Source organism: Lepisma saccharinum, chromosome 6 (assembly GCF_977018435.1).
Source record: "Lepisma saccharinum chromosome 6, izLepSacc3.1, whole genome shotgun sequence".
Taxonomy (NCBI): Eukaryota; Metazoa; Arthropoda; class Insecta; order Zygentoma; family Lepismatidae; genus Lepisma; species Lepisma saccharinum.
The window spans coordinates 70178890-70250183 of record NC_139234.1 but is presented as its reverse complement, the minus strand read 5'-3'; the positions used below and the strand labels follow the sequence as shown (position 1 = coordinate 70250183).

The window sequence follows — 71294 nt, the reverse complement described above, 5'->3', positions numbered from 1 at the left end:
TTTTTGACCAACCTGACAAGCAAGACACCGTTATTATTCGGATGTAAGGAGTATTCTCAAGACATTCAAATGTCAATCTCACTTCCACATAGTACACCCTGGACTGCATTTTGCATACCAGCATAATATTTTGTGGGGCTTATGTTGGGGGGGGGGTTTCTATCGAGGTGTATTTGTGATTGTTCCTTCATCCATTCCATGTTGTCACCTTTCATACGTCTTCACAATTAGCTAAAAGTGGCAGAAAAGCAGAGTAAAATAATAATAATAATAAAATGAGTCAATCAATCGTGAAGGAAGAACGTAACATAAGCATTTCTTCCTACCAGTTAGTTTCCCAAGAGTGCATACTTATTATATTTGTGCCAAAATGCACCCTAATATTTGTTATGAAAAGAAATGTGTGTCCACTCCTATGTAAGTGGAGTTGGGGTAATTTGAGTATAAAAAACAGAATTTTTGAAAGTTTCATTGCTCATAGCATTGTACAAAATTATTATTATTATTATTATTATTATTATTATTTTTTTGTGTTTGCAATGGTACTTAAAATGTTTCCATGCATATTGCTTGAATGGCAATAGAATAATTGTCTGTACCCAAATTACCCCTGGGTTGGGAGAATTTGAGATTTTGCATGTAAAACCTACTGGAGAACCTTGAAACCTCAGGGAATTTCAAAATAAGTAGAATCTCATGGAAAATCATTTAATTGATCAATGAGTCCTGGTGAAGTACATTTGAGGGACCAGCATATGCTTCTGCCTGTTGATAATAATAATTACATGTATAACTAATATATGCAAACATGTGTAAGAACATGCATGTTTTAATAACAAATAAGCAAAGTGTTGCCAAAGGTGGTAATTTTTTTTTTTCCAAATCGTGTGTATTGATGCACAGAACTCACCGAGGTAAATTATTGCAACATTTCACAATACCAACAAACAATTTGGATGGCCATCTATTGAATTTGACAGAAAAAGAACTTTGACGAAGTTTCAAAAACATTGCACAAGGGAATAAATGGGGTGTTCCAAAAATCGATATTTTCACAATATTACGAGGGACACTGGCAACACTGTCGCTGTCACGTGTCACTAACAGACTTGTTTCACCTCAGGCTATCACACTAAGGCACTTTAACGACAAAGGAGAAAGTTGGTTATTCTCGAACATATGCAATAAATTACATACACCTTGCAACCCTGAAATGTGGGTATCCCTACAAATTATAGCAAATGTTCGAAGTGTCCACCATCTTCTTGGATACATAAGTTGGTTCGCTTGATCATGTTCTCAGATACCTTCCTGAGGGTTGCAGCACCGATATTATCAATTTCCTGTTTAATGTTTCATTTCAGCTCCTCCAAGGTTCTGGGTCTCGTTTGGTATACTTTCTCCTTTAAGTAACCCACAGAAAAAAATCTGCAGATGTTAAATTGGGGCGAGCGACTGGGCCATAAATCCTTGGATATTAGACGATCTCCAAAAAATTCTCTCAACATACGAAGAGATTCATTAGATGCATGGCAAGTTGCTCCATCTTGTTGTAGCCAAGCATCACGTTCGTCTTCTTCCAGGAGAGCAACGAATTGCATTATGAGATCCCCGTACACAGCGGTATCCACTGTTGTCTCAAAGAATAACGGTCCCACAATACGATGTCGCGATATTCCACAGCGTACACCGATTTTCGGAGAGTGCAAGGGTAGTTCATGCAACTAATGTGTTTTTTTTTCCCCAATGCCTGGAATTTTGGCTGTTGACATACCCATCCAATTGAAACCTGGTTTCGTCGCTAAAAACAACTTTATTCGGTACATTGACACCATTTTGTCAAACGAATGATTGAAACCAATTACAGTAACGCAACCGTGCCGGGACATCCACTGCTTTCAATTCATGAACAACACAAACTCTAAGTAAAATTTCAATTTCCGTTTAGCCGTGTGAACAGTTGACTTGCGTAAGTCCAATTCTGAGGCGAGCTTCCAAACAGACTTTTGTGGCGACGTCACCATTCTTTGTTCAACACGCTGCAGAACATCAGCTCCTAACAGAAGGGAACGTTGCCTGTCATGTACTGACCCAGTTTGGTGTAACCTTTGCACAAGACGAAAAATTGACGACTTATCTGGAGTGGGAGTAGTCGGAAACTTGGCACTAAATGCTTGTCTTACGACAGAATATGATGATGTTCGGATATATTCTTCAACAATAAACACTCTTTCCTGTGTAGAATATGGCATTTTGAAAACACACACACGACATCAGCATAAGTAGACACAATCTGGAATGCCATTCGCGGCAAACAGCAACCACCTAAGGCACAGAAAACGTAACAATTGATACACGTTCCTCGGATACTCACATTTCAGGGTTGCAAGGTGTATATGTAATTTATTGCATATGTTCGAGAGTAACCAACTTTCTCCTTTTTCATTAAAAGTGCCTTAGTGTCATAGCCTGAGGTGAAACACTGACACTTGTCAGCAACAATGTTGCTAGTGTCCCTTGTAATATTGTGAAAACATCGATTTTTGGAACAGCCCATTTATTCCCTTCTGCAATGTTTTTGAAACTTCGTCAAAGTTCTTTTTCTGTCAAATTCAATAGATGGCCATCCAAATTGTTTGTTGGTATTCTGAAATGTTGCAATAATTTACCTCGGTGAGTTCTGTGCATCAATACACACGATTTGCAAAAAAAAAAAAAACTGCCTTTGGCAACACTTTACTTATTTGTTATTAAAACATGCATGTTCTTACATATGTTTTTCTCTCTAAATTTTCCCAATATACAGGGCATTCTCTTGGCAGAAAGCGTTTCTTCTCATTCCGTTTCGCTATTCCGTTATATGGTCGTAAACACTGGGTTGCGTGAATTTTCGGACACTGTATAATGCAGGTTAAGAAAAAGGTTACTCGAACTGAAGCCTGTAACCTTGGTCCTTAATCATATGCACAGAGATGTTATTTTATTTTTGAATATTTATTGTTATTCGTGTCAGAACATGTTGACATTAAATTTTTGCCAGAACCAACAAACTACTAATATAAATTTTACAGATATTTGATATTCTACTGAATAAATATAATTTTGCATATATTCCTTGAATAATGGTTCTTTCACTTCCTTTATTAATCATGTAAACAAGTGACTGCAATGAATTTTGGCTTTCAAAAACAAATTTTGCCTTTAAACCTTTACTTCACAAAACAGTGAGATATGAATTACATGATTTTATTCATAAAAATAATAACAAAATGCTGTAATATTGAACTAAATTTCTGGCTATTTATAAATATAACCTCTGACAATAAAGTTCGGTGAATGATCCTGAATATCGAAAGTAGACGAATTCTTAATGAAACCTATCTTACTGTCCTTCGAAGTAGTCCCCTCCCATGGCTATGCACCTTTGAGAACGGCTGTACATGTCCTGGAAACTTTTAGAAAAGTCTTCTTTCGGGATGGTGTTCAAGACCCTCGTCACGTTCCATTGGATGTCCGGAATATCCTTAAATCTCTGACCTTTGAAAGCGATTTTGAGGCGTGGGAAGAGAAAGAAATCTGGAGGATTCAGATCCAAATTTCTTGCAATGCATTGCTACAGAGGATGAGAGCTGGTGTGCGAGGTACGACCCTAAAACGAAATGCCAAAGCATGGAATGGCGTTCTCCTGCATCACCCCGTCAGAAGAAGGCCAAGGCAGAAAAATTGTTGTTCCCTCCGGCAGGAATTCCTTGTGGATCATGCCATCACTGTCAAAGAAAGTGATAAGCATCGTCTTGATGCGTGATTTTTACGCTTTGACCTTCTTCCGACGGGGTGTTGCAGAAGAAGGCCATTCCATGCTTTGGCATTTCGTTTCAGGGTCGTACCTCACACACCAGCTCTCATCCTCTGTAGCAATGCATTGCAAGAAATTTGGATCTGAATCCTCCAGATTTCTTTCTCTTCCCACGCCTCAAAATCGCTTTGAAAGGTCAGAGATTTGAGGATATTCCAGACATCCAACGGAACGTGACGAGTGTCTTGAACAACATCCCGAAAGAAGTTTTCTAAAGGTTTCCAGGACATGTACAGCCGTTCTCAACAGTGCATAGCCTTGGGAAGGGACTACTTCGAAGGACTGTAAGGTAGGTTTCATTAAGAATTCATCTACTTTCGATATTCAGGATCATTCACCGAACTTTATTGTCAGAGGTTGTATATCAGTTTGGCAAAATTATCAGTAAAATATACAGATATGCTTATATTGGCCAAAACCATCTGTAATAAAAAAAAAAGTTGAGGGAGAATGGATTTGGTTGGTTGATTTGTTGTTTTAAGTCCACTTTATGCACAGTAAGGCTAATCGGGACTGGACCTACAGTTTAAAGTGGGATCCGAACCACTTGTGCCTCCACCGGGTATCGAACCCGGGACCCCTTGATTACAAGGCGACGACGCTAGAGGGAGAATGGAGGAGTTCACTGTATAACCTATTCAAAATACTAATGTACTGTGTATTAAGTATTCTGCAAGAAAATTGAGAATTTGAAAATTCAAGGAAAATACATTTAGAGTTCATGTGGGAACCCTGTACTTTGAACTCTATGTATATCCAGATTATGCATGCTACAGGCAAGTTGTACTGGTTGTCTAGCATAACGCTCAACATTGCATTCTGAATAATTTTATATGAAAAACTATGCTACAGGCTTGAATGATAGAACTGTAGAAATTTAGTCGTAAGAGAGATTTACACCGAGTTTGCTGCATAATAAAACCTTATCCATTGAGATTTTTCAATGCTTAACATTATCAAGTTTTTGCCGTACAGAAAATTACAAGATGGCCACCAACAGTAGAAAGCTGTCGAATCGCGGTCTTCATAAGATTAGCTTTTCTGCAACCTCAGTTTATTTTTTTATTGTGGTACTTTGCAGGGAAGTTCAGTAAGCTATTGCTTTTGAACAGGTAAGCCCTCGCCTCACTGGCTCTTGCACTTTCTTTTTCTTGTGCTGTTGTGTAGGGATATTAAGCTGAACCCAGACCCCAGGCCAATGGAAAACAAATTCAGTGCATACTACCATAATGACCAGAGCATAAAAAATAAACTTTCTGATTACAGTTCGAAATTGGGAGAATTTATGGAGCAGGACTGTATTGCAATAACTGAAACGTGGCTCAACAACAATGTACTAGGGATGGCCAGATCCGGATCCAAAAATTTTTCGGATCCGGAATTTTCAGATCACACAGATATAGTGTGTGTGCGCACGTGCGGGATTTGTAATTAATTAATACACTTACAAGGGAGGTCTAAGTCTCCCCCTTCGATTTCCATGAAACTTGGCAGGTGCATAGAGCCCCCCCCTCCAAATGTCAAGATGAGGAGAAATTGAATTGGGGATCTAACCCCGAAACCATGTAAAAATGGCATAGGAAGAAACAGGGGGCATAGGGCCTCTCTATACACCTGTCAAATTTCATGGGAATCGGAGGGGGACACAGGGGTCAGATGATCCCCACGTCAATTTGTCCTCATCTTGACATTTGAGGCGGGTTTTGCCTCCTAAAACAGTTTTTTAGCCGAAACAAAAAAAAAAAAACATATTTCTTCATTTGGGCCCCTCTATACACCTGCCAAGTTTCATGAAAATCGGAGGGGGACACAGGGGTCAGATCCTTACTTCAATTTGTCCTCATCTTGACATTTGACGGGATTTTGCCCCCTAAAACAGTTTTTAGCTGAAACAAAAAAACACGTAATTCTTCCTTATCTTGACATTTGAGAGAAGGTTGCCCCCCTAGAACAGATTTTTAGCCGAAACAAAAAAACACGTATTTCTTCATTTGGGCCCCACTATACACCTGCCAAGTTTCATGGAAATCGGAGGGGGACACTTAGATAACCTCCCTTGTTAGTCTTACACTTTGTAATTATATAACACTGCATATATTATAATGTTTTATTTTAATTTGTAGAACTGTAACTGTAGAATTGTATAATTTTTGTATAACATTTCTATCTTGTTATATGTGTTAAAGGTTTCATCCTGGAATGGAATGTCTCACATTTATGTGTGTTTTCATTTCCAATACATTCGAATGAATACATATTCATTTCAATGGCATTTACAAAATCACCTCTGACATTTGTGCACGAGTGTGTTAGCCGATGCGTAGCAAAGTATTTTAGGAACAACACTTGAAAAAAATTCTTGTAGGACTAATGAAAAATTTCTTTGTAATCGAAGATCATAATACCTTTTAAGGTGTGGTAATATTATAATGGGATTGAGATACGAAATGGATCCAGATCCAGATTTGAAACTTTCAGATCCGGAACTCTCGGTTCCAGATCCAGATCCGTAACTTTTGTATCCGGATCTGTTTGGCCATCCCTACAATGTATTTGATTCTGAACTGCCATTTTCAAAACAGTTCACTGTCTACAGGAAAGAGGCAGGTGAGTGATGCTTTGCATAAATAGCAAATGGAAAAGTGTAGTGCGAAGTCACCAGGATCATGTTTTGGGTACCTAGAGGAATTTCAGGGGGGTAAATGTAGCCAGGTGCATGGTGCTGATCACATCACCCCCACCTTCAGCCTTGATAAAGAAAGTGTGCGGCCCTAACCCCACACCCCTATACGCCTTCATGCCGTGGTGTATAACACAGGGGAGCACTTTACCTTTTTACCTTTAAATTGGTTCAGGTCACAGAGCTTTAAAGATAGCCTCAACACCTAGAAATTAAATTAATTTTCAATGATGAAGGAACATTCACAAAGAATACCCATGCCAAGACTGGGATTTGAACCTGGGCCCCCTTGCATCGTAGTATACTGTGCTAATTACCATTTTGCCACAGAGGTCAGCAAGAGAAGAATGGAGTTCCTGTTCAAATTTAATAGTCAAGGTAAGAAGTTTATTATATACGTATTTCATTCTCGTACGTAGGCCTACATAAATATTTCACAATATGAACATCTATATTTTATAAATAACCATGACATACTTGAAATGCTTTCTGTACTGTTTCTATATTAATGATACTGTGACATTTCTATAATTATTTGTAAGGTATGAATTTTTAATCACACTATCACATCACGTCACAATCCCAAAAATGAAGTGAAAAAGAGCCTCACCACCCATCAAATCTGTGTCCATTCCAACATTATATGAAGAGATGGCCCAAGTTTTGAACTCAGCATACCCACTAATATGCATGTGTGTATGTGAGTATGTCATTATATTTTATAAATTCTAACATGGACCCCTGAACAGAAAATCTGAGGAAGGCAATTATCAGTAGTCAATGTCAACAAAAACTGGAAAGCACAGAAGATACGTAAGTAATTTCATGTATGAACACTTTCTGTGGTTATGACAATCAGAACTTAAAGTTTTTGATTGAAAATTAATTTAATTTCTAGGTGTTGAGGCTATCTTTAAAGCTCTGTGACCTGAACCAATTTAAAGGTAAAAAGGTAAAGTGCTCACCTGTGCTATACACCATGCCATGAAGGCATATAGGGGTGTGGGGTTAGGGCCGCACACTTTCTTGATCAAGGCTGAAGGTGGGGGTGATGTGATCAGCACCATGCACCTGGCCACATTTACCCCCCTGAAATTCCTCTAGGTACCCACTTTATAAGATGCTGGGTGGGCACCGGAGCTGGTTGAACAAGTGGAAAAAATCCCGGGGATCGAACCCAGGTCTCTCACATGGTAGTCAGACACCCTAATGACTCGGCTACCGCGGCTACAGATTTACAATTTAAAGACATACGTCATTTGGAGAACTTGAGACATGAACTTCGAAACAGTCCAAAGTGGGCCATCCATTTACAAAGAAAACTATGCTCCTAGCCCATTGGCGAGACCCTGTGATTGCCAAAAGCTGGAGTCAAATAGTTACACACTTGCAGCTGGAAAATCAATGCCGCTCATTTTTGTTGCATTTTCTTGGCTTTGCCCATCCATTGCATTCTGTCAATTTCTCGCAGCAAGACCTGTATCCTATCCTTTCAAAACACAGAGCTGCTTGTTTTGATGTTATTTTAGATAATGCTCTTTTAAAAAATAAAAGGTATAGATTGTTTTTTTTTAATAATAATGATAAAAATATATATGTAATATGATGATAATTTAATATTGTGAGCTAATGCACCACAAACAATTCCAAATAACCTCTGAAATATGCCCTGCAATTTATTCAGTTCTGAGAACAAAGTACAGGGTGTCCATAAAGTCTCCGATATTCGATGAAGCACGTCCACTGCAAATATTTTGCATTTTGGTTTATCATTGGGCTCGATGGCATGCAACAGTTGCACTTTATATGCAATCAATCGCAGGTTGTGGTGTAGGACTTTGTGCATCGTGATAGCTGTAACTGTCTGGCAGCAGTGGGAATGGATTTCTTTGAAGAATTAACAAACGCTTGTCTTACATGTTTGATATCTTCCTCTGATACTCGTCTTCTTCCACTTCTTGCTTTATCCAAAATTGTACCGGTCTCCATGAATTTCCTGTGCCATTTACGAATTGATGGATGTGCTGGTGGTTGTTTTCCATACCTAGTCCTGAAGTTTCCCTGAGTCTGAGTGTCAGATTTTGTTTCAATGAACCACGCCACACATTGTGCCTTTTCTTGCAGAGTAGCAATTTTTCTTTTGAGGACCTCTCCTCTTTCTTCACAATGTTACCGGAAATACACAAATTGACTATTAGTACAAAATTTAATAGTAAACGAGTACAATAAAAAAAATCACTCAAATATCTAATCATTTGCATTTGTAGTGAATTTTTGAAGTTGTAAAAGGATTTTATGGACACCCGGTATTTGAAAGTGTGTTAATTACTTTTGCATTCACATATTTTTCTAGGCCTGTTATAGGCACTCTTCATGAGCAACATTAGTAGTGCTAGATTCGAATCACGTATGAGGTATAGATATTTGCATCGTGTAGCAGAGTATGATGAACTTCATGACCATATATCAATTTTTGCTATCTGTAATCCTGGGTTCAAATATGATGTGCATGCTGATTATCGCTTATCCATATAATCAAATCAACATATTTTCCCTTCACCACCCTTCCGGCACCAGCGTAACTTGGGACTAATTTTGAGAAGAGGGGGCAGAAAATGAACATTAGGTTCCAAAAGGTTGTTTTTTTAATGCTTGTGTGTGTGTGTGTGTGTGTGGTGGGGGTAGAGAGTGCCCTCCCTTTCACCGTGCCCTGTCAAGTATTACACCTATGGGTTCCAGCATCTCACTGCAGCACCCTTGGTAATATATATGAAAATATATTCATTCATTCTTCTTGTGCTGTATGCTTATGCAGGATAAATTTGCAGTAAAATTACAGGAATTATTTGATTTTCTCAGTGGTTTTGTTTCAACACATTCCATGAAGGAATATAGGGTGATGTGATCAGCATCACACCCAGCTACATTTATCCCTGAGGTACCCATTTGTACAAGCCTGGGTGGGCCTCAGAGCCACGCTGAAACAGGGAAATAACTGGAAAATTTCATGGTCCAGATCACTTGCCCCATAATTCAAACCAGAGTTTTCCACGTTGTAGACAGATGCTACCATGTGGAAGAAAATAGTGGCATGTCCACTGCTACTCCTGGGTAATTCCCTGACAAGTTTTATATCCCTAACTGCATTAGCTGGTGAGACAGACCCTTATCTAAAAGGGGTGTCAGTAGTGTTGCACCTATAAAAAAAATTGCCATTTTCAGTAAAAAAAAAAAAAAAGTAGTGTTCCATGTGCTTAGCACCACGCCATGAAGGTGTATAGGGGTGTGGAGTTAGGGCACCACACTTTCTTGATCACGGCAGGTGGTGGGGGTGATGTGATCAGCACCATGCCCTGACTACCTTTGCCCCCCCCCTCCTGTTTTCTTCAGGTACCCACTTTATACGATGCTGGGTGGGCATGGGAGCTGCTTGAACAGGTGCAATAAATCCCGGTTCTCCCCCACCGGGGATCGAACTCGGGTCTCTTGCATGGTAGTCAGACACCCTGATGATAAAATTGAGACTAGATTAGTTAGAGATAATAGCTGGTAGTCATATAAAACTTTTTACATATAGGAAAAAGCAGCAACAGACAATATTAATATGCATTGCACTTACACGTGCTGCTATATTGGTAAATTTCTGGCTTTTGAATACACAAGACAGTTCACAATATTTATTCAGAGTTGGCATCATGACTGCCCCTACTTTTCAAGGCCAATTAACCTTTAGTAGATGACTAGATTCCTATGAAACCACCACCACACAGCAGAAATTAACATGTCATTTCTTGAACTATACAGATAATAATTCAGCTCTGCCCTTTTTTTCTTTTTGGCTTATTTATATACATATGGAATGATATTATAGTATATTTATTGTTACTATTTTTAACAAGCACAATTTGAAAATGTCTTATCTTTTCTCTCATAGTATTTTGGGATGTAACTTATGAATGGGGTGTAACTCTTCAACCACTCCCTTTTGCTGATATAGTTTACTTTTACATGTAACAATGAAAACAAAAATCTTGTTCAGAACCTACAACAATTAAGTGTCCAGCGAGAGACACCGAATTTTCAAAATTATGCTCTAAAATTTTGCAAGTTTTTTCTTATTTTTTTCCAAAATTGGAAGACTTTTCTTATATGTCCTCAAAGCCATCTTTTGTCATGCTTCCCTGCAAATTTGGTCCATCCAGTATCTATAGGGCTGACACTAGAAGTGATTAATCGGAATGTTTTTTTCCAGAAGGTGGCAACAATGCTTTTTCTTATACATTGTTATTATTCTTGCCCCCATTAAGTATCAGCCTATTTTCATTGCAACTTTGCATTTTGGAGGCTATTTTTCAGCATATAGGTATAACATTATTGTTTCTATGAAGATTAACGTTTTCTGAGCAAATATAACAAATTATACAGACTTTTACTTTCAAATTATCCAAAGACTCATTAACTAGTGAGGTATATATATTTTAAGTGAATATACAAGAAATGCAAAATGTGTCCGGTTTCCGATAACTTTACATGCAAAATTTTCTTTTTACTCTCCAAAATATCATACCATGGGTATATTGCATCATTTTCTATCAAGGGGATCTGCAGTATTAGAATTCATTATTTTCTTTTTACGAGTTAAGCTTCTTATACTCTCACAACTTCACTTTACCATTGTTAATTCCTGTGTGCAACATTTTACTTCTCATATTGTGGCACACTTTACCAATCAAAACCACCATGTGGAATCTTGACCTGTGCATGGTAAAATTCATTACTTTTCAAGGTGAATTAACTTTTAGCAAACATCTCGTTTTGTATAGAACCATCCAAATTATGCACTTCTGGTTACAAACACAACATTAAAACAAATAACTTTATTACATCTTAAGTTTTTATAAACCAAGAAATAGCATACACCCCCCCCCCTTAATTTCTTCCTTTGGTAGTGATCTCTGGTCTCAACTCTTCGTCACTGAAACCATTTTCCACAAGGACATGATGTATTATTCCATTGGTGCTGTGGTCTTAATTAAGCCAAAAGTGACATAAAATGCAAGGCTAACCAGGACTCAAAACGTGGGGCTCTGGATACTGTGATGGTACTCTAGCACACTAACCCTTGTTTTACGCAATCCACAAAGCAATTGGGCTAAACTAGGGCTACTTCAGTAGCTTCGTTGGAAGCACAATTGCATGATATGAAAGAGACACAGGTTTGAGCTCTGGTCAAGCATGCAGTTTTCATTAATATTTTCATGTAATGTGTCTCCATGTGTGCCATATTATAAGGTAATACTTTCATACATTACAATTTGCTTGAACAAAGAATTTCTAGAATTACTGAATGGGTTGATCCCAAAGGTTTGTTTTCTGTTCATTTGACCCCCGTCCCCGAACTGAAAAGCAATAAGTTAAGTTTTCATGCATCAACTGCATATGAATATGTAAAAATAAAGATAATCAATGCTTTAAAAAATATTTAATGTGAGAACCCATATTACAAATCACAACAAAATAAGCACATTATCAAATGTGTTGCACTGGTAAAATTAATGAAGAGAAATATCATAGTATACTATCAGTTTGAAACATATGCTCATAGCTGCTAATAGTAATGAAATGAAACCAATATTGCACATCAACAGGCCACCTGTTCTTGACCCAATATATGTGGCATATGTTTCTCGTAGAGTTTCATGACATGAGTAAGATCTCTGTCCACGTCCAAAACAAGCACTGGTGCTGGGGCTTTGTGTGGAGATTGGTGAACCAGCCACTTCTCATATGACTCATGCAGAGACTTCAAATACTGAAAGGTAACACCACTCTCTTCTGACCTATTTCTCTTCTGCACTCGTTGATACACAACCTCTGGAGTAGTTCTCAGGTACACTGCAAAGAGAAATAAAATCATTTGGTTTATATGTACAGGGTGAGTTATAAATATGGCTACATGTTTGAAGTAAATGTACTGTGATACTGTACAATGTGGAGGGAAATTGTGAATAATGGTATGTTAAATTTGAAACTTCCTTTTATCATTCCAGATAAGTCACATGCCTGAGTTTACATCACTAGCCAAGATGGCGCTCAATATGCAGAGTGGTCGATTCTCTATCAGAATGATCGTGAGACTAGCGAGAAGTGATTTTAACGTAATATTATTGCCGTCAACTTTGGGAAAGTGGGGAAAATGACTGCTTACACCAAATTTCAAATTGTTGTTTAGTTTAGTCCCACAATCATTCTGGTATGCAATTGCCCATGCTGCAACTGTAAATTGTTGCTGCATATTCAGCGCCATCTTGGCTAATGACGTAAGCTCAGGCACGTGATTTATCTGAAATGATAAAAGGAAGTTTCAAGTTTAATATACCATTCACCACTTCCCTCTATGTTGTACAGTAACAGACTATATTTACTTCAAAAGTGTAGTCATATTTATGACTCACTCTGTGTAGATATATATTAGCAATTCAAAGTTACTTGTGCTTTTTTAATTATCCAAAAGTTGTATCTTAGGATATGCATTGCTTGCAACATGAAATGATTAATTTTTAACAAGTGAGTGCATCTGACATGAAATGAAAAACAGAGAAATAGAATATTTTACGCATGATAATAACACTGACTTATTTTAATTGACAACAAGCTATTTTTTTCACTCATGAGTCATTCCATGCCAAATCAACACAGATATGTGCAATTTCCAACCTGACCATCACGAAATTTGGGGAGTTGAAACTATGCATGGAACTCAGTAACTATGAAAATTTTTAGTTTCGTGCATCTTGTAATTGTTAAATTATTCAAGGTCAAAGTTCGCATAAATTGCCTTTTTTGAGCCCGCTTAGCTGTACTAAATGTGCTGTAACTCCGCCCCTATTTTGCGTAGGAAGATAAAATAAAGCTTATTGTACAGGGAATTGAACAAGCTTTCCAGTGATATATAACAAGCCTACATTTGGATAAAAATATAATTTTATTGCGTGACCTTGACCTTTGACCTTTAATATCTCAAAACATGTCATCACCACATGAAAAGAAATATATTTGGTCCCTCATGGCATACTCTAAAACATATCAAAATATGATTCTGGGACTGCAATGGGATCAGAAGATAAAATATAATATGTGTAACTATGTGACTGATAAAAGCCTCATTACATGAACTATGATGAGTGAAATGTCCCTTAACACCCCTTACAAAATGATCATGAAAGAAATAGGTTAAGCACAGGGAGATCCCTAGCCGTGTGTGTCAAGCGCAGGTCCGGCATATTATTGACCGCCATATTGAATTCAACGAAAAATTTCGAAGGAAAGGGGTGATGTGATATATCAAATCAGGCTAGAATTTCACAAGAAATGAAGTGACTAAGGTTTTTCCAACATATATTTAACCAGCAATAAGTTATACGCATATCTTTCACTTATGATATATGCACATTATAATGTTGTCAATGTTACTGTGAGCACACTCCTTGACGTATCTCACACTCACACAAAACATTTGGCAATGTAGCAGGTGCCACATCATCGCAGGCAGCAACTATTCCTTCTCTCAGATGGTCAATATCATGGACTTCGAGTGCATGCACCATTCTCTTCAAATGTTTTTGAAGGTAAAAGTCCTCCTAAGGTTTAAGATCTGGGGAATGTGCAGGCCTTTTTAATAGATCCCTGTGTGCCCATCAATCTACCTAGAAAATTACCATGAAGAAATTGCCAAAATGTCCACATTGTGTGGTCAACTCTGTCCTGTTTCAAAACTCTGGAAAAATGCCATATCCCATAAGCAAGGAAGAAAAACCTGTTCACTTAACAAATCTAACAAGCCCTCACCATTTAAGGTTCCATTGTTAAATATGGACCAACCATTCCGTTCTCCATACACTACAGGGTGAGTTATAAGTCTCCATACAAATGGTGAAAATGGTGACTAATGTTTATTTTTCCTTTTCAGGCAGGCGAACCAATGAGAGAGATATGCCACTAATGAAGGAAGAACGGATTGACATTATTCTGTTGGCTGGGAGTGGTACCATCCGTCATGTAGCACGTACATTCAATGCAACCCACAGAAAGCAGATAACCCATGACACCGTGGCCAAACTTATCAAGAAATTCAGAAGGACAAGTTCTGTCGTCGATGAAAGCAGGCTTGGAAGACCGAAGACAGCAACACATGAAAGGGGGTAATGCAGGTGCTAACAGCGATGACCAGGAGTCCGACAAAGGGACCCGACGCCTCTCTGCGGAAATTGAAATCAGCCAAAGCAGTGTCATGTGCATTTTGCAAGTGAAGAAGAATTTCTTGATAAGTTTGGCAAAAATGTCATGGGTTATCTGCATTCTGTGGGTTGCATTGAATGTATGTGCTACATGACGGGTGGTACCACTCCCAGCCAACAGAATGATGTCAACCTGTTCTTCCTTCGTTAGTGACATCTCTTCATTGGTTCACCTGCCTGAAAAGGAAAAATAAACATTAGTCACCGTTTTCACCATTTGTATGGAGACTTACGACTCACCCTGTATACCTCATCATTAGCTTAACAGCACCAACCATTCCGCTGGGATAACAGGTATTGCATATTATTTTTATTAACTTAACCGTGAACCAAAAAATTAGCCTCGTCACTGAAGATTTTTTCATTCCAAAGGAAGTGTTTGAGATACTTTTCCCAATAATCTTCACTATTCAACTATTTGGTGAATGTCGCTTATTAAAATCATATGCAATGGGGCGTACCTAGGTATACTTCTTTCTCTCCCAAGATGTCAGCATGATCTCGATGAGTTCCTAACATGTTAGGAGCATTTTAGTGCTTTGTTTTTAACACCTCGAAAAGGAGAAAATGGTTACAAGCATGCAGTAATAACTTCTTGCTGGTTAAATATATGTTGGAAAAACCTTCGTCACTTCATTTCTCGTGAAATTCTAGCCTGATTTGAAATATCACATCACCCCTGTCCTTTGAAATTTTTCGTTGAATTCAATATGGCGGTCAATAATATGCTGGACCTGCGCTTGACACACACGGCTAGGGATCTCCCTGTGCTTAACCTATTTCTTTCATGACCATTTTGTAAGGGGTGTTAAGGGACATTTGACTCATCATAGTTCATGTAATGAGGCTTTTATCAGTCACATAGTTACACATATTATTTTTTATCTTCCGATCTCATTGCAGTCCCAGAATCATATTTTGATATGTTTTAGAGTATGGCATGAGGGACCAAATATATTTTTCCATGATTTTTGGTGATGACATGTTTTGAGATATTCAAGGTCACGCGATAAAATTATATTTTTATCCAAATGTAGGCTTGTTATATATCACTGGAAAGCTAGTTCAATTCCCTTTACAATAAGCTTTATTTGATCTTCCTACGCAAAATAGGGGCAGAGTTACAGCACATTTAGTACAGCTAAGCGGGCTCAAAAAAGGCAATTTATGCAAACTTTGACCTTGAATAATTTAACAATTACCCAAATTTCATGAAAATCTGTGATGGTCAGGTTGGGGCCTGTGTTGATTTCGCATGGAATGACTCTCACGCAAATTGAAGTATGGTATTTGCTGGCAAATGAATCTAACAATGTAAACATAAGAAAACGTGAGTTATTTCTACCTAACAGTGAAGCCTCAAGTTCGCAAGTGCATGGTGGCAGAGGCCACCAAAATTAATAGTACATTTACAAGTTAGTTTTGCGGAAATAATTTAGTATCTCACTTACGTCTTTTTTATTATCAGCCATGTTTTTTATTCCCCCTAACATGAAAAATGTAAACATTATTATTTACAGACAAAAATTGACTGCAATACTACAAGAGGTCATCAAAGATATTCTTAAATCCTTTAGTAAACTTTTGTAAATCTACATATTACATGGAGCACTTTACACTCAAACAGTAACATGGGGTCAAACTGCCACAGTGTTTCCCTTTTATACACTTGTGACCACATTACCAATGAAGAGTTAACTTTGTGTCCAACAATAAACTTACCTATTAGATCAAGATTTATGTTGAGATTGTTTTCAATGAAGTCATACCACCGGCACAACACTGCATAATCAACTTCTGGTAACATCTTGCTTTCATGAGCCAACTCCACAAAACAATATCTACATTGGAAGACATTCAAAATTAGATTAGACTGTACAAATGGATAGCAGAATTTCTCCAAGCTTAACCAATCATTTCATAGCTACTACATACAATTTTTACGAGGGTCACTATTTATATTTTGAGCCTTGGCAACACTGATTGAAGTTAGGCGTGATTTGACGTTTGCACGGAATCGTCTGGTATTATTGACCATAACTTACTTCAAATGTTTTGTCAATAGCTTCATTTGTGTTGTTTATGTTGCCTTGGAGATTGCGCGACAACAATAAAATGGAATTAACTCGTGAACATTTTTGTGCGATGATTTTTTTCGATTTTCGACGTGGATTATCAAGTCAAGAGTGCATCGATCAACTTACTTAAACATTTGGCGATGAAGCCCCATCCTTTGCCACTGTGAAACGCTGGTATAACAAATTTAACTGTGGCCGCCATTCGCTCACCGACGAGATTCGCGAAGGTCGTCCAAAATCAGTCGTTGTTCAAGAAAACATTGATGCTGTGCAAAACCTAATACTGCAAGATCGTCATGTGACATACTGTGAGATTGAGGCAACCATAGGCATTAGTTCCACCAGCATATATAAAATATTACATGATCATTTAGCTGTGAGAAAGGTATGTTCTCGTTGGATCCCACACAATTTGACAAAAACTCAAAAAGACGCTCGCGTCAATTGGTGCAAACAAATGCTCAATAAATACAATCGTGGTGCTTCAAAAGACGTATATAAGATTGTAACAGGTGACGAATCATGGATATATGCATATGAGCCAGAACGTAAACAGCAGTCGACTGTATGGGTGTTTCAAGATGAACCCAATCCAACAAAAGTTGTTCGCACTCGAAGCACATCGAAACAAATGGTCGCCTGTTTTTTCGGGAAAACTGGTCATGTGGCAACTGTGCCTTTAGAGGAATGTAGAACGGTCAACTCTGAATGGTACACAACAATTTGTTTGCCAGAGGTCTTCGGTCAAATACGGAAAACAAACAAACGCCGTCGGATCATTCTTCATCAAGACAATGCCAGCTGTCACACATCTCGTCTAACAACCGACTTTATGAACACTCAAAAAATCGAATTGATGGGTCATCCGCCATACAGTCCTGATTTGGCACCCAATGACTTCTTCTTATTCCCGAATGTCAAGAATAAATTGCGTGGACAACGATTTTCATCGGCGGAAGATGCCATTGATGCGTTCAAAAACCATATTATGGAGGTGTCTCAAGAAGATTGGAAAAACTGCTTTGACAAATGGTTTGAACGAATGCAAAAGTGTATTGACCATAAAGGAGAATACTTCGAAAAACAATAAAGCAGTTTTCAATGCCAAATTCGTTTTTTCATTGTTAGGCTCAAAATATAGTGACGCTCGTATCCCTGTCAAACTCTAACATACATTACTGATTGATGGCAAGCATTCAAACTTTACAGAATACAATGCAAGTTCCGATTGTTCTGAATCTGCAATTTTTTCATGAATTACATATCAGTGTCATAATACAGAATACAAGTAAAGAAAATTGTCAATGTGGAAACAAAATAGTTTTCTGTTTGCCAAAATATATGGACTCTGAAAATATATTACTTTTGCAATACAAAAATAATAATAATAATAATGGCTTAAGTTATCAATTTAGTTCCCCTTCCGCCACACACACACACATATTTGGACACTACTGCAAGGCTAAAAACACAAAAAGCAGTGCAAGTATTTTTTGGAACAACTCTTGTAACCATTTTCTGCAAGTAATCAACATGTATTGTCAAGACTATAGGAATTTGGGATCTCTGTAAACATTTGGAAGCTTCAAAGTAAATCCTCTCTCTCTCACCTGTTGTTCTGGATGGATCGCTCAAATATTTGAACCTTCTTCTGTGTGTTTTGGGTCTGTATATCAGCTCTGCTCAATTGTACGTAATGTTGGAACAGAAAATTGTTCCTTTTCATATCTTTATAGAAAACATCTAACAAATTGTGTCCGTTCACATTCTGCCATAAATGTAGTGGTTCCTGCAACAGAAGAAATTGTAAGGCTGTAAAAATTAATTATGAATATTTTTTTTAACAACTTCATGGATATTTTTTCATAGATTAAAAACAAAAAAATTTACTTAAACTAGTATTGGGTAACTAAAATTGTTTCAAGAAAAATTTAAGTATAATTTTAAATTTTCAACTGGAGAAAATATGATGGATGCAGACCTCATCTTGTCCCTTAAGTTGTAGACATATATAGAAACTAATGAGAAAAACACCACACTAAAAGACTACTTCACTTTCTAAATTTTCAAATTACACAAATATACTAACCATATATGGATCCACATCAGGAAATCTGCTAAAATAATTAATCAATGTGGACTTTCCACAGCCAATATTCCCTTCGATGGAGACTCGGAAAGGTTTTGGATGCTTGTTGCTACTTGTGGAATCCATCATTCTGTACAAAGTACCTTCTATCCAGCTTCTGAGATGAACCAATCTAGCAGATGAACTGGAGAGACATTTTGGATAAATCATTTATTTTAATATTACCAAATAATAACACTACAATTACACCACAGACCTCTATATACAGACTGGAAATGATGTGCTTTTGTTTGAAGCCACACATCTTCACTTGTGCATAGCCAGGGGGATAGAAATATGGCAGAGCTGCACATTATAGCTTGTTTTCATATTTATGAAGAAATTATTTGTTCTCACTTGTGAAGTGGAATATGTAGAGTTGTATCCTTCCTAGTAAACATAAAAATTGCAATTATGTGTGGTGCAATGACACAATCTTCAAAATAGTCGTTACAAGTGGAAATATGAAGGTATGCCTGCAGATATGATAGTATCCCGCGGCTTTGAAATTTTTGACTTCAAGTTGACTCATGTTATAAGGCTTACATTTCCAGTTTGATATTTAGAGGCCCGTGAATTAAACAGTTCAAACTTAACATTCAGTTCAGTAAACTATTACTAGTTTTATTTTTGGAAGTGGAATCGTACAGAAATACATTTGTAAAAGAAACAGACAGATATTTTGTATTCCAATTAAGTTGGCAAGTATGGTTATTGAAAGGGGAGTTCCTAGTTTTATTGTGATTTCATCATGCTACGAATGCAATGTTAACATGGTTCAATTTCGATTTACTTCTGTTAACACACACTGTGGAGCTTTAGTGATTACTTAAGTTTTATTCAATATATGCTTTCGTAGCTAGGTTAGGCAGGCCAGGCATTCAAATTCCCTAAATGCATTCTACTAAGGTTCCGATTTACTTCTACATTAATTCCCACTAGTCTACGATACTTAGAGTCGCTTGTCAACGGAAAATACATTGCCCATGGGAAAGCATGCATGCTTGTGTAAGGTAATTATTGTTTGTTTTTTTTCAACATAACTTTTTTCAAAATCCCAACAGTACTCATTACTTGAAGGATGGATCAAATTTCGTGTGACAATGATTGTCAAAATTCTACGACAATTAGTCTTCCCACTAAGAGAATTTAAGAAAAATCATACAACAATCGGAACTGTTACCAAATATGTATGGCTGCAACTTTCAGGTTACATGTGAACTTTGTGCTCCTTGCAGTTTGCATGTGGAGCGTAAAGAACCATACGCGTGGTGAATATGGATTCATTGCAATTTCCATTTATTAATGTTTTGTGGGGTGACAAAAAATTTGATTTCCTTAACCCTGCGGTACTCATGGGTAATCGCGCAGGCTACTGCTGTAGCCTACCTTTTTCTTATTTTCCTATTCCTGCAATATTGTTATTTTTTGGCCACGACTATTTTCACCAGCAAAAGTAATTACCTGAATCATACCATAACATTGTATTTTATCTTATTTTATTATATTCATTGGCAGTGTTGCTGAATTTACTGTTAAGAAGTTATTTTACATTAAAAATGGGTTCGACTATTACTGTCACCAGGTAGTGAGAATAGCAGAAAGTGCTGAAGACCAGAAATTGCATGATCAGGTGTTTGGGAGTATCTACATTAGTAATTCTGGTACCCTTGACCATCTGTACCCCCCTGGAGAAAGTGAAATATTTCACATGGCTTATGAAGATTTTGTTGTTTATGAAAGTTTTCAGTTGATTTTAGGATAAAACTTCGATAGCGTCCCAACACCTCTCACTCGTTTATTTCGTCATTTTTAACATTCGTACTTACCTATTCTGCATTGCGAAAGATTCTTCAAGGTGTTATTTTGCTTTCTTTCACGAAAAAAAGTTCAATTTTTGACATAAAATGTAACGATTAAACCATTGACGTTAGCCCAACGAACCATCACGGGGACGAGGCATGCCTACAAGGTTAGGTTAGGTTCCATTAGCACTCATTTCGTTCAATCTAGGACATACGGACAACATCGGTTTTTCTCGATGAAAGGAAATACCAACAAGAACTTCTAAATGCTACAGAAACTCATTTCGGTAAGTAGTTTCTTGTGTAAAAATGAAGAAATCCGTTGGGACGCTATCAAAGTTTACCGATTTTAGCTCTCTGAAACGTGTTATTGTGAAGTTAAGTATGTATGTTACCTTAGCATGTTAGGATACTTTACTGTGAAGCAGGGCAGCCCAAAGGCTTCGCGCAAGAGAATATAGCACCCAAAACGACTTTCCACAATAACAGCTATAATTTTACGTTAGGTTAGGTTCTGATAGTTATTTTCGACATGTTCTTACGCTATTTTAGTGTGCATACAAACAGTTTTTACTAACAAATAGCGTCGAAAATACTCAGAAATTGAAGGTTTTAACATAAGTGTGCAACTTTGGGATCAAATATCTCTTTTATTTGTGCTTTCCTAATGCTGGAAATACTTTTACATTACGTAAAACATTGAAATCTGTCGATAAAAAAAAACTCTACGTAATTCTCGAGGAGGTACAGTAGGTAAACGGCCCCGTAATTCTAATGCTAATAGCCCTAAATCTGACCTGCCTAACCTAACAATGAAAGCCTTTAGGAATGTAATACCCCTTCATACTTATGTCACATCACATACTAGCAGCACTAGTGCAAAGGAGAACACCTCGTGGTATTTTTCCAACTACATTACATGCAGAAAAAAAGGGAATTCAGTCCTGCATGAAAATAAATGCACACCGACGTAAGCTTCATACACAACAACTAAAGAATACACACATCCGTGTAACAGGCCAGGTTGTAGATCATGCACATACAATTTAAAATCTGGTGAAAATAGCTCGAAAGCTAGTTTCACCACCTGGTGAAAATAGTCACTCCGTTCTTATTTATGACTTGGGCATAGAGAAAACCCAAGCCATTTCGATAATATAAAATAAAACAAGAAGTTATGTAAATCTCGTACATTGACTTTTAAGTTTATGTTAAATATATGGTAAGTACCAACATAAACTGATGTTTAGAAGAAACAATAGCTATACATACCATGTAATAATATTTTTTAAATAAATATTTCCCGCCAACACTGTACGCATTAGTACCTCAATTAAAATAAAAAAATTCAGTTTACCACTGGCGCGTAAAACATCGTCAGGTAAGGTTATCGGCCAGACAATTAGTGATGGGTCGTTCGTGAACGAGTCGTTCAAAAGTAACGACTCTCTCTTGTGAGCGGTGAACGACTCGTTCACCAGAATTGAACGACACGTTCAAAGAGTCGTATGTGTGCCACGACTCCTCCGCCCGCCAAGCAACTATTATTCCATTATTCCCTCTCCTTTCCACGAATTTTGCGAGGAAGGCGCATGCGCAAGTGTATACTCGCCTGGCGGCCGGAATTTTTGAAAGAAAGCAAGTCGATTCTGCGGGCAGAAAATGGGGACTGGAGAGGAGAGGGAGGGGGGGGGGGTCCTCTCTGTTCCTTTTCCCTACCCCTAGTTGAGTGAAGCGGGCAGAAACGTGCCGTGTACGATGAGAGGGGAAGGAGCATGCTCGCGAGTCGACTCTTTCCTTCGTTCAAAGAGTCGCTAAAGTGTGCCACGACTCTTTGAACGAAGGAAAGAGTCGACTCGCGAGCTCGCGACTGTTGTTTGCAGAGAGAGAGCGCGCAACCCCAGCCCATGACGGGCAGCGAAGAACAGCCAACAAATTTGTCCTGTAATTTCAAGTTCGGCCAAACCATTAGCGCTAAAATTACAAGAAATTAAATGTTAGTAAAAAATATTAGGGGAGTCTTGTAAAAATTTTGGGAAGGTGTTAGGCACAGACCTCTTGATTACAATATTCCGATTAGCCTATTTTGAGTTGTTATTGTTCAAGTCCACTTTATGTGCAGATAGGATAGTCGGGACTGGACCTACAGTTTAAAGTGGGATCCGAACCTCCACTTTGTATTGAACACGGTACCCCTTGATTACCGGCGACGTTATCACTACGCCATCGGGGAGACCCGATTAGCCTATTGGAGCATAAAAGTGGACTTATAACAATTTTTGCCAAGCAAAGCATTTTAATACATAACAGCGTTAACCACTATGCTATTACGGTGAATCAGAAAAGGGGGGGAGTAATTTATAATTTGCAACACAAAATACTTAGTGTGGAAAGCGATTGTTACTTTTAATTATTTTCTAAAGCGCCGGCCTCCATGGTGGAGTGGTTAGTACACCTCATTACTCATCCTGATCTTCGCGATTACCCAAAAAAAGTGACAGAAAAGCGAAGTAAAAAAAAAAAGCTGTTGGCCATCTGCGGTGAGCCTACGTGTTAAGGTGTTTTACTAGTAGAAAGAACATTAAAAAAAATACATACGTATAATTTGGCCCGCTTTATAGAAATTCGATCATACATTATGATATTGGCAGAAACTTATATTGAATGACTGTAGAACAACAAAAAGCTATGGACATGGATATGGGATGGACATGGATAATGTTCAAGAGCGATATATATTTCTTAAACACAGCTGTTAGCCATCCGCGGAGAGCGAGCGGGTGAATCCTACTCTAAACTGTAGATCCAGTCTGCTGGCGAGACTGCCGCCGCCGCGCCTTGTGTAAGAGAGCTCGCGACTCGTGAGCGAACGACGAGTGAGCAGAAGAGTCGCTAAGGCGAGCGAGTCGTTAAGGTGCTTAATGACTCTTCGTGCCGTCTCGAGAGTCGTGAACGATGAGGGAGGAGAAGAGTCGCTAAGGCGAGCGAGTCGTTAAGGTGCTTAATGACTCTTCGTGCCGTCTCGAGAGTCGTGAACGAATGATGGGGAAAGAGTCGTGGGACTGTGCTGTGACTCTTCGTGCTGTTTCAAGAGTCGTGAACGAGCGATGCTCGTGGAAATGCAAGCATGTGTCGCAGCGCAGATCTGGAGTGCATTTTGTTGACTCGCTTTCTCACATTTGTTGCGATATTAAAACCAGTGATCGAATGCAAAAAAAGGAAGAATGTGTAAATGCACGTTATTACTAATAAAAGGTTGATATAATTATATAGCATTTCTGTGTATGCTATCGTACTGCATAATTTGCATTATCCGCAGCATGAAATGTAAACTGAAACAAGATACAAATATAGAAAATCTCACTCTGAGGCAGAGTAATGAAAACAAGTATGTGCAATAAATTTTGTTTGTGCGTGTGTGTTTACTGTTTACACATATGTATATCCACACACACAGACTCGTATTTGTATTTTTCTTATTTTATGCCGCTTTTCTTCAAATTTTAAGTAATCGCGACGATGAGGATGATGCGTGATGATATAGATGAAGGGACACTCATAAAGAATATCCTTGCCCAGACCGGGACTAGAACCCAGGAACTTCTGTGACAAGATCAAATGTCGATTACTTCAGAATCTTGGCCATCTAGTCGGCTACACGCACACACACATACACAAAAATGCAATACAATTGATTAATCTTGAAGGACAGAGGCTGATATATTCCGTTGTGTTCGTTTATTTAAATACAATCATGTGCTTCAACACCTCCTACCCCCCTTCCTCCTCTTCAGGCATGTGTTTCGAGAAAAAGAAGCTTGACGACTCTTTTGAACGACTCATTTGAACGACTCTTCTCAGTGAGCGAGCGCTCATGAGTCGACTCGCACAAATGAACGGCTTGAACCCATCACTACAGACAATTCTGCGGCGGCATCCACATCGCAGTGTTGCCACAATCAGAAAGTGCAATTTCCCTTTTATCAAAATTTCCTTTCTTGTCCAACATTTTCCCTCCATGCAAGAAGAAAAAAATGCAATCGCGATCCCAAAACTTATTAATTACTCTTTAGACGTATACGGGATCCCAAAATGCCGGTGTGCTGGTAAAAAGTATCCAATAAACAATTTGCCCATTGTCAGGAATAACACCATAGATGATAACACATGATAACACTGCTAAAAATCTTGGTAATGTAAAGACGCAATGTAGGAAAGCTTATGGAACACTCAGGAACCTGAATCGTTTCCGTGACCTCCTCCCTGTGGTCCTGCTGTTGGTTGGCCTCTGGACGGCTTCTGGCCGGCCCTGTAGACGATTCTCCCCGTCCAACACTCATGGGCAGAGTTTTTCTTTCGTCAAACTGTACACATCAATCAAATCGCCTAAGACCCGCTATTGCGGCGCAATTACCGCACATGCCATCATGCCAAACGTCAAGATTTGCGGTATGGCTTCATAACAAAAATGCAGTAACTGAACTTAATCATGTGTTATTTTTTTAGTCTTTTTTTAAAGTTGGGAGTTGGCAAGCCCTCCCTGGCCCCTCCAGAACTCCGCCTATGCCGGCACTATCGCGATCTCGTGTGACCCGATCTCGATCCTTGCCGTGCTCGTTGGCTTCTCCTCCTCAGGCAGGTTGTTGACCCCATTTATAGTGCTCTCGGGAGTTAGGAAATGCTTAGGATAGGTTTTCCGGGTATGGCCGGTAACGGTAGGAAGTCTCGTTATTATAAAGCAGCGAAAGAAAATACTTTAATGCTTTAAATGTTAGTTTTAATAATCCGCCAATGTTGTACTAGGTTTGTGTTATCGCCGCCTCCGTGGGGGAGTGGTTAGCACAGCGCGCTACGACGCCAGGGGTCCCTGGTTGTAATCCTGGCCTTGGAATGGGTGTGCTTTGTAAGTGTCCCTTAATCAATTTCATTATATCATCAATCATTCTCATGCTTGCGATTAGCAAGTGGCAGGAAAGCAGAGTAAAAGGAACCAAACAATGAATAATTCAATAGGGAGCTTTTGAACCACTTTGTTTGTATGCCAACGCCTCGTCCCGTCGTTGAAGAACAGCAAAGGAGGTTTCCGGTCCCCAGCAATTCCTTGTTCCGGTTGAGGAACGAAGGCCTGCTTACCCCTCGAGGAACCACCAAGGGTCGTCGGGAAATTGACAGAATCGCAGCGGATGTCCGCCACTTATAGAGCTGCACGCACCTTGGCAGTCTCTAACGCCTACACTGACCACGCCTGTCTTTTGAAGCTCCCACAACTCTAGCAGGGACGACAATGTTGTAAAGTTGCATCCGTAGCGAAAATCCATCATTCTATGTTTTAGATTTAAAAATACTATATGATGCCATATTTACGCATCTATAAACGCACACGTTTTACAAAGTCTTATTTAAATGAAAACTTTGGTGAGTGTTTGAGTGCTGCAGGAAGAAAATTTCACTAGAGCGTCAAATAGTTCGCAAGGAGGACGCGAGGTAGCGTACGGAATTGAGAGCTCGCCATGACGTCACGAGTGAAAAACGCTCGAGCGGACCAAACGAGCGGTATACGCTCGAAGCCTGGTAGAGACGTAGAAACGCCATTTTTCTCAAATATGGATCGTGAGGTAAAAGACGCAGTGAGAATAGTTATCATCTCCATGTTAAAATGTAGTTTAGACTATCTTACCAATACAGGGATATATGACAATAAAATAGATGTTTGTGGGCTGAAACTGCCAGAATGGATATTTGACATACGATTATTGTCACATTAAAATGATAGCCTATTCCATTGTATACGCTCGAGGGTAGGAGACTAGAACGAAACGAGCGAGCGAAAGTAGTAACATGCAGTAGTCTGGTATACATGTTATACATGAAATAATTCCGACAGCTATATGAATCCACATGTAAATCGACGATTCCAAAACTATTTGTTACCTACGAGAACGTTTGCTCGCCGAGCAAAGTGAAGGAATTCTGGCGGGAGATCGAGCGGTATCTACCGTTACACGGGAGCCGTGACATCGGCATTTGACACGCGAGAAAGTCAAGGACAGGCCGTGTGAGCTACAATTTAAAGTACGGTACTAGTTTAAAGGCACAGTGAAGGTATAACTTTGGGTACAGTAAACCGGCAATATAAATGGGACGCTTAGATCTTGAAATACTCGCATCCTGAAAGGCGCTGTGTGTGTTGCCTAACTTTACGGCGGCGTTAGAAGTTGCCACTGAAAATCCACTCATCGCTGTAGAGACAGGCAACACATGTAGCGTCTTGCCGGGAAGCGAGTATTTCAGAATCTAAATAAATATCCCATTTTTATTACCGATGGCTTAACGTTTTGTAGTAAAAGCTAAAATAATAACGCGGAATTTTGGGAAAATAAAACCAAAAAGAAAAAAATATAAAAAAAATTGACACTTAAAAATCGAGTTCGTTATGGACAAGCCATGCAGTAGGAACTCCTGCATCTGAATGCACGAAGGGGTTTGTGCAATGGCGTGCCCAAAAGAGGGAAGGGGGTTGATGAGGACATAACCTCCCTTTAACCCAGCATTTATATAAAAAAGGAACGTCAAAGGAAGAAAAAGATGACAAAATAAGGGCTAACCAGGCTGCGAAATTCTGGGGGGGACAGGGGGGGATTTCCCCAACCAACTTGTCACGCGCTGATTTAATAACTAATTAACTCAACTGGACGCAGAATCACTCGCCTCACCTGCTGGGCGAATTAAACATTACATTAATTATAATACGGTCAGGATAAGTGCCTACAGTCGGAGTTACCGAGAATAAACCTAGGAGGATTTGATTCATGCACCTGAAATGACGTTACATAATACTACGGTGGTTCTGAATATACACATATATTAAAACACAGATAAATACACAGTACATCTTGCCCTCTTTCACTCGATCTCACATTCATACACTCATTCCATGGCATATTGCGACAATATGACAATTACAAAGGTTAGATTAATTAGTACTTTGACTATACTCATGCTATTTCTTGGCAACATTGCCGTTTACAATTTACCGTTTAGGATTTTAAGTATAAAGTGAATAATTGTTCCTTGTGTGAACCCCTTTTATCTTTTCAGAAGGTATAAATATAATTCAATGAACTATTGTTTGCTGTTAACATAAACTCTGATCTGTAACATTGATTACTCCGCCGGAATAACGATGTCTACGGATGCCATAGCACTGATTTAAGTTATGCAATGATTTGATTCGCGGTAGATTGGCGTCATCTCTCTCACACACGCACATGGTTGGATCTTACCTTTGCTGCATTCCCTCTGACCTGGGTTGGGTGAAAGTGGTCCTACAGTTCTGCAAGACTTCAGTGTTGCACTTCGCGGTTATCCTGGTTGGCGAAAGTGGATCAGTCGGCAGCTCCATCTGGCATCATCGGATCCTGGCTTCACTCGTTCACTTCGCAGGGACGTCCATGACGGTACACGTACACTGTCGACTCCTTACGACAACTTGGGCAATAATAGGTCAGTTCTTCGCGGTCACTCGTAAGTACAGATACGTGGCTTTGGCGATGAGCCATTCGCGGTTTCACATGGATATCAAATGTTATTAACTTTTACTACTCAGGACGTTGTTTCGGACGATTGACACAGGTGGACGTGTCTGGCGTTATTCTCACATAACCACACGTATGTGCACGGATGCGTTGACGGCGAGGGGGAAAACGACCCCCTGGTTCTACTCTGCTCTACTCCATGGCTCTAAAACACTCACTCGAGGAAGAAACAAATCCAGACCACGAGTCTGATCGCGACTCCGAGCTAGGTGGTCGCACATAGCTCACACTCCGGTGGCGATTGTAGTCAAACTGTTTCTCGCTATTCCAAATCATCCCTTTTATTCCAGATTTGAACGTGGTGACGCTCTACCCTCTATGTTTAGGTGTCAATTTATTGTTTCTGGTGCTTTGACCGTTGTCCTCCTATCCTGGTCAACGCTCACTCCGGTCCTTAACCTCTGGTAGCAGCCCCTCGCGCAGATATTAGGCTAAATCCTCCTCTATTGTGTCAGTCACGGATAGCCAGGCCAACTCAGTAGGGTAGCGTCTCCCATTCAATTCAGCGATGAATCTTTAATAATTCATAACTCCCGTAGTTCTGTTCTGATTAAGCTCAAATCTTGGAATCAGTACTTTCAAGATGTGGTCTTCCGCTGGTTAAAATCTCATCCAATTCGGTCCATTGGTTTAGAAGTTGCTCTTTTCCTGCTATTCCCCATAAGAATGCATGTAAATCCTAATTTGGGCGAAAAACGGTGGTTGTGCAAGCTAGTGTTGGCTATGACAGTTGCTAGACACCTGTATTCGCGACGGATTTTAATATTATCAATTGTAATTAATTCCTAATAACGGGCAATTAGATTAATTACCTGTTAGTCAATACTTGACCGTTATAAACTATGTTGGTCTCAAAAATGCCCTCCAACAAAAATTTCTTGGGTGGAGAGTTTTTGTTGTAATAGCAAAAGATATTAGGGTGGATGAAATTAAAACTAAATAGTGGATGTATTGGGTTATATTTATGTATGTGTGTGGCGACAATCCTCATACTTTAATAAGGATAATCTAGAAAAGATTATGTGCTCTCTCTTCCTCTCTCTCATGAAACCATTAACATGTCTACGTCAGCTGTAACATATGCACAATTAAAGAAAAACAAAAATTCAAGACAAATATAAATACAGAAATCTAATTAAGTTTAGTTTATGTTAATTATTAATATAAATCAAACTTTCATTTCAAGTATTATGTTTGCTAGCCACCAAAGGAATTACTTCCTACTTTATAAATAGCTGATATTTTTACATATATAAAAGTAACAAATTAATTCCTATTTAATTATAATATATTTTTAAATATGTAGTAATTTACTCTTATATTCAATAACTTTATAAATATACTCAGTCTGTCCTTCGGAACTTTCTGTATACTTCATTATAAATACTTTAAAACAAGTAAATTAATGAATAGATTAGGATCTTTCTCTCCTCCACCAGTCTTCAATGATTTCGCACCCTGGGGCTGACTACTAAGAAAAGTATACATACATTAGGGCTACCATATTTTGAAATGCTAAAAAGAGGACATTTTCTTCGAAAGCCACACACACACCATCAATTTATTCACAAACACGAAAACATTACATACATACAATTAGTCACCATTAAATAAAATTACTTTATTTTATCTTCATGTTCACTGCCAGGTTTCGTGAAAAACTGAGTCAGTTTTGTAGATGAAGCTTCACCTCTGACGGCTCTCTGTGCTTTTCGCACTCCACGTGTGCTTGCAAGTCTAGCTCTCCTTTGTTTGCCACAGACACATTTTGTAGATGGCTAGGGATGGGGGTGCAGAACGTTTGCTTCCTGGTGTACTTCTCGTCCGGTTTCCTCCGTCTCCTGGAATGCTCCGTATTGCAGAGGAGAATTCCACATGAAACGGAGGTTGCAAAGTACAGCGGAACTGGCTACTATATAAGCGAAGGGTGCCCTGTCACCAGGCCTTATTTTCAGTTGTAATCAGTTGGTAGTAGCAGCCAGTGCCGCCGCCAGGAAGCAGAGGTAAGTGCTGGCGCATCCCTCAGCCACCTACCCTTCTCCTCCTACTCTCATTTGGTTAGCTGAGTAAACTGAAAAACTCCATCTGACCTTATCTCATTTCTCCCGAAGTAAGTGCTCGATCAATATGGTAAAGAAGACGATTTAAGTGGTGGAGGCTTGGCTTCCCGGTTTTTAAACCTTTATTTTTCTCTCTTTTGGCATCAACCCCCCCCCCCCTCAAATTGGCATGTCTATTTCCATTTGCCAAGCAATGAGTGTTCAATGGATAGGCTCAATGAACTCGAAGATGAACTTGATCGCACCCTCGATGAACTTCATTCATTAGCTGTTTCGTCTACCCCACTTCCCCACACCAATCGGCGAGTCAGGCGCGTGCCCAGAATTTTCGTAAGGGGAGGGTTATGAATCCAATACATTTTCCAGTTCACAGGTCAAATTTCTTGTAATAAATTAGATAATTAATATACTTGGATTTTACCCCAATGAACGCAATCAATGTATTTGCTATGGATGCTTCATGTTTTTATTGCATCATATAAAAGCACCTGCTTGTATATTTCCAAATTATTAATATTGTATATTTAATTGCTCAAATATAATTTTTAAACAAAAAATATGTACACTCAACATTGTAACAACATTAAAGAGATTAAGACTACTTGATGTCTTAAAGACAGTAATAAATAAGGTACCATAGTTCAACAATTTAAATTCTGAAATTTAGGCATCGAGGTATCTGTGCGAGTTCTGACAATATGTCATCACAAGTAACTTTTATATCCCGGTGAATGTTCAGAGCAGCTAACCTATTTAATCTTTCTTCGCAAATGGTATTTCGAAGATAGGTCTTCAACGTCTCAAAGTTGAGAATGATTTATCATTTGATGTTGTTGTTACCGGGATTGTACATAATATGCGCAAACGTGTTTACCCAGGGAAATATTACTTCACTGCATATATCAATTGCTTCAAGAGCATTTACTGGACGTGTTTGCATTGCTGCAAGATGACGATACCACAGTTTCATTTCAGTGTTAGCGTCGTCGCCTTGTAATCAAGGTGTTCCAGGTTCAATACCCACCCGGTGGAGGCTAATAGTGGTTCGGATCTCACTTTAAACTTTAGGCCCAGTCCCTATTAGCCTTACTGTGCATAAAGTGGATTTAAAACATCAATTCAATCAACATTGTACTTGTTGTGGAGATGGATTTGCTAAATATTGTGTACATTTTTGGCATTGTATTATTATATTATTGGTCAAAACATTTGTTTGACAGTCGATAAACAAATACGAACCCCTTCAGTAATTAACATTTTCTACTACAGTGTCATTAATGTGTCATATTCATTTTCATATTAGGTCTATGAAGAGGAATTGTGTATAATGTTAACGTTATGGAACTGCGAAACCAACTGTTGAAGGGGCCACTCCCCCCTTCCCCTCCGAAGCCCAGTACCGCACCACAGGATCTGTCACTGAGCCCGACAAAATCTTGCCAGACAGTGCTCGAAATAGAAATTCGTAGCCGAAAAGGGAGGGGATATTTGATCGATTTTGGAAATACGATGGGGTACATCCTTGTATGGATCAACATGGAGACAATACAGTAGGTGGAGGATGCTCAATATGAAAATTATTCTAATTGGGGGTATGATTTGTGAAACTTTCTTAACTGGAGGCAGCATCACCTACTTCGACCACTGATGCCAGAAAAGATGCTTTCAGAAAATGAATTTATTACTGCACACGTATATTACTTATTGTATTTGTTGCGTTTGTATAAGAGAAATATTCAGAAGATTTGTAAGGAATATTTACAGTTAATAGGATGCCTATCTAGTCTATCCCGTGTCGTAATACAAATTTTATCCCTTTCCTACAAAATAATAAAACTGATTTTATAATGTGGTTGCATACATATACACTGTATAGTAGCACCAAGCTTTCTGGGACCTCGGAAAATACGTGAACCACAGGCTTCCCCGTGGCTTTAACTAGCGACACTAGTGCCACTGCTCCGACGCCAGGGTTTCAAATGCCTTGGTGGATCTATAAGATAGGTAATATCGTTTTTCGAGGGTTCGTGAACAAAACAAAAAGTAAATGATTGTAAAGTCCATTTTATATTCAGATACGTTAATCGGGACTGGACTTAAAGTTTAAATCGGGATACGTACCACTGTGCAATGCACCTTCACAGGGGATCAAACCCAGGACCTCTTTGATTACACCACCATCGGTGAGGCCCCTGAAATCATTGAGGGAACTTGTTCATCTTCATGTTCTCTCGCCCTGCGAAAGTTTATTGGTGATATAGGGTGACATCCTACACACGTCTTCCAGACATACACACGCGGGCACCCCCCTCCCCTGCACACACACGATTGTATGCTTACAGCACATGCTGTGCCCTCCCAGAAAAACAATTCTAAATCCGTCTATGGATATATCTGCTATCAAATAATGAACGTCACTTACCTCGACAGTTCCTTGACATAATGTTGCAACAAGGTTTGCAATATCTTCTGTTATGCCTTCTTGTTGAATATCAAGAGTCTGAAAGTTCGCACGTTTCACTCTCGCAATTCGGATGGAATTCCTCTGAACTTAAATCGACCTTTTCTGACGTTCTATTTGTGGAAGGTGAAGCTTCAACTTCCATTTTTTGTTTCTTTTGGAAATAATCTAATACGTATTTCTCCTCTTTTCTCTATCCATCTTTAGTTCCACGTCAAAAATCTATTACACACGCAGAAACGTAACACACAACACAACCACTTCAACTTGCTACCTTGCAGACTGCAACTCGCTACAACCCCAGAGAACACCAGGACTTGGGACAAAGATACCGGGCGGTCGAATGTCTGAAACATGCATCCAACTTGGTCCAGCTCAAATTACGTCACCAGTGTTGACAGCAACCAGTAGTGTCAGTAGTGTTGGCAACTGCTAAATTATTTACGCACAAATTCAAGTGAGATCTTTCACACATGTTACAAGAAAATTCAATAAACTGAAGGCTGGAAATTGGTTGAGAAAAAAATATCTAATTTGTAAAGAGCACAAGAGTAAAACGTATAATATTTTGGCATATTAATTGCTTTTATTTTGTTTATGAAACTGACTGGGCCAGTTGCGCTATATAACGCATCCCTCCCTCCCTCCCGGCATGCTAACTAACTAACTAACTAACTCTCTAGCCTTCTTAAACCCGAAGGTTCATGGCTGCAGCAACACAGGCCTTCCATCTGTCCCTATCTTGAGCAAGATCTATATACTCTTTTCCATCCCTACCGATTTCCCTTAGGTCCATCTCGACGTTGTCCCTCCATCTTCGTCTTGGCCTTCCTACTGGTCTCTTACCATCAGGTTTCCCAACAAGAATCCTGAAAACTCCTCTTTCCTCTCCCATTCGTGCCACATGGCCTGCCCACCTAAGTCTTCTTGATTTAATTATTCTAATAATGTCTGGACATGAATACAAATTATGTAGTTCTAAATTATGTAACCTTCTCCACTCACCTGTCTCCTCATCCCTTTTAGGTCCAAATATTTTCCTAAGGATCCTATTTTCAAATACTCTCAATTTATGTTCCTCTTTCAATGTAAGGGACCAAGTTTCACACCCATATAATACTACACGCAAAATTACGGTTTTGTATATTTTAACTTTTAGATTCTTAGATATTAAACGAGAAGACAAAAGTTTATGAAGAGAGAAGTAACATGCATTTCCTGAATTAAGCCTACTTTTTATTTCCTCTTTAATATAATTTTCATTTGTTAATATTACTCCTAAGTATTTGAATTTGGAAACTGGTTCAAACGAGTTGTTATCAATAATTAGATTTTGATTATTACCTAACACTTGGTTTCGGCCTGTAAGCATATATTTAGTTTTCTCTTTGTTAACTTCCAAACCTATCTCTTTAGCAGTTTTGAAAAATATTTTAGCATTATTCTTAATGGTATTCACATCATCCCCCAGTAAGTCTACATCATCTGCATATGCTAACAACTGAGTCACACCATTTAATTTTAGTCCTTCTTTAGTTTCTTTTACCTTCCTTACAGCATATTGTAAGGCAAAATTAAAGAGCAATGGAGATAATGCATCTCCTTGTTTTAACCCATCATGAATTGTAAATTTGTCAGACATATTAATACCCATATGAATTTTACTTTCTGTTTCACTGGTGCATACATTTATCATATTAACAACATTCTTAGGTATTCCAAACTCTACTAATATATTATATAATTTATCTCTTTTGACCGAATCATATGCTTTTTTGAAATCAATGAATAGCTGATGGACATTTTGATTATATTCCCACTTTTTTCAAGTCTCTGTCTGATGTGAAAAATTTGATCTGTAGTTGATCTGTTACGTTTAAATCCACATTGATAATCACCTATAATTTCATTAGCATATGGGGTTAGTCTTGTTAAAAGAATGTTAGATAATATTTTATATGTTGTTGAGAGTAGAGAAATTCCACGGTAATTATTGCAGTTCATTTTATCACCTTTTTTAAACACAGGAACAATTATGGATTCTTTCCACTGTTGAGGGATTTCTTCTTTATTCCATATTAAACAAATTAATTTATGAATTTGACAAATTAATGAATTTCCACCATATTTAATTAACTCAGCTGGTATTAAATCAATGCCAGGTGCTTTGTTATTCTTTAGCCTTTAAATAGCATCTTTAACTTCAGTCAAGTTAGGTTCTGGAACTAAAGGTTCTGCTGTGTGTACTTCATTCACTTCTGATTTATCTCCTACATGGACATTTAAAAGGTCATTAAAGTAGTTCTTCCATCTATTTAGAATATCGCTTGGGTCAGCTAGAAAATCACCGTCTTTATCTTTTATCAAGTTTACTTTAGGTTGCCACCCCTTTCTAAACTCATTTACACCTTTATATAAATCTCTGATATTTTTATTTTTGCTGTTTGTTTCAATTTCGTTAATTTTGTTTTTCAAGTAGTCTCTTTTTTTACTTCTAAACGTGCGGTTAACTTCTCGTTTTATTCTATTATAATTGTTTAGATTTGTATCATCAGAGTTATTTAACCACCTAAGTCTAGCCTGATTTCTTATTTCTATTAGATTATGACATTCATTATCAAACCATGGCTTACTTTTTCTCGGTTTATGGTATCCTATACTTTCTTTAGCTGCTGATTCTATTGCATTACGTATGTGCTCCCAATTCTTATTTACGTCTGTTTCATTTATATTTTCATCATCATTTAAATCCTGCAAAACATCAAATCTATTTGACAGTTTAATTTGGTAATCTTTCTTAATTCTTTCATCAGTAAACTTTCCTGTATCAAATTTTAGAACTTTTAGATTTTGTTGCTTATGATTTATCACTGAGAGTCTTTCTCTTAATTTAGCAATTACTAAATAATGGTCACTGGCACAGTCAGCACCTCTATGTGTACGAACGTCAATTATACTAGTATGCCTTCTCTTATCAATGAGAATATGATCTATCTGATTATGAGTTTTACCATCTGGAGAAGACTAGGTATATTTATGGATATCTTTATGTTTAAAAGTGGTACTTTTCACAATTAAATTCTTTGAGGTTGCAAAAGTAATCAATCTTATACCATTATCATTACTTAATTACTCCCGGCATGCTATTGTACAAAACATCGCTTGCCTCCTTCATAAAACCATGCCTCGCTACTGCCTGCAACAATTATTATTATTATTATAATTATTGATATTTTGAAATAAATATGCATCCAGGTGCGAAATAAGATTTTGACTTACTTTGCCTACTAATTGTAGTGATTCAAATCTCACAGAACTTTGCTCTGCTGGCATAAATGGTATAAGAAGGGGAAAGAAAGAAAAGGGAAGTTAGCAGCACTGTCGTAACAGGAAAGGGAGGGTCATTCTCCTAAGAGGGTCATCGTGGGTGAAAGAAAGGGGAGGAGGGATTCCTTCAGTTCGCATTCCAAGGGTTGCGGCTCTTTTCTTGACCATACTGAGAAGGAAATTCTACTTCCTTTTCAGTGACTAAGGAATGAATGAATGCTTGTGCATTGCTGTAACTCAACTCCAATATTATCAAAAGTAATTGAAGAAGCAAATACATTTCTCATTGCCAAATGTAAACATTTTACAATATTGGCGATTTATGAAATAAAATGTATTTCTGCTTTGAATTTTTTTAAATGACGAAACCAATGGGGGGGGTTTTAACCCCCATCAACCTCCCCCCCCCTGGGCACGCCACTGAGTATGCGCATGCCATTAGTTGCCATTTCCCTTTAACAAATGTAGGACCAGTTCTGATTAGTCAGCATGGACGTCCGGAAGGGGAAAAGGGGGCCGCCCCCCATGGAAATTGAATGTAAACCAAAAATTATATATTACACGCATATAATTTAATTTCAGTCACAGTATTTTTTGGTAATTATTATAAAAGCGTTGCAGTAACTTCAGACTGAAGGAGTGTTTTTTGCTCCTCGTGGGGAAAAAATATATTACTTGCCCCTACTTGAGGACGTCCATGATATTCCAACAAAACTCAACTTTTTTTCATAAAGGCACAATATATTGTAGTTTCAGCCCTAAATTTATTCGCACACCCCTACAACAAAACCTTATACTCCCAGATAAAAAGAATTCTTGACAAAGCTTTTAAACCCTCCCCTATCCTTTTGTTGGGCGAAGAAAGTATATTTTGCGGAAAGTGAATATATGTCACATCACTTCAGTGAACCCCCGGGTAAATAATGCACGAGCCGCGCCTGATATATATATATATATAATAATTAAAGAGCTTATTATATTGTATTGTTATATTTATATATTTATTACATAAACAATAAATATATGGTTTTTGAATATATGTATATCCACAGTGGCGATGCCTCATAAGAGATAAAAGGAGAACCAGAGGCCTCTATTATCGACTATTTTATTACTTATAATTCCATTTAATGGCGCTTAATACAAAGAAACTAACATATTATGTCTTACGATAATTACCGCAAATTTCCATCCTTGCCTGGTACTATAGTTCGACCACAAGGGAAAAAAAACCTTCCGTCAAAAGCGTTCGCGCATCTTCCCTGCCGTTATCGGTGCTCGGGGCAGTGTTGCCAGGTCAGACTTGAAAAAATCGGGAGATTGTTCCTTGGGAAACCAGATTTGCAGCAACATCCGACGATCTAATAGTAGCGGATGAACGACGTTCTCGGGGGCAGGGCGGCATAGGCGTGTGCACTGGGGGGAAGGGGACGTCCACAGATTTTTTCTAGCGAGGGGGAAACAATATATTTTTATCAGGCGGGTAAACGAGGCATATTACCCCGTAATAATGTTGCCCTCTCATAAAACACCACTGGAGTTTGAAATTATCACGTTCCTACATCCCTATTATCAAAATGGATGTAAATGACTGTGACTGAAATCAACTCATACGTCTGAAATAATAGGTACTTTAATGTCAACATTCATTTTCCACAATCTTTCAAGTCGAATGCTAACAATAACAAATCAATTTGCCTTCTACTGGTGTTCGGTGTACAGCTATCGTTAGGGGTGGGCACGCGTCCTACACCATAATGAGAACCATAATGCATTACGTATGTGAAATATATTTGGTGAATTAGACAGCATGTCTTCCTCAATAATTCAAGATAGCAACGCATATGCTAGGTTGCAACCTATCCTCCCCATCTTCTAGAAATAAATAAACACACACACACACACACACATACATGTATAAAATAATTTGACCACGCTACGAAGTCAGTGTTTCTACCTAGTAAGGGAAGGACGTTTCACTGTGTTTGTGTTACTTCATCTATTTCATCAGTTTTTCATTCATCCACATTGTCGTACTTACCCGTAGAGGCACAAAAGCGACGTAAAATAACTAAAATAGAAATAGGTTTTCGGGTGGGATAAAATACAACCATCTAAAAATAGTAATAAAATAATAATAATATCCTAGCACAATTGAGTATCGTTTGGCATAATTTCACAGTTCAAACAGCACTTTTCATGGCTGAGTGGAGTTCCACTCTATCTCTCCCCTCCATTTTCAAGTAAGATGAGCATGAAACGTGTTTTTGAGCAGGCCGTTGGAGGTTCCATAGCAATAGTTTATTAAGGAATTCTCCCGAGAAATCAATAGGTCTGGCAACATTGACATTGGCCGCGCCGAAGGCTCCTTCTCCCTGTCCTTTTCCCCACCCGCCAGCGCGATGAGGTTCTGCGCAGGCTTCTTTCCTTGTGGTTCCACTATAGATCTTCGCATGCAGTAAGGCATGATGGTATTGAGGCATTCCTTTAGTGATTAGTAACACGTTAAAACACGTTAGTTTTAAAAGGGGACCACTTGAAAACGTATTAAGAAAATCCATGTTTTTGAAACTTTCTGATCGATGTGTTGCATTTACCATTTCATCATTTTATAAATCGTAGTATAATTTTAACACAAACGTCGCATACTAAATGATAATTACATTAATGAAAGAGTTAAAAAAATAATTTAATGATGGATTTAGTTTATTTTACTTCACCTTTCTGCCATTTTTAGCTAATCGCGAAGGCAGTCGATGAGATTGAGGCACTATATTTTTCATATTTTAGCATATAAAACATTTCTGTTTCTAAAATGGCGTACAAAAACGATTCTTTCACCTTTTACTGATATTTTGAAATCTCAGACTGCTATTCAGAGATTGAGATTAAGAAATGAATCTATCAGTAATTTGAGAGCATTTGCTAGGCTTAAGATTTGCAACGAAAACTTTCAAATATAGTGTATGGTTGAAGAGGGCCGAGGTGTCAGATATGGGGCAAGTCACTACGCTACGCCAACTGCTTGCATTTGAATGAAATCAGTCTGAACTTTACCTATCTTTTCAGATCAGTGACCCTTCTCAGATGTTTCAGATTTTAGAGAAGAACCTATGACTGAAGGTGAGAAAGGGGAATCGCCCCCCCCCCCTCTCCGAGAGGTCTAAAATATCAATCACGCTTCGACCTTGCCCCCTAAAACTAAACAATTACCCACCCCTGAGCATAAGAATACAGTGTTACTTCTCTCTGAGGTCTAAAACTAAGCCATCAGTCCTGAACATGATGTTTAAAACAACAGTAAACTTTTTAAAAATATAAATGACCAGTGGCGCAGGAACGTTTTTCATTTGGGGGGGTACAAAATTCAGCCTCCTATATATATATATATATATATATATATATATATATATATATATATATATACACACACACATACATACATACTACGCATCTACGCATATACTACTTCGAAGGTATACTACTATAAGTATAATGTGAAGGCATCGGAAATATTCCATTTTAGAACAGCACACGAATTTCCTGCCTTTTTAATTAAAAATTGGCATAAATAATTTTTATTTCTATATTTTCCTTAGAATTTATGGTCATTTTAAAAACAGATTTTAACCACATAACAAATCGAAAAATATAAAGCTCTGGACCTTATTCATGGGCTCATTTTGAATTTAACGAAACGGAATATCAGGATTTTCGAAATGTGAAAATTTCGAACAAAGATACATCTATTGATTTTAATGCAGGGTGATATTAAAGGGGGTGAGGAGGATTCCCCCTCCCCTCTATCTTCAGCCATCCCAACCAGAAATAATCGTCTCTCACCAACTGGATATAGAAACCATATTACTGAATATATCATACTTATAGAGTCCACATCAGTTCAGTTCATTTTAATTTTAAAGTCCCATAGCTAAGCATAAAAATATATTTAAACAATTTATGGCAGATGTGTACCACGTCCACATTCAGTGCCTTTTAGAAGCCATGTATTCGGTATTTCCTCAGACATCTATAGGGTGCTGTATTTTTTAAAAAAATATTGAGTCTAATTAAGTTTGGAATATTTGTAAAACATTTGACAAAGCATTTATTTGTAACATACCGGTAACTATTTGTACCTAACAACGTTCTTCAAGCACTGAAAGTACTATCATTACATATACAAAACCGAAATCCTTCAGATCTCAGAGCAAGCAAGGAAAGATAAACGCTCGAAAGTTGTTTTATTTCTCTTTCCAATCTTCGGTGGATAATATAACGAGCCGGCCAAGGTTTCTTTTCGTATTTACTAGTATTAAATTTATATACATGCCTGTTTTAAGGTGACTTGTCAATTCCTCGTTTACGTGAAAAGGTGAACTTTAATGTAAGCAAATGCATGTGCGCATCACAGTTAGATTTTCGCATGTACAAAGAAAATTCAAAACACATTCCTACCTCGCCAGCCTCCGTGGCGGAGGTGTTAGCATAGCGTTCTACGATGCCAGAGGTCCCCGGTTCGAATCCTGGCCTGGTTATGGGTGTTATTTGTGAGTGTCCCTTCATCAATTTCATCATAACATCACTCATCCTCATCTTCGCGATTAGCCAGAAGTGGCAGAAATTCGAAGTAAAATAAACCAAATCACTCAATCAAACATTCCCATCTTGCTCAAAGACCTTGTGAATTCAATCCAAAATCTATCAATATCTACGATACCAGCCGAATGTGAAATGTCATAAACCTAACCTTAACTGATTAGAAAAACAATTAGAAGTTTTAAACATACTTTTACTTATACCCCCAGTGCATTGTTTTCATGCAGAAAAAATTGTAAGAAATTGAATGAAGTCTAGTCTAGATAACACAGTGGCTTTGACAAGCCAACTGGCAAACCATAGGACCTGCAGTGAGTCTCATTTATCCCGTGCATTCATTTGACTAATGTAATTTTCTTCCAGCTTGACTTTAGGGTTTAAATTCAAATGGCGTTGTGTTTGTGTTGCATTCGATATCAAAATTAGATTTTAAGCGATTAATGTCCAATTCTAAGTACTATTTCTAATAGCTACTTAGGTAAAATTAAGTTGTCGTCCTCTGATAAAATCATATATTGCACCCTGTTCTAATGTCTAGGAAAGGGGAACCTTTCATTTGACCTAGGAATGACATCGAGATGAGACGAGTCGAGAATTGTCACAGCCTCATCTCGTCTCCTGTGTGGTGAGGTCCTTCTCGTTCTTGTTCGGTGTCCACTCAGAAGTTGTTAAAAGTTATTCTATGTATATTCACTTCATGGGCTAATCGGGACTGAATCTGCAGTTTAAAGTGGAATCGAAAGCCATGTGCATGTGGGACCCTTCAATTACAAGGCGAGATATTTCGTCCTGACCCACGAAATGTTTAGTATAAGCAACACGTACATTGTGTCACCACTCAAAGTTTCACAACGTATATGTCATTAAAGCAACACTTTTCTTAATAACGTTTTTCGGCTTTATATCTTGTTTCGATGAAGTGAACCGTCGAAATAAGGAATTATATTATAAATAGATTATACCGGGCAGCACAGGTTCGTAATTTTTACTAATGCATTAAATTTGCAATTACAGGAAACAAAATACACGGCATTTTGAAAAAAATGAAGTCAGTACGTTATACGCTTGGTATTTTGGATAAGACCCACAGTAATTTAAATTTATTTTTACCAATTTCTTCAAATATGATACCAGTGTGTCGAACGAGATCATCTCGGACATCAAGTATCGCCTCGCTTTGATTTTGCAGAGATTTAATTCAGTCTCGTTTCGAAATTTGAGAGGAAACACAGACTTTTCTTGTGCCATCTCTATGTTCAAAATCTCTTAATATATAGGTTTAAGTATAGTTTTCCCTCTTACAAAGTTATGAAGTACAGGAGTATATTGTACCCCCCAATGTCTCGTCTCATTTGTGTAAGTATTTCGTTTCGGAAAATTCCATTTGAAAAATTCAAAAGAAAAAGTCAGTCATATACTCTTCTGATGAAGATTTATATATTATTTTTGAATCGACGCGACCACTTCTTTAGAAATGTGTACCCCCCTTACGCAAAGGAGCATTCATCAGGAGCGTGATTTTCTGAGAGTAAACTTTATCTGATTCCATCGTTTCACAGAAATTTTACACAATTTTCATCTCCTTAAAGAGGTTTCCAAGAACACAGTTCAATGAACTAGCTATATAGTAGCAAGCACAATGTAGTAGAATAAGTTTACAATGGTTTCAATTTCTGTGGTAGTTAAGTAAGATAAATTAGATAATGCTTGTAAGTTATAAACAATATACCTAAACCTTTTTTATTGAGCGAATTGAAAATATGTTCCTTTAACAGTAGCACCTTGCGTCTGTCAAATTATCTAAGGGGGGTACAGGGGGTACAACGGGATTTACGGATTTAGGGGGTACAGTACCCCCCTTCAAAAATTTGAGGGGGTACAATGTACCCCTGTACCCCCCCCCCCCCCGTTCCTGCGCCACTGTAAATGACCAAAATATAAAAGTTCCTTTCTTCCCACGAGAGAATGTGGTTCATTCACTCCACAGCGTTGAGTAGCGTTAAAGCCGTAAGAGCAGAAAACTGATGGTTTATCCAGACGATACTTGTATGTCTCTAGTCTCCACTTTTTCTGTCTTTTCACACAGAAAATACAAATTAGTAATAAGAAAGGTAAGGAGAGAAGTACAACTTACCAGTCTTTTGATTCTACATCAGACGACTCAGTGTGGTGATGTTCCGACGCGACCTTGCAGTCGTGTACTTTCTGCAAATGATTTACGTGTACAGTGGTGGAAAAAAGTTCTTCCCCATAAGACTTTAATGGCTGTAAATAATGCCTGAAAGGTAGGCAACACACATTGCACCTTTAGGTGATCGGGTGATTCTGACTGTCTCAAGGAGCAACTCGTCTTTCATGGAATAGCCAACAGACACAGGAAATGTAGAAAAATCACGTGACATCAGGTGGAATGTTGTTCGTCATAAAATCGCCTTTTCTCAAGCCAGGTCGCAGAACCGACAAGAATTATAGCCTATGCCCGAAAATGATTCCCCTAAAATCGTTGAACGAAACGCTAAAATAATTCTTGCCTTAATTACAAAGGCTACTAAACTATATGTGCCGCGGTAGCTCGGTCATTAGGGAGTTTGATTACCATGCGAGAGATCTGAGTTCGATCCCGACTGGGGAGAATTGGAATTTTGTCCACCTGTTCAAGTGGCTCCGGCGCCCACCCAGCGTCGTATAAAGTGGGTACCTGTAGGAAACTTAAGGGGGGGTAAAGGCGGCCAGGGGGTGGTGCTGATCACATTATCCCCACCACCTTCGGCCGTAGCAAGAAAGTGTGGGACCCTAACTCCGCACCCCCTACACGCCTTCATGGCTTGGTGCAAAGCACAAAGTAGCACTTTGCTTTTTCATTTACTACGACCCGATTTTGTCGGAACAGAACTTTCTAATTTCTACGTGGCCTTTCTTTCAAGTTCCGTAGGGATGTGAATAGGCTCCAGTTTTTCTTGACACAATTTATCCATGTTATATTTCGTTATAAAAACCACGGCCGATATCCTGTGTGTGTATGTGTGGGGGGGGGGGGCTATAATTCAAACATGTGAGGTGATACTTTTCTCACTACTCCGATTCTTCGTGTCAGAAATAAATCTTAATTCCACACACTGAAAATGTAGCATTTCCTTCATCTTAGCATGCAAATATCTAGCAGCAAAGTAATGTGTAGGCACATAGTGGTTCGGATACCACTTTAAACTGTATGTGCATTCGCGATTAGTCTTACTGTGCATAAAGTGGACTTAAGACACCAAATCAACCAACCAACATAATCCCGTTACTGTCCAGATTATCGAAACCAGAAGCTTCGTCGCGAATAACATAAGCAGGAAGACAATTTGAAATTACCGAACAGAAACAGAACCTAAATCCTACAACGGATAGATTGGATTAAATCGACGATACAGCACGCGTTCTGAAATGAAGAAGAATACGAAAGTTGAAGGACCTCGACACACACACACACTTTTCCTCCCCTCAATGGTAAGATATCTTTCTTGCAGAGAAGCCTTTACGTAGGCCTTCAAGACCACGACGAGAAAGTGTTTTACATGCAATGACGGGACCAAAACACTGGTCTAGTTTGATATGAAAGCTGTGTTCCTCCTTATTTCGTATGTCATTGATAACAGGAACACGGGCTTCGTCTGCTAACCCTTGTTTCGTAGAGCAGACGCCTGTTTGCCACCCTTTGGTTCAGTGACCTTCGCTCGTAGTTATCAAGAGTGAATGACTCACCAGATACCTGTTGCCTGTGAGCTTATACAAGAATAGATATTTCGTTAGCGTCTGTAAGTATTGTTTCGTCTGCAGTTGTATCAGTTAACGTTCGAATTGTTTCCTAATGGTTACGTTATTTATAAATTAGTTCTCGAGAGTGAGCTTTCTATCTATTTGTATGGGGGGGGGGTATACAGCCTGCATGTATTATTTTTTTCACGAAACAAGAAGAAATTCCAAGACAAAAAAAGAGTCGTAGAAGAGTAGTTAACAAAAAAGAAAGACGAAAACGAAAATGTAAATGTTTAAATAAATTATTGTATAGATCGAGTGAATAATATTTTCTCCTCGATGGCGTAATGATAACTTCGTCACCTTATAATCAAGGGATCCCAGGTTCGATACACGGTGGACGCACGTAGTAGTTCGTATGTCATTTTAAACTGATGGTCCAGTCCAGATTAGCTTATCTGTGCAGAAAAACTAAAAAAGAAATTGTCACAGAGTAAGAAAATGTCATGTTCAACCACATACAAAAGGGAATAATTTATTCCATGTTGGAGTTCACATTTACAGTATAGTATCTAACCAACACAATTATGGATCGCAACGTATTTTCTCAGATCCATTTTAATTATACGTGCATGATAAAATAACAGAAGTTGAGGAAAGAGAAAGTCAAGCGAAACACAGATGCCTTCTCCAGAATTTCAAATCTCGTTACGTAAGGTTCTGGGTTGAAGTCCCGGGCAGACATGACTTTCTTGTTCTTGCCCTTTTATCTGCTTTATTTCATCATAAATCGTCGTTATGGTTTACCTACAGGGGAAGAATAATGACAATTGCCAATACAAAGCCAATAACGAACAGACCAACAACTCAATTAGGGAGATGTCAAGAAAGAAACAAGACTTGACAGTGTCTCCGTCTCTAGGTTTCTCGAATTGAAAATTGCTCTCCCGTTCTCGGTCAGTTAAATATAGAAATCGAAAAAGTATGTGAAGATAAATATATTTCATATATCCCGGTTTTATAGGAGATTTCGTGAGAGATGAAATAAGTACTCTTCGATCATGTTTATTTTTATTGGTTTTGTTACGTAACATCAATTTTCTTCCTAGTCGCGGACGAGTGACCATTACATGAAATTAATGACGAAATACTCAAACACCTGTGACAAGGACGGTTCTCAAATCCTGGAACTTTGGTGACGAGATCGAATGTTGACCACTTAATGAGCTTGCGCACCGAGTCTGCTTAATGTTCCTTGTGTCAGGTAATTCGAAATAACTGTCAATATCCCACATTCATTATCATTTGTTTCATAATTTATCTTATTGATGTTATTAACCTGAATTCGAAGAAATAGTTGAAAGGCAATAATGCAAGATTGAATGTCTATGATGTTACTTCGTGCCGAATAATATGACGTGATATTATGATATGAATATATTAATAATATAATATGCCTAGTCATTCCATTGATTGATCCCAATTGCGCACACAAAATATGGTATAATGTCCACTCCTAAGTAACCTCCGTGGCGGAGTGGTTAGCACAGCGCGCTACGACAGCATGGATCCCTGGTTCGAATCTCGGTTTGGCTATGGGTGTTCTTGGTGAGTGTCCGTTAATCAATGTCATCATATCATCACTCATTACTCATCTTCATCGTCGCTATTTGCCAAAAGTGAAAGAATAGCGACACTAAATAACAAAAATCCAATCAAATGGGACATCTTCACCGATTTAATTCTTTCCGTACCAAATTCCCAGTTTATTACTGCTTCCTGCTTCATTTTACTGCATCTCAATTGTTTTCCGATTCGAAAAAAATTGGAATGTTGAGCAGTTGATTGTGCATTGTTTCGTTGTTTTGATTGTTTAATCAACGTCGCATTAATTAGTTTTAGACCAATCGTGACAGAGGGAATCGAGAGCACAAAGGAAGGGGAAAAGACAAGTTAGAGATAACGGCTCCCTTTAAAGGTAGGATTCCTTGAACACGACTGAAGTGACTGCAGAATATTATGGATAAAATTTGTTTCGCTTTTTCCTTTTATTTCTGTTTCAGTTATTTTACTTCGCTTTTCTTCTCCCACTGGCGTTAATCGTGTCGGTGAGGAAGAATTATCGTGAAATGGACGATGGGACAAAAATATATATGCCTCTCCCACGGTTCGAAACTGTGACCACAAAATATTGTCTTATTTTTAAAATTTACGCCAAATATGGTTTCACTTGTCTCTTTCTCAAGGCGTTCCATTGCCTCTCCGATGGCGTAGTGGTAACGTCTTTGACATGTAATCAAAGGCTTTCGAATTCAATACCAGATAGAGGAACATTTGGTTCGGATCCCACTTTAATCTGTAGGTCCAGTGCATAAACTGGACTTAAACCATTAGCGTGTGGCATGTGGCCTGTGATGAGAACCATCATTTCATGAACCTTCTTGACAATGACTAGTATCACTCGAAGAATATTTTCTTACGAGTAGATCTTGTTAAGAAACCACTTGCTGAAATGTTCTTCTTGAGGCCACGTAGCACCCAGCTGTTGTTTGTTGTTGCTGGGGCATGACTCATGCTATCAATGCTCAATCCTTCCCGAGAACTCAGATCCACCAGACAAACTTAAGCGAATAATTTGTTATTTGGGTTGCATAAACAACAGGCTTTAAGACGTTACAAAATTCTAGGTCCCGTGGCCCAGGTAATTCTTTCTCCGACTGTACATATGCACAGTTGTATCGCTTGGTGTGGAAGGAAATCCAAACTCATCATTACAATTTCCAGAGTAAATGCTGTAACACACATTCTCCGGTTATACTACTCTGTGACGTCAGCTGGGACCGCACTGCAACTTGATGTATCACTCCGCGCCAAGCATGAACATGAAACATTTTCTCCGTCACATTTGCATCTCGGAGTCCGCAGGTAGAAGGAGCGGAACGTTCTTGCGTGCATCTGTTTCATGCGGAGAAATGTCAATGCTTGGCGCTAACGAAATACGAACACGAAAAAATAAACAAATTACAAAGTTAAAAATATATTTGGACTGAGAAACTAACGGCCTTTAAATGTTTTGAATACGTGTAATAAACGAAGTACTGACATAAAATAAACTTTGTCTTTGCCAGTCTTCCACGAAAGCCACTCTTGAAGTACTTTTTGCTCGAAGCATTGTTTGGTGCATTCTCATTGCGAACAGAATGATACGGATAATCCATTATCCATGACAATTACGCTATTTGGTTACAGTTTGGGTAGAATATCGATGAACCACGCCTCAAAACGCTGCCTCAACGTCTTCTCGAACGAAACAACAAATAAACACTTTCCACAAAACCATCTTCGCTTCCTACATACACTACATTTTTAGCTTAGATCTGAACTCTGAGCCTAGACTGAAAGCATACCAAAGTGACAGGCACGTATCTAGAAATACATTTCGGGGGGGACCAAGTTTCTCAATAATGATAATAATAATATAATTAGAATAATTATATTGAATTAAAATAATAGTAATTGAATATGTAAATTTATTAATATTGCATTATTGTTATTACATGAATTAGTAAAAAACGGTAAAAGATACTCCCTCTGTCCCATAATTATTGTCCGGTACACCTTTTGTTGTCTCATAATAATTGCCTGATATTCAAACTGTGACATTGGTGTATACAGAAGAAGAACATGAAGCAAGGGAATGAGTCATACAAATTTACTACTCAAGGATCAGTACAAATTGTGCTTTCCATCTGCCTCTTCGTCTGTCATTTCTGTACTACCATTTTGGCATACCGGACTATAATTATGGGACAGAGGGAGTATATAACAACATCTATCCATTATGTAACTTACGTGTAGTTAATATCGCCAAAATTTGTGTAAAAGCAACAGCCCTGGCAAGGAAATTTATGTCAAATAGACATAGAATTGGATATTTATTTAATAACAAAAAAAGGACTTAGATCGTATTGTAATAGGCAAAAATAATTGTACTGTGATCGCTTTTAATTGCCTATTGGAATTGACGAAAAGTAAGTTTCGTGATTAACATTTCATGCATATTATCATACGTAGTAGTGTGTATATATATCTTTGGAAGCTGTATGAGCCAAATTCCTTGTCTATCAATAAGTTCAGCGGGGTATAACCATCGATTGTACAACAAATGCTAAACAATTTTGAATATTTAATTTTAGTATTTGCTAAGTCTTCCGGGGAGTGGGGGTCCGATTCCCATGGACCCTCCCCAAATGCTTGCAATGTGAAACAACTGCTGTGCCCTCCCAAGCTTTGTTTACAGAATGGTCGAATGCGACATTAACTCATGTCTCATTCTTTCACAGCAAACCGATATCGCTTTATTGGCGCAGATATTGGTGGAGCCAAGCAACAATATCGTCTACGAATGCTTAATTATCTCAATACAAACCCAGGTCGTACAAAATACGTCTCATTGTTGATGTGCTTATGGACCACGATCTCAATCAATTGCGGCAGCAACTTTTCCCACTGTTGGAAATTTAGTTTCCTATTGCCCCTAAACGTTTTTGTGACAATTGAAATCGGCGTTTCATCAGAAGTACATCGGTAATACGAATACGTTTACACCCCCCCCCCCCCCATATGACTATTCAAAGTTTTCCCTTTACAATACGATTTAAAGTAACACGCAAGCGATTGAAGCGGAACACTTGACCGGATCTCGCTCGCAGAGGCAACCTGCAACCAGTAGACAAATGTAGAGCCGCCCTTACCCTCACTTCGGCCTGCAACCCTGCTCCGAGATTCGGGTCAACGAACCCACGCATATTTTTTTTTTAAATTTTGAATTGCAGCAAACAATCGTACCAGATAATCTTCATTTCAACGGCCTTTTCAGAATCTAACATCTTTAAAAAGCATTTCTATGTGCTCTATACGATGCAACGCATGGCCGTATTTAGAGGGGGGGTTTCTAGGGTTCAACCCCCCCCCCGAAACTTCTGACATGTTGGATTAATGGAAGTTCAGAAACCAAAATCTGTAACTCATTTTCCAAATTTTTTTTCGAAGCATCACAAAATACAAGGAGACAAGGTTGAAACGATCAAGCTAGAATTTTCATACATTTGGAATTCTGAAACTTGAGTGAAACAGGATTTATTCTCAGAATCGTAGCCCACCCACGACCCCTCCATTTTCACTTCTGCTGTTATCTTTCCAGTGTTGCTCCTGCGTCACAAGGAATATAGACTGAAAATTCACTTTTGATTGTCCCAAAGTTCCCTTTCCAAATTTGTAATTCTCTGTTCGATAAAGTTGAAAATCCCCGTGATAGGAGTTCAAACCTAGGATCTCCAATTTCGTAGCGCATTACATTCGCGATTGAGACAATCCATGCACCAGGCTAAGTTTTTTTAAAAATAATAACTGGTTCCATACTTTTCAAAATTCCAAAAATTAAGTTTTAAGGTCAAACAACAAAAACATTGTGACTAAAATTTTCATCAGACTATTAAAGCTTTTTCTTGAAGGTATCTAAAATTTAATAACAAACTATAATAATTGTGGATTTCAGTACACACTGTATGAAACGAAAAAAAAAAAAAAAAAAAAAAACAACTGGTGCTGGATATTCACTCATCTGCTAGATTGAGTAAGCCCCGTCAAGGATATAACAACAACAGGGGCGGTTACAATAATAATAATAATTATTATTATTAGTATTATTATTATTAGGCCTATTATTATTATGAAATTTTAATTATTATTATATAATTATTGTTATTATTACTATTATTCAAATTTCTCGCGACGCCCATGGGAACAATAATGGATGAACCCCCCCGAAAACATTTCCTGTCTACGGCCATTGCAACGTGCTTCAAGTAAGGAACTATATTTTGGTGCTCAAGTCTCGCGAACTTGCCGTTCGAAGGCGCGTTGCCATCCCGTATTCATTATCTGAATCCAAATCAGTTTCATAGAGTTTATTACGTTTATGTATCGTGCTCATTTTAATGGTTATTTATTATATGTTATAATGTTCTGCAAGAATCCTCGCATTGTGACATTTTGAAATTCCTTCCCTTGTATCTTAATCTATTGAATTTCATTCCCTTGTTTTTTTCTTTTTCCGAGTGCAGACAGTGAAAGTATGAACGCTGTAGCCTAAGTTTGCAATGCTGTTACGACGTCACTGTCAAGTTAGGTTGCACCTGAGTATAAACAATATTGTCATCTGACCAAGTTTAAATTTGGAGAGGGAAGGGGAGATTAGCGTAGACGAATTTCCAAGAACTTACAAGGTGCACCTTTGCTCATGGCCGATGACCAAGAAACCTCGTGTTCGGAAAGTGCACCGGAAGATTTAAAGTTAAGCTGTCTTCTGTGCCCCTTCCGGGTGTATTGTTACATGCGAGCGCATTTGTAGGTACAAAACCTGGCAGGCTTCAAAGCAAAACATGAAACAGAAGCAGCGAATTCCTACTTGATTTGTATAGACCTGACTGCGATGTCACGTGCTTCTTGCTGTTAACAGAAGCTTGAGTGCACGTTCACAAATCTAGTGCATTTTTATTTTTTTTGCAAATATTCGGGGAGCAAAAAGACAATCTTGCCCCTCTGTGATTTATTCATATCAGGCAATACTAATAGCATTTGTGGGTAGAGGCGGATGAACCAAGGCAGGAACTTTGGTCTCTTGGCCATTTAGATTTATTATTTTAAACGTCATGTTCAGGGCTGATGTCTTAGGTTTAGACCTCAGAAAGAGGTAACACCATTTATTTTTATGTTCACGTGTGATTATTATTATTATTTTTTTTTACTCTCACATATAGCACCGTGCCATGAAGGCACATTTAAGGATGGGTGGGAGGCTAGGGCACACACATTCTCGATCTCGGACTTTGGAGGTGATGTGATCAGCACCACTCTCCGGACGACTCCCCGGGTTGCCCCCATGTACCCATTGATTTTAGGCTCGATGAGCCCCAGAGCCGTTTTATGTGGGAACAATGCTGGAAAAATTCCGACCCTAGATCACCCACCCGGAAATCGAACCCGGGTCTCCGCATGGCAGTCAGACGCCCTAACGACTAGACCATCGTGTCGTCTTGCATTCGTCTCGAATTTTTTCCACCTCCAACTTTTTACCTAGAATGGTCAAGCTTCACCTGCACCCCCTGGTTCGGAGTTCTTGCATCCGTACAATATAGTTGTAGGTGGAAAAGAAGAGATATAAAAATAAGCTGCTCTCTGCCCCCTTCCCATCGGGGTACGCTGGGTTTATCGTTTCACATCGACCGCACCTGTACGTACAAAACTTGTTAGATTCAAAGGAAAACTGGAAACCGAAGCCGCGAATTCCTAAGGGGATAATTGCACCTTACACTTGATTTGCGGAGACGTGGATGCGATTCTTATCTGCACATACTTCTTGCTGGTAGCGAAAGCTGAATCCACCTTTATTTTTAACTAGTGCAAAAATATTTTCCCAATTTTTTTGTAAACGAACCTACACGGGAAAAAAATATAGTCTAACTTTTAGCACACGACAGGGGGAGGGGGCAAAAATACTATCTTGCCCCCTCGATGATTAGTGGGGGGCAAGTCGCCCCCCTGGCCCCCCGGTTCCGACGTCCCTGACTTAGACTGCGTAAATAGGTTCTCATAATTTTAAATTTAGAAAACTGTCTCTCTGTCTTTTACTGTGAGAGGAACAGTAACGTGCAGTCACCGACAATTAAAATGGCACGCCTGTAGGACACCAACTAGTCGGCCTATCTATAGATCCTGTGTTATGTGTGTTGCTTAAATCTACGGAGATAGTAGAATTTCATATTAAAAAGTCAGCTGATCTGCGTAGAATTCGGCAACACACATAAGGCATTCCATGGAAGCCAGTATCACAGATAAATTATAAAATTTAATTTCTCTGTGCCAGTATTGCAGGATGTAGGTGTCCCATTTTTATTTCGGTGACTGTACATGAAAGAAGCCGTGCACATATCAGTATAATTGAAAGTCAATTAACTCAGTTTTATCACAAGAAGATGAGCAATCTATTTCACATCATTCATGTCCCTTATCTTGTGTTTGAAAGAACTTTTGGTAGCATTTGTGACTGAAATAAAGGTTTGGAAATGTTTTTTGCAATTTTGTCAGGTTCTTTACGAAGCTCCGTGTCTCTAGATCTTGTCAAAAAGAAGATTGTATCACTTTCTATGTGTCTACAACTGCTTTCATGCCTTTAAAACGGAAGCCCATTTGCGACCAAATTTATATATCGCCGTGTAAATTACTAATAATTGAACCAGTTCTCTCGGTTGGCAAGTATTTGGACAGAGTTCGTCAAAGTGCTTCTTATCTTTTTAATTGTTTTGTCAGAGAATTGACTTGAAATCCTTCAACTTGGCATATATTTTCATAATTTTAACAAGTGATTCACATGATCCACGAAACTCAGTAATTTCTAAGAGAGCGTTCCGTAAACGATCATATGCAACTTTCAACCGTTTTTTAATTTTGAGATTTTTTTGCGATTGCTTACTTGTTTTCTGATTTTACTTCTGCTTTGAATATAGTACCCTGCTTCGGCTTGCGAGCTCTGGGTTTATGGTACCAGACCAACCAGTCACTCGTAAGTCTTAAGTGCAAATTTGTGTAACAAGAAATAAACCACTGATATCTAATTTTTACCTTGTATTTGAAAAATACACCTTAAAATCCAATAGTCACTACATTTTACAAAACCGTGGTATCAACTTTTCTTCTAATGCTGTTCTTGTGCCAGAGAATGTGATGTGTGATTATAAAATTATTTTAGCGACGCTCGTATAAAGTTTTATCAATCGCGGATAACTCGCAACGCGACGTCCGAAGGCACTACTTCTAACCGAGGAAATCTTTCCGCAACGAGAATGTTGATGTTACTCCTTTTCTGTTCCTAATCGCACTGTTCTCGTTCATTTTGCATCACACACTCCATTGCAACTCTAAGGCTGTGATTAGTCTTTGCATAATCACACCATGCAATGTTAACCAATAGCATTCAAGCTCTTACCCCCCTAGCGACAGCTTCTATTGCGCCACTATGCAAAACACGCTCACTGTAATCCAACACTCTTCCTACGCACTATTCCTGTTCCTCGTAATCACCCTTTCTTCCTACGTGTGCGTTATTTTACGTGACCCAAAATACTCGGTCACAAACTATATCTAAAGAATCTGCTTGTGAAGTGATATTCATGATTGAACAGTCAATAATTAAATTAAAATGAAAGATTCAATTTTCCCTTCAAGGCAAATAGCCCCCACTTCTTACATATTTGTTAATATTACAAAAGAAAAAAAAACTTTCAAAACGTGAAAAAGCCTCCCTTTAAGAGCATACACAGCTTCTTATCTTCCTGCCCGTCGTGATGGAATAAGCGTTTTGAGAGTTGGGTTCGGCTTATTTCTTGTTCAAGATTTTAACTCTTGCCGTTACTGTGTTATCAGAAGAAGGCATTCAAACATTCAGATATTTTGAACTGTTACAAAAAAAAAACAAAAAAAAAAAACAGAGCTCTTTCCAAGTGATTTTCTACATCTTTAAGCACAAAATTCAAATTATGACTAACGCAACGTTGAGATGCAAGTTGTTGTTGGTGTATACGTACACAGATCTCCCGGCAAGCCGTGCAATTCAATAATAATAATAACCCGTGGTGCTACAGCCCTGGAACGGCCTTGGACTCTCTCCCGACTACCACTCTCCCTCCCACAATCCTACCTAGAGGCGTGACAGTGGCAGCTCCTGCAACATTTTATATACTCACAGAAATTCATCCAAAAGTATCTCTTATTAAAAAAAAAAAAATCGATATACGAAACATAAATCTGGTTCCCAGTAACGTATCATGTGACGTCTACGATAATAAGCAGCGTATTGTCCCAGCCAGAGGAGCCCAGGCAATTTGACATGTGGACCCGCTCCGAAATGCAGAATTAACTTACTTGGTCGTAGATGACCATCGATAGGAAAATACGCTACGCAGTTTGTCGTAAACGTAGTGTAGTGTGTCAATTGTTTACACAGTTATAAATAAAGTATGAGCAGTGTTCAGTTGCTCAACCAGTCGATGCCTTATTATTTTACGAATTTTTCCTTAGCTGGGGGATAGCATACCCCCTTCGTCTCTCCCTCCCACACATACTTCGAGCACTGATGATCTATTAATAACGCGGTTCTTGTTATATGATAAAGTCTTTAATAAATATATGTTCAGTGGTCTATCGAAAAGAAATGGCATTGTTTAAATTATGAATAATAATATTGAGGTCCACTAACACCAAAATTAAACACAGTGTCCGTGTGGAAACACCTTCTTGGGCATTTAATTGAGTGACATATTTTCAGTGAATCGTGCCCCATCGCCACTTCATTATCTATCTCTCAAAATTGGAGGCCGCTGCTATTTCTTCGTAGCAGATTGCAATTGGCCTTGTGATGTTAGGTCACCACTGACAATCTAGAGGTCCAGTTCAACCCCACCAAACTTTGCTTGAGTATATTACTCACTATTAGTATTAGGAGGCTAATGTGAGCGACTCTTACGTTTAATCTTGGCCAGGCGCAGCCAGGGGATGGCTTTGGAGTTGAAGGCGCATCCACTTTCAAATCCCAAAGAGGAGTGCTTACTATCCTTTAAACAATTTCCCCAAACATTTTTTTTAAAATTGAATTGTTGTTTTAAGTTTTTAAGTCCACGTTATGTACAGATAGGCTAATCGAGACTGGAGCTTGTTACGTTCCTAGCAACTTTCCTCACCCTTTACTCCTATAGTCGGGAGCATGGAGTCTCTAAGGGTCTACACTGAAACCTATCTTCAGGGTAGGTGCAGAACAAATCCAACCAACGTCGTGAAGTTTTAATGAAAAGTTTATTTACTGCTTGAGTATTTACAGCCAGTGGTTAGGTAACTCGTAACTGGAACTTGGAGGTCAATTGTTAATAGATAATTTCGAACTTACTAGAAAGGTCAAACTAGGGTGGCCCAAACCTAGGTTTTACAGAAGAGCGGCATACACCTATTCACTTCTTCCTAGACTTGGAGTTATCACCCGAGATTGCCAATTTAGGTTTTTACAGAAGAGCGGCTTGCACCTATTCACTTCTTCCTAAATTGGAACTTATATCCCATTCGGCTAACCTAGGTTTTACAGAAGAGCGGCATACACCTATTCACTTCTTCCTAGATTAGACCGTTCCTATTTGGCCAGTCTAGGTCTTTAAAGAAGAGCGGCTTGCACCTATTCACTTCTACCTAGACTGACACCAGAACAGACCTCCTTACGGACCAAACTCCTTCGTATTTATACCCGAAGTTCCAGCCTCGAACACCGGTCTTTAGGTAATTTCTTATTACAATACTCTAAATTACAACAGAAAGATATTTGAAAAATACATAGTTTGGCAATTAATAATTTACAAAGAAAGTTTACATATTCATTTGAGTTAACAATTATTTCTTTAACGTTGATAAAATCTTACATTTTGGAAATATACAAATTTAAATGTTCCGCCATTATTTAATTACAATTAGGTTAGTTCATCAAACATGGATAATCTTTGATTGGTAAATCTATATTTACATCATAATAAATGCTGTCTTCATTTGATAGTTACAGAAAGGTGAATACATTAGTTCAACAACGCCTTGATTGGCGCGTTCATATTTGCGTCACAACATGTAGTATCACGGACATTAACAATGACTTGAGGTAACACTATATCAATTTTTCTTTTTAACACGGCATTGCAAAGTTACAAAATAAGTAAGGTCGTAACAAGCTACAATTTAAAGTAGAATCCGAACCACTATGTGCCTCCTCCGGCTTTAGAACCTGGGAACCCTTGGTTACAAGGGAAGGATTTTACCACAACGCCATCGGGAAGGAAGAATATTTGGTGATAGAAGTTAAGAAAAAGATAAAAGATTGTAGAAGAGATACTGTGAACAAGTCGAGTTGGAGAGAGATTGTCTTTTGTCTTTGTTGAATGTTTTTCATGTAGTGTTTTATAACATGAAGTTATAAGTTAAATAAATGTTGTTTGATTCCCCCTCCCCAGCGTTACAATTCAATCTGAAATTTAAATTTCAGTCTGTGCGAATTGTCTTAAAGTCACTGAGAAAAGTTAAGCACTGTATCTGGAAAAGAAAAAGTTCACTGAAAAGTTATTTTCACTACACATCACAACCGTCTCTCTGAAAAGAAGAGTCTCGTTTTCACTTCACTAAATATCCTATTTCCACACGGTTTCTTCCTCCGGAATCCTGGAATCTCCTGGACATCTCGGTCATCTGGTCATCTGGACTGCTCCCAGGTGCAGACGTATTCAGCTCCTCCACCTTCCAAAGAATATGTCCGGCTCCCGCTCTAGGGTCGACTCAGCCTCCTTCTCGGTCCATCCGAAGAACTCCCGGCTCCTTAGTCCCCTAGTCCTTGCGTCTGGGACTTCTGCGGTACTTGGTTCGACTCCTGCCGAATTTCAGCTTCAAATGCTTTCAAAAAGTTCTATCGTTCGATCATACGACCCGACTTAAAAATGGCTTCCCCATTTTTCCATCTATAAGGAAACTTTCCCTTCCTTTTCCGGGCATCGAACTGCCATCCTTCATCATTCTCTTAGCGATGAAAATCTCATGTCCTTGTGTGCAAAATATTCATCTACTTTTATCGGTAAAAGGTTTACCTAACATAAAATCCAACAGTCCGTAAATTAAATCTTACATTCACACGAAATAAATTTACCAGGACACTAATGTGTAGCGACAATAAATCAGGAACTTAATTACTACTGTACAAACTAGAAGTCGGTCACTCGGCTTCCTTTCCATCATTTTTTACAGCCCTTCTACCCCCTCCCCTTGAGATGGATTCTCAGGGTAGAATTTAGGGACGAGTGCTTTCCCTCACACTTCTCAAATTTCTTCTCGGAATGACCTTCAGCTGGTCAACGTTAGCCAGAACTCTCTTCCCCTCACCTTCCCTTTCCAAAACAACATTATTTGGAGTAGTGAAATTCAGAATTCTGTAGATCCCTTTGAATTTCGGGAAAAAGCACGCAGTTTGCTTATTAAAAGCAGACGATATTCTATGCTCTTGAAGCAGTACTCGATCTCCGACACGAAGACTAACCCTTCTTCTGCCCTTATTGTAGGCCTTTGACGCCTTTTGCCTCGTCTTATCTTCTTTTTCTCTTGCAAATTCGAAAGCCGCGCCCATTCTTTCCTTTAACTTTATGACGTAATCCATCTCTCTCCGCCGTGACGTCTTCCCCGGTTCCATCTTCCCTCTGAAGCTCCATTTTCCGAGTGTCATGCGGTGTGTACAAATCACGTCCAAAGAACAAGAATGACGGTTTCAACCCAGTCATCGAATTCGTCGCATTATTGATAGCAAAACTTATCGCGTCCAAGTTTTCAGCCCACGACGGGTGTTCTCTGCAGAACTTTCCAAGTGCTTGCTTGATTATCTTAATAGCTGCTTCTGATTTATTTCCCTTCGGTCTATATGGCGTAATATAGACCGGCTTGCAATTCACAGAACGCAACGTTTGTGAATACAGTTTGCTTCGAAATACACTCTGGTTGTCACTGACAACGTATTTCGGGAAACCTGACTGAAAACAGTACCTCAAGAATGCTTGCGAGATCGTCCTCGCCGTTGTAGTTCTAAGCGGTGTCAAACTAATGTGCCTTGAGAACTCATCTTGAATGACCAAACAGTACTTGTATCTCCCCTTCATACTTGTAGGCAGTGGTCCAAAAATGTCCAGAAACACTTTGTATCCAGGCGCAGTAGCTTTTCTCGAGTTCATAAATCCCATCTTTCTGCTGTTGTCAGGATTATACTGAAGACAAGTGATACAACTTTTGCAATAGTTACTGACATCTTTGACTACTCCGTCCCAAGTATAATTCTCTAGAACCTTAAACAATGTCTTTCCATGTCCTAAGTGCGCAGATAATAAATCATCATGCGAAGTTTTAAGTACTTCATTCTTTAACTTCTCTGGTACCCACAGCTTCAATCTGGAGCTAAACGGTGGATAAAGTCCAGTGTTTTCGTCAACGAAACGGTAAAGCAGTCCATCATCGTCGAGACAGGAATGTTGGAGATAAAAGTCAAATTTTCTCTTCTCTCGAGAATCCTTTATTTCAATTTCTTCTCCATTTAAACATCCAATTAATTTCGATAAATAAGGATCACTCTGTTGTTCTCCTTTCCACATTTCTTTATCGTTAAGATCTACGGGCGGCGAAGTTTCTTTCTGTCCGTCCGTCTGTCTTCCATTTACAGTGTTGCCAGCTGCATCTGTAAACATCGCTTTCGTTTTCCTTTTCTTCTTCCGGTCGAATTTCTTCTTTTGCTCAGAAAGTGGCCTAGGTTTCGCTCGGAACGGCTTCTCGTTATTCACATCCAAACGAACCTCGTAATCCTTTGCTAATCCCGGTTTATCTTGAAAAACATCAATATGCCGTCTCAGTATGGCATTCAATTTCGGCTTGTTTTCCTCTGAGATATCGGTACCCTCCATCAGCATGGCAATCCTTCTCTCTTCGTCAACCCCCTCCCCTTTGATGTCGCTGCTACGTGTCTCCGCTCCGCAAGCAGAAACGTTCTCTCGGACTCCTTCGACTCCATCCGTGGTCGAACCCAGTCCCCTTGAACCAACAGCATCAACGCTGTCACGTGTCGGCGGCGAATCAAAAGGCACGATTTTCGAAAGATCAGGCTCAATTGCCCACCCGTTACGATGAATCATGGGTATAAGTCCCAGCTTAGCCATTAATGTCCTTCCCATTAACATTTCATGATTAGCATTTGATAGCACAAATATCTGATCCCGAGCCTTGTGTCCGTGAAACTTAATATTCACGTAAGCACTCCCCAGAGATTCCACATTTCCTTCCGCAAGTATTACTTTAGTTTTGTAACTCTTCAATTTCACTCCATTTGTCTTCATTTTCTCGAAAACCTCCAAAGACACAAAGTTATTGGACGACGCCGTATCAATACATGCGTGTACTTCCACATTAGCCACGTTGCATAAAACGATAGGTTCCCTTACGTCTTTTACATTTACGTTGTGAGGTGAAAAAATTTTCCTTCCGCGTAAAATTTGCAGTTTCCATGCCACGAACTTGACAAATTCGTGGCGACTCTAGGCGTTTTTTGTTATTACTTGCTTCCCACGTTCATTAATCTTGTTTTCCCTACGGTGATTTGAAGCTCTGCAACCTTTCTGTCCACAAGTGTAGCATAATTTATTTCTCTGGCAATCTTCCTTCGAAAAGCGGTTCTGTTTGTTTTCATCCCTCACCGCAAGCCGCGAGGGTGGAGGGCGTGAAACCACATGTTCAACCCTCAAGCGCTCGACTTTCGGGCGGTCAAAACCAATGCTCACAGGGTCCAAGAAAATATCAGATTTCTTTCTCCCCCTCTCCTCTTCGCATTCCTGGTTAAATGACTTTCTCAAAGACCAGTTGCGAATTTCATCTTCTGAAACGAAAGATTTGAATCTCTGCCTTTCCAAAAACTCCGTTTGTAGTTCTAGCGCGTACTCGCTCATTTCTCTCATAGAAGTGAATGTCTTGTTGTACAAATAATCCCTAAATACCGGATTGCAGTGCGATTTCACAAAGTCAATTCTCTCCTGTGCAGAAGCCGAATTCCTTATCCTACTAAAATGCCTGTCAACTTTGCGAACGTATTCCGCCAATCCCTCGTTAGCAAGTTGAAACCTTTGCGACAAAAATAACTCTGCTTCTCTTTGATAATCCAATCCATGAAAAGCCTGCAAGAATTTATGCCTGAATTGTGAAAAATCACCGAACGGTTCCGTGAACAAAAACCACTCCCTCGCTTTATTTCGCAACGAAAGAGGAATAAACTGCTTCAGAAGATCATCTTCAGAAATTTTCAGCGTTCTCGCGTAATCTTGAATCCTATCCAGATACGAAAAAGCATCTTCCTTCCCTACATTTCCCTCAAATGTCGGAAGCGGCAAACGAATTTCCTCCATTGTCACTCTTGGAACGCACCTTTGTTCCTCAACAACAGAAAGCTCTGACACGGTCGGGCTGGACCTGCTCGAGTTACCAAGCGACATTCTTGTAACTTCCCCTTTTCTGTTTCGCAAGATCATCGGTTCGATCCTCGTCCGTTTCTCTCCTTAACTTTCAAGCAAAAATCTCTTTCAATATCCTGCGACAAGACCTCAAATAACTAAGTTCAATCCCGGACGAGCCCCCAAATAAATATGTTACTCGTCTGTCCCCCACACTTTACCTCCGCACTCGAGGTTCGGTGCACTTCGTACTCGGCTCAGATTTGTCTAGGGGTATCTTTCTTTGTACGACAATGCACGTGGGTTGCTACAAGTCAACATAATTATATAATTAACTACAAGAGACAACGGAAAACCTTTTGCGAAACCTTTATGATCAGGGGGATAAATTACCTTGTCCAGCTTGTGTGAAATTAAAAACGGAAATTTTTGGTATTTTCTATAAGTTTAATTAACGTGAAATTTGAAGTATATACAAGTCGTTTCCGAACGTTCATTTCTCTAATTAATTATCGGGCCAAAACTCTAATTTTGATGTTGGAATCTCTATTGTTTGTACCTGGATGCTTTACATTTCATGAATTACATCTGAAGTACGCTTGTCACAAGGTAGACTCGCGTTACTCCAAGAAACGTCTTAACAGGCGCTAGGCCGCCCGACGTGTACATTTCTCAACCTCCACGGTGACAAGGCACTAGGCTGCCCGGCGCACCGTAATTACTTCAAAATAACATCCAGTACAAACTACCTTTTTACCTGTAAATCGGACACCAAGGCACTAGCTTGCCCGGCAATCCATCTCTTACAGCATCCGTTTTAGAAGACCTGTCCTCCGGTCCTAGCTGACCGAAGCAAAAACAGCCTCTCCCTTCCAAGTCTCAGTTCCAACAGCCGACCTCCCCTACTCTCATCTGGGAGTTTATATACGTTTGGTTGGCGTCTGTTGCCAACGGCCCTTCTTTCAATATTTTTAATCTTTAACAGCTAAACTGCCCGCCTTTCTTTTGAACGTTCGAAACACGAAGCAAGAACAGAGAGCTACATGGTATTTATACATGGAATAATACGAACTTAAAAATGCATAATAAATGGATTTACACTAATCAGATATACATATTTTTATACACGTAATTACCTAATTAATTAGCATGTTAATAAATATTACAATAAGAACAAAAACACTGTTGCCCTGACACGGGGGCAGGGTAACAAGCTACAATTTAAAGTAGAATCCGAACCACTATGTGCCTCCTCCGGCTTTAGAACCTGGGAACCCTTGGTTACAAGGGAAGGATTTTACCACAACGCCATCGGGAAGGAAGAATATTTGGTGATAGAAGTTAAGAAAAAGATAAAAGATTGTAGAAGAGATACTGTGAACAAGTCGAGTTGGAGAGAGATTGTCTTTTGTCTTTGTTGAATGTTTTTCATGTAGTGTTTTATAACATGAAGTTATAAGTTAAATAAATGTTGTTTTGTTCGTTAACGTTTTGCCTAATTGAAGATTATTACAATTGACGACGAGGATAAAAATGGAACGAAGGTAACAAAAAGAATGTGTATAAGAAGATTAGTCTTATTATTAATAAGAAGCTATGAATAATGGAGGTTAGTAATCATGTACAGTTTTTTGAACAGTTCGATGTGGAACATGGCATTGAAAGGTTTGAAAGGTTTGACCAATTCTGTTTGGCAAATAATATTGCAGCAGATAAAAGAGTTTGTACATTAATTTCCGTAGCTGGCGGAAGATTGTACGATATACTAAGCGATTTAGTGGCACCAGGTAGATAGAAGTTAAGAAAAAGATAAAAGATTGTAGAAGAGATACTGTGAACAAGTCGAGTTGGAGAGAGATTGTCTTTTGTCTTTGTTGAATGTTTTTCATGTAGTTTTTTATAACATGAAGTTATAAGTTAATAAATGTTGTTTTGTTCGTTAACGTTTTGCCTAATTGAAGATTATTACCGCTTATGTGCCTCCACCGGCTTTAGAACCTGGGAACCCTTGGTTACAAGGGAAGGATTCTACCACAACACCATCGGGAAGGAAAAATATTTGGGTAAAAGTTAATTTCTTGTACAGCAGTAGTAACACACCGCCATATACCAGGTTTTGTACCCTGAGGACATATTTATTTTGCGTGTTTTTGGTGACGTAATTGGGGGGAATTTGCTTGTTTCCGGTGACGTTAATGAGTTGAAATTCTCGGAATTGTGTGTGAGTATGGTTTCTGGGGGTGGAGGATGCGAAAAAACGTGTTTAATATGTAAAACGTTGTTCTTCTTTTTATTTTAGTAGTTCCTGGAAACCGTGAGAGTTTTGTCGGTCGTTAATTGAAAAGAAGATGACGGCTGAGAAGCTAAGGGAAATGTTATGAAATTCTCGGAACCGTTGAGCGGTATGTTTGAAATGGGTAGAGGTTAAATTGCTTAAATATGCATAACGGAAAACGTGACGTAGAAAAAAAGAAGGTATAAAAATAAGGGATACAAGATAATATAAACATGTGGGGATGGATGTGCTTTAACTATTCTATATTTAAACTATTATTTATATCGTCCTCAACTTTGTGCACAAAACAAATGGAATTAAATATAAAAAAATGGGCGGGGTTTATTTTGTGTGGAGGATTTTGATTGGGACTCCAACCTGGAACCTTTTGAATACACAATAACATTGCCAGTAATCTTGTTTTGCTTTTTGAATATCTGATCGTGCATAAATGCTAATCGGGACCGAAAACACACTTCTTTTAAAACGGAGAAAATAATTATTAGGCAATTTGACAACTTTGGGAATCGAACCCCGGGATCTCTTGATTTCAGCATTAACTTTTACACCCTATTTACACTTCTTTGTGCACAAAAGCTAATCGGGACTTATAAACATGACTCCATGTGAGGGGTGGGGAATGCGGAAAACATATTTAATGCGTAAAACGTTGTTCTTTTTTCTCATTTTTAGTAGTTCCTGGAAACCGTGAGAGTTTTGTCGGTCCTTAATTGAATAGAAGTGAACCTTTTGAATACACAACATTGTCAGCCATCTTGTTTTGCTTTTTGAATATCTGTTCGTAAATAAATGCTAATCGGGACCTATAATACACTTTTTTTTTAAAAAAAAAAAAAGAAGAGAAAATAATTATTAGGAAATTTGACAACATTGGGAATCGAACCTGGGATCTCTTGATTTCAGCATTAACTTTTACATCCTATTTCCTCTTTAGCTCATTTCCTCTTTGTGCACAAAAGCTAATCGGGACTTTTAAACAAATGGAATAAAATACCCAATCTTGTCAAACTTGGGAATCGAACCCGGAACTGTTTGATTAAAAACATCCTAATATTATACAATTAATTGTCATCTCAGGTCGTCATGACAATGGGGCCGCCAATCTTGGCCGCCATGTTGTTGTTTTTAATTTTGGCCGTAGACTCCACGTCCATATATTCTATTGAAAGTTCTTGTTGTGCAGATTCCGAATATACGATTACTTTCACTGTAGGGTAATTAGGAAAATTTTCCGGACAGGTTTTTCAAGTTTTCAAATTTACCTACATCGTGCGCACAAAAGCTAATCGGGACTTTTAAACAAATGGAATTAAATATCCAATTTTGCCAAACTTGGGATTCGAACCTGGAACAATTTGATTAAAAACTTCAGCTAGACTGCAAATATGCTTCTGGAATTTTATTATTATTCTGGCTCACTTCACCTTATTTAATGTAGCAGTGCTTACGAAGGTTTTCTTTCATCATCCTGATGTATTACTGGTTTCGCACAAGTTAACATACGTTTACAATGACAATGCACTATTCTTAGATATCAAGAATAATCCAACAAAACGGAATATATATATTAAGTACTATTACGAAAAAGTGAAACATAAATCTGCATTGGTGAACGATATAAAAATTGGCAAGTGCATACTCCCAACCACAAATTTACTTTCCATCTACTGATTTATACGAGGGGTGGCCAGAAAGTAATTTCCAATTAGTAGGGACATGATTTTTGCAAACTCGAAAACCGTGAAAAATTGTAATTGCTGCGAAGTTGTGTTTATGAATGTGCAGTGATGTCTGGACACATTTTTCGCCCGTTCGAAATATCGAAATAATGCGAATTTGGCATAAAATGCGAATTGTTGGCGTTTTTAGCGATTTTTTAAAAAATGTCCTAAGACAACGAAAAATTCAATGAAATCCAATAGTAAAAAATTAAAAATACACCAATTTGAAAACAAATAACAAAAAATCAAGGTCCCTACCGATTAGGCATAAATAAAACAAGAATATCAGTTGCAATTTATTGCATTAGTAACAGTGAGTCCTAACCTAATTTTAGGCATAATCACCACCGTTGTTCTGACATTTCTCGTAGCATGTAACTAAATTTTGTATGCCTATGGCATATGTGTCTGACAGCAAAGACTGGAACTATCTCTACCGCTGTGTAGCTGTCAAATCCTTGTCCTGTCAGAAACTTCTTCAGTTGAAGAAAGAGTTGAAAGTGGGCACATGCAGGCCCGTAGCTAGGCAGGGGCCAGGGGGGGCTGAGCCCCCCCCTGGCATTGTCGTCAGCCCCCCCTGGCGTTGTCGTCAGCCCCCTGGTATTAGGTAAAACTATTGCATAATTTGTTTGCCGTGACAAGTGAAAATGTAGAGTGTGGATATTATTTGCTCATAACTTGATAGAAGGATAAATTCACAGTACATGAAGAGCAGCTATCACATTTGTTCATCTTGTTTATAAACCGAAGTTTAAGTAACGGGAAGTATTTAGAAGGTTCTCCAAATTTCTTCCACAGGGGATCTATGCACCTTCGCTCCCCCTCTTTCGGCTTTCCCTTGTAGCAGGTCCTTTCCATCTGCATCAAAGGTCATCGGCTCCCAAGTTTTGCGAAGGGAAGTTTTATTGCCCGGTCGGGGGTGGAATATAAGGGCTTGCCCATGCCCTGTCGGGGAAAAACATTGACAAAGACACTTTGTAGAGTTCTTCATTCGTGTAAAGAAGGTTTCGCGTTTGCGCGGGTGTTATTGTGTTTCGTATCTTCGTAAAACTGATTCGTGTGATAGTGAGTGTTTTTAGTGACGAATAATATAACCATGTTTTGTCCTTGGTGTGTAGTGTTGTGATATTTTAACGATTCCCCAGCACCATGGATAAATTTATAATTCGTAAAAAAACATCTGAATCTTTGACCACGGCGACCACCGTACCTACTCTTTCCCCATCTACGGCTGCCTCCAATCAAGAAGAGGATTTCTTGCCTACAGAAGTAAAGGACATTTCCAAACCAGGTGAGGAAATTAAACAGCTAAAACTCAAACATTACCCCCGAAATGCTGATGGACGGTGTTTTCAAAGTGACTGGTTTAAAAGGTTCAAATGGTTAGAGTATTCACAATTTCTAGATGCAGCATTCTGCTATGCTTGTAGACAATATCGGCCTTTCGGATGCAAAGAAGTGGCCTTTACATCTAAAGGTTTTAAGAACTGGAAGGCAGCTCTCGATAAAACCAAAGCAGGGCTAGTGAAACATGATGCGACCAGTGGCGGCTCGTGGTGAACCAAAGTGGAGGGGCGATAGCTCACAAATTTGCTCTACTTGTAATGTGAGTTTAATTGATTAATTTCGTATATAACAGCCAACACAAAAAGGTAAAGTGCTTCCCTGTGCATAGCACCACGCCATGAAGGCGTATAGGGGGTGTGGGGGTAACGCCCCACACATTTGCACATATGATGATAAATTAATAATTATTTAACACTAATGCGAAGATTACGAAAGATGGAAGAAGAAATAGAGATCTAACAGATTTAGTTGTTTGTTTTTTAACTTAACAGAGGGGAAAATTGATAAGCACAATGACGAATATTTACGTGCAATGAACGTGAAAATTACTAGTAAAAATGTTACACAAAAAACGTTTCCTGTCCAACATGACTTTGTCACACTATCAGGGTTCTTTCAAAACGTGCTAATCAAAACATGTAATTAAATCTAATTTTGTGAGTAACACCATAGAGGAGTTAAGGAGTAGAGGATTACCCCACATTTAAACCTCGCTGCGCTTTGAAATTGCATTTCCATCGGTGTCCAGTAGATGGCGCGGCCGTCTTCTTTTGCTGTTTGCAGCACAAATTGGGGGGAGAGCTCTTTCGGTGACAGTCACGTGGGTTTCAAACGTCCTTATTGGTCAGATCTCTTGTATCCCAGCAAGGCTGTTACCAATGGCAAGGGCTTTTTCGCTGGTTCCCTTCCAAGCACCGCTGTTAGGGGTGGGGTGAAGAGATGGGATGGGTGATGCCTGCGTTTCCGCCACCGCAAAGTTCTTCGGAATCTTTTACTCGAAAGTAAGGTTGCCTTTCCTATGCAATTAACAGATTCTTTGAGTGTTTATTTGAAGGCGAAATTGGGAATGTAAAATGTAGACATTTTCAACTGGCGCCTGAATTTTCAAATTCAGTTCTCAAAAAATATATCATTTTCGCTTGTTGAAATAACGAGTACAGTGTGTGTTTTTTTGTATATCGTGTATCATTAAATGAGAATAACAACCATACCAATAAATTCTTCAGATTTACTTGAAAGAGGCCTCCCCGATGGCGCAGTGGTAACGTCGCCTTGTAATCAAGGTGTTCGGGGTTCGATACCCGGTGGAGGCACATAGTGGTTCGGGTCCCACTTTAAACTGTAGGTCCTGTCCCGCTTAGCCTTACAGTGCATAAAATGGACTTAAAACACCAAATCAATCAATTAATTTAAAGTAAGACTTCGACCATATCGCTAACACTAAACCCCATGGTTTCAAGTGCCGGACCCAGTGGCCGAGTGGTTGCCAGACCCTGTGGCCGAGTGGTTGTCGGACCCTGTGGCCGAGTGGTTAGCAGAGCGCGCTGCAACACCAGGGGTTCCGGGTTCGAGCCCCGGGTAAGGCATGGGTATTTGTGTCCGTCCAGATAATAAGAAATGAAAATTGAGCTAAAATGAGAAATGAAACACAGTGAATAAAAGTGAAAAACAGCGAAAACTACCGCTTAGGGATATTCCTTCAAAAAAAAAAAAGTGGTTATCTCATCGCGCTGCAATGCTAGGGGTCCCGAGTTCGAATCCCGCTCAGGTTTGGATGTTTGTGTTTGTCCGAATAATGAGAACCAATGTGAATACAGTGAAACTTGACATGTGTAAAAGATTGTGAAAAATGTGTGAATGACGGGGGATACTGCCGATTAGGGGCATTCCTTTTTTTAAAAAAAAGAAAATGAATAGCACATCGCGCTGCGACGCCAAGGGTCCCGCGTCCGAATCCCGCTCGGGCATGGTTGTTTGTAAATGTCCATTCATCAATTTCATAATTTTATCCCTCATCCCCATCTTCGTAAATTAGCCAAGAGGCACAAAACGCGAAGTAAAATTAAAAAACAAAACAAATGAATCAAATCAACCATGGTTTAAAGTGCATCGCCATTATTTTAATTTATCAGTCGTGGCGAAGTCTGAAACGTTATTAAAGGTAGTAACAGTTTTTTGAAGACACCCTTCTGACTTTTTAAAACATGTATATTTTTTCCTTTTCTTCTAGCCTTTCGGAATCCCGATTCAAATTTACGAAATGTCCTTCGTTCCCTAGATATTTAATTTCTTCATATAATTCCGATTCTACGCATTCGCACACACTACTGTCTCAAACAAGAATGACTCGAAAATTGTTGGCACTCTGGCATAGTTGTAAAATGTGGCAAAATGCCCCTTCCCCGTCTGCGGGAAACTTCATTCTCCTAACCAAGTAATTTGCACTGGAATTCCAAATGATGAAGACCCTCAGCAGCACTGAACAAAAGGAAAAAATGACGATAACTCATAACTGAAGTACAAACTGGTGGCGGCCAACTCTTTCACCGGCGGAACAATCATTTATTGACTGCAACAATCTTTACTCGCCTCCGCCGCACAAGAAATGAAAATGAAAAGAATAACGTGATTCACATAATTTTTGTCTCACTTTGCTCGAAATAAAATTATTTCTTTAAGATAGGGTGACCATTCGTCTCGTTTTGACCGGGACAGTCCCGTTTCATAGGCGTGTCCCAGTTGTCCCGTCGATAAAAAAAAAAACACTATTTATCCCGTTTTATAAAAGTCAAGGAGTTAGCTTGAAAACCAAGTTCCTGTGTCTTGACAGAAATTCAAAAGACAAATCCCGCGTTTCGTGTTAGATATTGATAAGTGATGCAACTTTTTCAGGGAGTTCTGCAAATACTTCTGGCACTCGTCTACTTCAGCGTAGGACTAACATCAAAGGTTGATCAGAAGAGTCCAGAAACACTATGTAGTCAAACCGGGATTATAAAAATTAATAGCTCTAGACAACGAGAGCTCATATTTTACATATATATTGTTCATGATGTATCATTTATGTGATACATACTATAATAAATAATAAAAAAGGTAAAGTGCTCCCCTGTGCTTTGCACCATGCCATGAATGCGTATAGGGGGTGTGGAATTAGGGCCCCACACTTTCTTGATCTCGGCCGAAGCTTGGAGTGATGTGATCAGCACCACACCCCTGGCCGCCTTTACCCCCCAGAGTTTCCTCCAGGTTTCCACTCTATACAACGCTGGGTGATCGCCGGAGCCTCATGAACAGGTGGAAAAAGTCCCGGTTATCCCCCACCGGGGATCGACCCCGGGCCTCTCGCATGGTAGTCAGACGCCATACGGACTTTTTTATACGCGTATATAATAAAGGAATACCCCTATTCGGTAGTCTCCCTCGTCATTCACACACTTTTTCTCAACATTCATACATATCAGTTTTTCCCTTAATTCTCGGTTTCTCTCAAACATGCAAGTCCTAGCCGGGATTCGAACCTGGGACCCATGGCTTCGTGCGTGCTATGCTAACCACTCCGCGAATACCGACTGAGCTACCGCGGCTACTATAATAAATTATAATTATAATGATACGTTAATGACAATTAATGACAATAATTTTATAATTAGTCCTAACCAATTTTTCAGGAGGGGGTAAAGTGACCGCCTTGGAATGTCTCGTTCTTGGGTCAAAATATTACGGTAACCCTACTTTAAGAGCAACATCAAAACGTAGTTGACCATGTTTTTATGTTTAAATTTTTGCAGCTTTTAAAAATTACGATATACCTACTATTGATGAAATCCTATGAGCAATACTTGTAGTTTCCTCGACCACTATAAATTTTTAATTCACCATACTCCTAAAAACGTGTAAAATTATTGCTTTTTTATTTTATGTTATTTATTTTATTTTCTTGAAGAGTGTCAATTGTCAATTCAACCTGTATGTGGAGTGAGTTGACTATATGTTCAGGGTCGGTTGACAATACTTGTCAACTTACCTTTGAAATGCCTTAAAATTACAGGTTGCAAAAATGTGATCTAATGAACAGCATAAATGTTCCAAACCAGGGTTCGAAATCCGGGAGGACGGGGGGGAGGGGAATTTCCCCCACCAACGATCTTGTCCTGAAATTTCCCCCAATTAGTTTGAGATTCGAATATACATGACTGGAATAATATCGAGAACATACAAAAAGAACTGACAACAAAGAGCCTTATCTCTAAGGACACTGAATCCAGCAATCCCCAGAACACAGAAATTGGACCGACTTGTTACTTCTTCTCCATTTCTCATCGTCTTTCGTTAGCAACCACGAAGTATATAGATATATTAATAAAACACGTTATAGCATTTATATGTGAATTTATACAGGAAACTATTATCTTCTTAATATCTCTTAATTTTTGTCCCTCCTCCCTTATGCAAATCATTGTTCGTCAATTTGCAATTACATTTTGAATGAAAGACAGTATATTTTATAATATAATTTGATTACTTAATAATTGACACACATTTAATGACATTATATAGTATATTGTGTGTGTGTGTCTGTTTGTCTGTCTGCTCCTTCCCCCCCACCAATCTGCAGTGATTTCACACCCTGTTCCAAACTAAAGAAAAAAAATAACGATTACTACTCAATTTTTTACCCAGTGTCTTGACGCATATTCACAGAAATCTGCAATGTTGCCCATTCTCGTCTGGTAGGAAAAGGACACAATTTGGAAACTCACCCCAGTCTCCCCCACCCCCTACCTACTGATTGATTTCATTTTTGATTTGCTTTATTTTTCTTCGCTTTTTGTGCCACTTTTGGCTAATTTGCGAAGATGGAGATGAGTGATGACATGATGAAATTGATGAATGGACACACTGGCTTATAGAAAACACTAGAAGTGATAATTAAATGAATGAGCATTTTCTGCAAAGGCAAAACTGTGAAATAATTGGTAATCATTTTTATGAAGTTGTTTCCTGCTATAGCTGTATTTATTACGAGACAAGAAGTATTCTCATCATTGATTATTATAGTGTCAGTTATTAAATAATACCTCGCTGTCGTATCAAAACAACTCACAAAGAAAACATTACAGGAAAAGTTGTTCTCCTTGATGTTGCCTACGAGTTGAGAGAGTTCAGTTATGTTGTATTCTGCATACGTCGCTTAAAC

General features: G+C 38.7%; 1 protein-coding gene across 3 annotated transcripts; it reads right to left on the bottom strand.

The window, feature by feature from the left end:
- Nucleotides 1-12003: 12003 nt before the first annotated feature.
- LOC145989448 (thymidine kinase 2, mitochondrial-like) lies at nucleotides 12004-47375 on the bottom strand. 3 transcript variants are annotated; one of them, XM_083124792.1, is made up of 6 exons: nucleotides 47352-47375; nucleotides 43021-43113; nucleotides 19001-19184; nucleotides 18522-18700; nucleotides 16556-16674; nucleotides 12004-12431 (listed from the first exon to the last, which is right to left on the bottom strand). In XM_083124792.1, exons 3-6 carry the CDS (start codon nucleotides 19127-19129, stop codon nucleotides 12178-12180), a joined length of 681 nt encoding a protein of 226 aa, XP_082980918.1. In that variant the 5' UTR covers nucleotides 19130-19184; nucleotides 43021-43113; nucleotides 47352-47375; the 3' UTR covers nucleotides 12004-12177. The 3 variants fall into 3 exon arrangements, with proteins under 3 accessions (XP_082980918.1, XP_082980917.1, XP_082980916.1); XM_083124791.1 differs by lacking the exon at nucleotides 47352-47375 and having other exon boundaries at nucleotides 43021-43107; XM_083124790.1 differs by lacking the exons at nucleotides 43021-43113; nucleotides 47352-47375 and adding an exon at nucleotides 22117-22241.
- Nucleotides 47376-71294: the final 23919 nt, after the last annotated feature.

Coding starts and splice junctions, on each gene's coding strand:
- LOC145989448 (XM_083124790.1), bottom strand. CDS start 22,166: ATGCGTACAGTGTTGGCGGGAAATATTTATTTAAAAAATATTATTACA. Junction 19,185..22,116: donor TTAAAAAATATTATTACATG/GTATGTATAGCT, acceptor ATGTCTCTCCAG/TTCATCTGCTAGATTGGTTC. Junction 12,432..16,555: donor CATAAATCTTGATCTAATAG/GTAAGTTTATTG, acceptor TTCTCTTTGCAG/TGTACCTGAGAACTACTCCA.